This window comes from Schistocerca serialis, chromosome 8, assembly GCF_023864345.2.
Source record: "Schistocerca serialis cubense isolate TAMUIC-IGC-003099 chromosome 8, iqSchSeri2.2, whole genome shotgun sequence".
NCBI lineage: Eukaryota > Metazoa > Arthropoda > Insecta > Orthoptera > Acrididae > Schistocerca > Schistocerca serialis.
Genome location: NC_064645.1, coordinates 194,309,134 through 194,381,222, shown reverse-complemented (window position 1 = coordinate 194,381,222; position 72,089 = coordinate 194,309,134).

Sequence of the window (72,089 nt, the reverse complement as noted above, 5' to 3'; positions counted from 1 at the left end):
CATTACTGTTGTCAGAATGATGCAGCACTGCCCGGGCCTGTAATGTTAAAGGGCCCGTTTAGGTCAGGGATATTGTATACAGAAGTGGAAGAGAGAGCACCACTAAACTCTACAATCCGTATCCATTGCATACACACAGAAATTACTGTTACAGTGTACTATTGGAGCCCAATGAGTGAATTGCATATTTTCCGGTGAAAAAGAGCACTGGCAAACAGTCATCGCTACATTAGGTTACTTAAACTGGTGTCGCTCTGAGCTAGAATTTATGGTCTGCGACTAAGTATAAGGTCAATGAGTCGGATGCGGGTTTTGCAACTGTGAAATACTTTCCTACATTATAGAAGTGAATACTAAATCTGAACTAATAATGCGAAAATTATGAACATGAGTAGCTTACAATGAAAATCTTTCTCTTTATTGCAAAGGAAAACAAATGATTTTCTAAAACATTCTCTGCCATACACAACTTTAAACAGGTCACGTCGACCAAATCTTGTGGAAGAACTGACAGCGACGTATAACGGATGGCAGTAAGATCCCTTGGCTTTTGGTTTGGCAGTATTCGACAGCCATTTGTAGGCGCAAGTAAATTAAGAGAGGCAGCGCGTTTCTGTTATCAAGTAACGTCTTCATCAATTGCTTTAGTTTTAATGTAATCTGCGAGTAATTCCTGATGTTTGATATTAACATGAAAAGGAATCCGTAGACAGGGAAAGAACCTCTTCTTGGGCAACTACTTCTATAATGACCAAAAGGCATCAAATGATCTTCAAGCACATGGGTTCCAGCAACGGAATGAAGAAAATGAAAGTAAAAATGACGGTAATAATCGAATTATCCGGTAACGTCACACTTCACAACGGATTTTCTCGAAATATGAAATTTGCTGAATTAGTGAAAATTCAAAAATGGATTTACATCCAGGCTATGATGCCTAGAAGAGTCTTTACGTCCTGCTGACATGAGAATAGCGCTATCACCACGTCAGATGATTGCTTCTACTTAGAAATTTAATAGACTCGCATTTTTCCCACCGTGACTAATTTTGTAAGCTAAGCACATCATCCGTTACAGCACACTCCTCGCGCTGGGAAATGTGGTCACAATGGTCTGGTGGAATGAACTATCAGAGGTGCAATGCGTGGTTTCAGGAATTTACTTTTAAGACGAACAAACAGATGTACTTTACGTCTGGTAACCTCAAGAGAAAGACGCTATAATCCAGAATTCGCATTAAACGTCACGTACCTTCATTACCAATTGGGCAGAGCCGGTTTACGTTGTGAAATGACACAGGCGGAAGTTATGGTAAACACAAATACTGTCTCCAGTAAACTTACTTACATTAGAAAATTTTATTTTATTTGATTTAAAGGAACAGGGCTCTTATTTTTCTTGTACTTGAATGAACTAGCGACGTTGAAATATTTGGTGCTGGACTGCGATTCGAATTCGTATCTCATCTTTCGAGGATCTGAATCTCTCGGAACAGAATAGTTCAATCGTTTCGTTCCTTTTCCCGAGACTGAAATCTTCTCTACGTCTCCTCCAATGGTAAGTATGTGGGTCCGAATGTTGATCCAGTGCAAAAATGTTCATTATTTCATTTCAATCCCTATCACGTGCATACCAATCTGCTAGCGAAAATTAACATGCATTTACTATCTCTTCATGTGTTGCCAACAATCGCAATAGGTGTCGTTATTTCTGGTCAAACACGCTCACATCTTACTGTTGGTGAGTAAGCAAGTGTTACTTAAGCTATGTTCGTGGATGATAAAGAAGAACTGTAGGTATGCGGTTCGATTGTCGCTCAGGCACAAAAATTTGTATCCTTATTTTAGATTCAAACACCTAGTAGCTGATAAGAAAAACCGATACGTAACTTTTGAATTTACTTAGTTAACAATACGATTGCGTGCTGGGTTCGTACCTCCGTCACAGAACTTCACTTCATGCGCTTCATCTTTAAATGCATGAAAGCTTTGTTCCTTCTGATGGAGGTATATCACACATCTTTCGTGGTTAGTTAACAGGGACGAAAGGGTCTTTAAAGGAGTCCCGGATTATTACGAAAACTGTCGTCTTTTTTTTCAAGTTTAGATTTGGTTACTGATATTGGCGAAATCGTCTATAATTCGTGACTCTTAATGACTAGTCAGCAATATGATATGATTAGATTCGATTAGATTAATACTTGTGCCACAGATCATGAATACGACATTTCGTAATGATGTAGAACGTGTCATTTTAATGAAAGATTTCTTTACAACAATTCTTTACTCTCTCTCTCTCTCTCTCTCATTCTGTTTTATTTTCATCTCTCTCCCTCACAGTCTCTCTCTCTCTCTCTCTCTCTCTCTCTCTCTCTCTCTCTCTCTCACACACACACACACACACACACACAGTCTTTTTTTTATTTTTATTTGTTTGTTGTGCTCGACTATGGGCGAGGCACGAAAGCGTTCGTCAATGTTTTTCTTAGTTTTGAGTACACTTACGAAAGATATATAAAAACAACTATGAGAGTTACTGATTCATGAAGCTTAGTTTGCAGTCAGTTCTGAGTATCAGGCGGATTACGTATTTCAGGCCGTAGCGGCCGCGTCTTTGAGACGCCAGCTATGGTCACTTCCCAGCCCGCTGTAGGATCACATCGGTTCGTCTTCTTCCTGCTGGTAATGTAACTGGGATTTGTCAACAAGGCAAGATATATTTGACAACTCTGTGATCGATGAGTTACTTCCTGGTGTACACGGAATTAAGCCTCAAATTTCGCTTGATTTTTCCTGTCATTTCGATTGAATAATCCGAGCTATTATTAACGCTTGAGCTGTAACAAAAGATTGTAAATTTACGGTTTTCAGCCCAGGAAAGTCGTTGCACGTGAAAATCGCATCTAATCTGTAATTTAAATAGCGGTTAACAAGTTCTAGCGACTACTACTCTCGTAAGTGGAGACAGAGACGGATGCCTCTTCGCTAGCTCTGTAGAAAAGTGCTAACCTGAAAAACAGCTTCTGTTATGGTTTTCGGTTCCAGTCTTGCTGACTGTAACGTTTTTATCCCTTCTGTGAAAGAGCTACAAGCGGGCAGATCACACATCGATTACGAAATCGCAAGAAAATACTTGCGGCTCATAGTGCAATGGCGAAAAACTTACAATGCTGCACAACAGGTAACGCCTCTTTCCGCTGCTGACAAACAAATTTGGGTTTCTAGGAATACATAACTTTATTTACGAAATGCACATTTGCATTCCACATTAGTATGACACAGCACACCAATCAAACACAGACCCAATCGAAATCTAAGTGATTAGACTTTTACTAATTCGTGCCGGTAGAGGCACGCTTGTGTACGGATACTCAGTTTCATTGAAACAGACTTTCGTCGTAGGGTTATCGTGGGTAGTTTTATTTTATATCTTACAATACAGTGCACAATTTTCGTACGGTTTCTTGTAGTGTTGTTAGAACATTAGTTAACATGAGAGAGAAATTAATCAACGATATGTGCGATTTCTCTGATGTTATCTATAACAGTCTAACAATGCACATGCAGTTTATTGATTACATGCATGTAGAAAACTTGTTCTGAGTTAAAGCTGTCAAACAAGGTTTTATGAAGATTTAAATGCCACTGCCACACGACAGCTAATGTAGAAAATACTTTTCTGACTTATTTTGGCACGATGCGCTCTCCCCATACATAATACAAAAGTTTCGAGATGCATCTGCAGCCCGGCCATCTATTAAACCTGAAAAGAACAAAATGTCGAAGAAGTTAGTCCTTTTTCCACATGCGACTATTTTGGGTGAGAAGTGAAGGGAATTATGTTCAAAGTCCCATTAGATCGATAACTTCAGCAGACAGCAGTATGGCGTTTTAAAAAATGTAGCAGTGAATGCAACCACACTCTCGACGTCTCATCAACAGCGCGCGACACTTACCGTTACGCTACTAGCTGACACATAGCCACAATACCTCCAGAACTCCACAACAATTCCTCCAGAACTCAACAACAATTCCTTCAGAACTCGTGCATTGCACATTGCTGTGAGATAGCGAATGTGGCCGGATCTAGACTTCTGAGAGACTGACGGTTACAGCTTTTCTTTTGCACTGCACGACGTTTTTAACAAACAGATAGCGCAATATAGCTCAAGTCGAAAGGAACACTTCCTTTTTAAATTTCTGCATCCTACATAGTTGGCAGTTCTGTGCAGGTGTCACTTACGTGATTTTATTTCGGTGATTACAAAAGAGTCGAATGTATGCACTGGGTAGCCGAGACAGCTAGTTCATGGTGATTCGGTCAACCAAGTAAATGAATGTACTGAACATGCTGCAAACCACTACAGGGAGTCTGTGTGTCAGAATCTCATCCAGTGTGGCGCAACATTGTTATGATAGAATAATGAGTAACAGAGCAGAGAATTTGGTGGTCTCTTGGATAGATGCTAGGTTCATATACTTATGGTCTGCGTTCGATTCCGACTTCTGCTGATGATTTTTGATAAGGAGAGACAGATTCTGATCTCTTCTGGCTACGCCAAGTGAAGAAGATATAATGGCATTGTGGTCTGAACTTCACGTTAAACATGATATTCCTTCTCTACCAAGTAGACGTTAGGTTGAACCACAATCAAGTCAAGAGTCGCGTCATATAGAAACTCTATCAGCAGTAAGCTTTCTTATACTAGTTATTTATTTCTAGTGACGAAACAAATTCAATGTAAGGTCACAGGACACTTACTCCATCTTTTATTGGAGCTTCTGTGTGTCGATAAATTTGGTTCAGAAGTGGGAATGAACCTCAGACTACCCTTAACGCGGAATTTGATCCCTTCGTGACAATACAGCTCGACTGCAATTTGTTGTTTGTTCAAAACTGCAGATTCTTCAACATCTCCACATATGGCACTAAAGCTTTCGTTATGTATTATCAAGCTCTAGCATGAGAACACCTATCTGCTGGTGGGTTATAATTTTGTTTTTTAGTGTATTTTCACTCGTTGTCAACACTAACGGTATCTGACGTTTTTTGAGTCCCAGAGAGACACAGAACTGTTTGCGAAATCATTGTAAATTCAAGGATGTTATTCCCAGCTTCTGGTGGAGAAAAATTCGGTAGCTGACGTCACTTCGTGTGCAGTCAGCAACGATATGTGTGGCGCTCGATTCCCAGTCACCACTGAACTCTTCGTCATATTATCTCTAGTTCAAACATTCTCATATGTCGCTGCTGGTGTATCAAACCCATTCTTAGCGTTCGTTTTCTCTAGAATATATTAGTGATAGGTGCCAGCTTGGAGTCCTGGGAAAGAAAAAATTAATGTTTCGTCTCGTCATTTCAGTTAAAACGTGTAGCTACTGCCGAGAAAATCCAATATGTCAACATTTGATTGTGCTTCGATGACAGTCCAATTAGGTTCTGGGTTTGATTCCCTGTCCAACACAATGCTTTACCTCACGGCATTTAAGTAAGTTACTTGTGAAGAAGCAATATTTAACATCTCTCGTAGTTCGTTAACAAGGACAATAGATGCTGGGTAGGAATTCGCGTCCGCTAACAATGTTTACGTTCTGTAATTTAAAGTTGCTATTTGCTAACTGATACTGTCTAAATTCGAGGTATATCACTCTCTGTATGCCTAGTCAGGAATGACTGTTAGTTTCCGTCAGTCACGAAGTCTTTGCTTAGTCTGCATGAGCTGGTTTTGAATCCATATGTAGAACGAGACGGTTCGTCGTGTCATTTGAAGTTCATACTTATTCTCAACTAGCTGCTCGTGAATAACTTAAATTTTATTGTCATTTTGTGTTAAATAGTAAGTACGGTATGTTATAACGAACTTACTACGTGAATTACCGATCTGACGTAATAATGAGAGTGGTAACATATCGTGTATGTCATTTATTGTAATAAATGTGAACTTACAAGCCTGAAGAATCGTCTTATTTGTGATAAGATGTTCCCTGATATTTGTAGTACCTTGGTATTACTTAATATCTTGAGTTGTTGCGATACAGAGCAGTGTTTTCTAGTGGTGACTTGTTGGAACCATTTTCAATAGTCAAACGACTGTACCGAGGGGCGAATAGAGGACCTGCTAGACAGCTGCGCTATGTGGTTTGCATTCGAATAAGGTGAAATGCAATTCAGGTCTTTCGGATACTTTTGAGCACGACTTTATATTCACTATCGCCATATTATCCCAGAATTGGAAGGAGACCTGTAAACTGACCGTCATTGCCGAACCCAGCGACTGATATCGGCTTGTCAATTTATCATAAGATCCGGGGTAACAGCAACCACTATACATCAACTGACTATCATTGTGTCATAGTGAGTTCTGCTGCAAATAAATACTGTTAGCTTTTCGTGTTGCATTGATACAGTAAACCAGTAGAGCAAACCCACTGAAAACCGTGCAGCCGCCCGTTTTCCGCTGCAAGCCATCGTTGAACTTTGTCATAGATCCGTAGTGAGAATGTTACGCACTAGATGTCAAATGTGAGATCTATCTACAACATCAAATGCTAAGAAAAAGAAACAAATCAATACACTGCAATAATACACATCATGCCATCCATGTAAATACCCACATTCTCGTGTGGTGTAACATAAGGCACTATCGTGTGTGAAAACCCAGCAGCAAACACAAAAATGTTCCTTGTACATTGTTGTAAACACATAATACTCTCAGTGTCTCAGTTGCAAGCTTCAGGTAGCAGCTCTAACCTGCCAAAGAAAGTGCTATACTATAACGCATGTATCACAGTTCTAAACGATACTAATGCCAACCGTAAAATCTTAGAACGTTTCGTGTCGAGTCTTAGCAAATGATGAAAATAATACTGCACTTATATTGCGATGTCTACATCATACAGAATGATTGTAAGGACACAAAGAACTAAACGCTACTAAGTAGATTAAGTTGGTGACTGTTCCTCAAGGAGGACATTGCTGTAGTATGCCCAGACATGCCTCTTGGACACTTTTCTCTTCTCATTTAAAACGCTGCCACATTCCTCTCATAAGGAGCAAGAAGCCTCAACCTCCTCTAAACTAGATGTCGACCATTCTTTTTCTTCAAAGCTCTAAATTCACGTGATGTATATAGTGCTACCCAGCGATTGTTGTTTATTATTGAGATGCTTATCCACGGTCGATGACCCATCCTCTTTATTGTTATGCTCTTTACACCGTATTTTAAAGATCATATTCTTCATGTGGGCACAATGTCCGTATATTTGTTTTCCACCTCGGCTGCTTGTCACAACTATTCTCACAGAATTGGCCAACTTCGACTTTACAGGCCATTTTGAAGCACAGCAGGTCGATGTGGTATACAATTACTCTGTTAATAAACGTGGATGTAGCCGATCTAAAAGCGAGCACTTAACGTTCAAGTGTTTATTAACAGGATAATTCTAGAAAATATCGACACCTACTGCATGTCTAAGGGCCAAAATTAACAAATAGCGCATGTAGCCTCAGGTATCCATACCACTCCACAGGCGTTCTACAGTTGGTAACGAAATGACTAGTTTCGGTTAGATGTCGATAGTGGTCGCACGGGATCTAGCGGACCTAATGGTGTGCGTTAGCCGGCCACATCTCCAGTAGCGCAGTACCACGAGCGTTTTTTCCCGCCGCAATACAGTAAGGCCGGCGGCGATGACACAGCCCACTCGTGCATTGAGGCTCGTCGCTTCGACACCATAGTTCATGGTTCGAACAGCAACTCTCATCTTAGTTGACTCAGTAAGAGCTAGACCTTATTCCCTGTTGCTTATTTGTAAAGAGTCTTCGTGCGTTTAGAGAAATACAAGTGAAATAATTCTGAGTACTGTGTAAACTTACTCGCTAATCATTTCTCCTCTTGTCCAGCTTTGCTATGTCTACATTTGCTGCACCACTCTGCAGCTCACCTGTCCTTAATGCTGTATATGAAGTTGTACACAACATTGCAAGGTAAAATAAATTTAATACTTGTGACAAACTGTCGAGGTGGAAAGCTTTTTCTAATGTTTCTTCCAATTTGTGGACAAACGTGAAATTTTGGATTTGATTGTACATTTCAAGGTGTGATGTACGAATACGGCAAGCTTAGCTTCATCTTCAAATTTAATTAGTTGTGCTGTTGGGCGAGCTACGTGTGCCTTGTATTTTAGGCTACAGAACAGTTGGGTTATGACAGTAGTGCCAAGTGTGTTTTGTACTCAGTATCTTATGTATGTTGAGAAGGAATGTTGTTTTGCTGCAAGATTTTTTTCTTTGCAGTCAGACATCAGTTATTATACTTGCATGATACGGTAAGTAATATTGCGGCTTTTTGTACTTGAAACCGGTACATGTTTGATAATTAGCTTTATTTTCATGCAAAGATCATGTTTTCAGATATCCATATTTTATCTGTGAGATGGCTTTTTGCCTGCTCTCTTCGACCATGCTGCTTTATGTAGCATGCTACATGGATTACGAAAATATGTATTTTAAATGCTCTAAACCATTAACGATCTCGTCCAAACGTATCATTTGTAGTACAGTTAGTTGTGTTAAACAGTCGGAAAAATTGTCGTTGACGTGTAGAACACGAGTCGATTGTAGCTGCAAGTATATAAAAGTGTTTAAGATTTACAATGAAGCTATAAGGTTAACTATATTTCTCTAGTGATACATTATCTACTTCCACCCAAAATGGTGTTACTAAAGTAAAGCATTACTGATAAACTTCTAAATGGGCGAATGGGAAAATAAGTGATATATGTACTACGAGCAATAGAGGCTAATGTTGGCCTACGATGTAAATGTCACACTACGTATTACGACGCGGAATTAGCATTTTGATACTAAATTTGAAAGTTCACAACTACGTCTTACACATCACACATTACTTGCTTTCTTCGAGTATCGGAGAGCCACAGAACAGAAATTCCAACTGCGTATTTGATTTTGCGGTTCCCTTCTTAGCATAGCATTTTAGTCGACGTGTGTTTGGCACAGTTAAAGGCCTAGTCACTTCCTTTTGGCGCATAGTCTCCTGGAGAGCGAAAGCAAAATGTCTGATATTACTGCATTGTCTGCCTCGTGTGTTTTATACACATCTAAAGGAAATTAAGCATGGAAATAGCACTGATGCAGTTACTTTGAGACGTCAGAGGTATGTTTTCGCCATTAGTTTTGAACGAAACGTAATTCTTGATGCGTAAACATTTTACTGTACCTTATATCAAGAGCGGTACAAAAATCAAATTACTCTTTTACAATTGCAGCTACACTTATGAGTTCATAACATAATTACTTTGTGTGCGTGTGTGTGTGTGTGTGTGTGTGTGTGTGTTTGTGAGTGTACTTGCGTATATTTGTCAGGGAAATAATGTACGTTACACATATTACGTAATATTTTTCAATTTTCCGGTAAAATGACTGGTAGAGAAAGGGGTGTGGCTCCTAAAATTATTTTTATGTCGTTCATAAAGGGTGATGGTGCCATTGGGAAGAGGGTACTTGTCATTGATGCAATGCTTTCAACGTTAATGACCTCTCGTGACATCGTCAAGCTTCATATTCCTTAAAATGCCCCAGGTTGCATAGCATATAGACATACTACTGAAGCGCATCGCTCATGTGTAGACTGCATATTAGCATCCTGTGTGCAACCCAATGGAAGTGCATAGCTACCACATTGCCGTGGGCCGCGCTCCCTTACTGTTCCAGGAAGTTTATTCGCCTGCTATCTCTCTCGCTCAGTGCGGTCACATGCAGACGACTAGTTACGCGAAACGCACCTGCAGATATCTACAAAGTCCTCTACCAGATAATCTGCAATGCCAGCCCTTTTCCAATCTTAATGAGCTTATCATTGGAAGTGTTCTTCTCACATATGTTTTAATTCTGTTGCCCACTAGACGCACATCACTGTCTGTTACTTTGTTTTGAGGACAGAGTAGAAAGGTTAATATCTCTGCTGACAAAGACAACTACGTTTAGGTAAGACATTTTCTTCTGTTCAGACGTGCTCTCATTCTATATCATGGCACTGTAGGCTTCATTTTGTTTTATTGTCTTGAAGTACCACCCATTAGCTACAATACAAAAATGATCACAACCTACGATGAAATGAAAAATATTCGCGTCACTAAGAAGTATCTGTGCGACATAATCACAAGTTGGTAGGGGTGTTCCCAAATCTTAAAGATGATATCTCTTCAAATTTCGCGACAGTTGCATTAGACCGGTGCTAATAGCGACACACGCTGTAGCTGTTGTCAGTGTTAGTTACCTCTGATATTGGACGACGTGAGTTGATATAAGTCAAGAATATCTTTAACGCAAGTATCGACACCTCACTGAGTTTCAACACGGTCTTGCAATATGCCCACGAGAAGCTGGATGCTCCTTCTGCGATATTGCAGAAAGAACTGGCAGGAATGTAGCCGTTGTATATGATTGTTGGCAGTGGTGCTCACAAGAATGTATGGTCACAAGAAGACAAGACCCTGGTCGGCCAAGTGGCACTACCGTGAACGAAGACTATCGTGCTCCGCGTATGGCTCTAGCGCATCGCCCTGCATCTTTAGCAGCAATCTGAGTAGCAGATCGCACTCCAGTCACACGACTGTTACAAATCGGTTACTCCAAAGACAGCATCGAGACTGATGCCCTGTAGCCCGCATTTACCTGACACCAAACCACCGCCAACTGTGAGTTCAGTGGTGTGAAGCGAGAGCACGTTGGAGGTCTGGCTGAGGTCTGATGAAAGCTGTTTCTGCATTTGTGCCAGTGATGACTGTCTGTTGGTTGGAAGCAGGCCAGGTAAGGGCCTGCAAACCAATCTATCTCCAAGCTAGTCATCCTGGAACCACACCTGGATTCATGTTTCAAATGGCTCTGAGAACTATGGGACTTAACCTCTGAGGTTATCAGTCCCCTAGAACTTAGAACTACTTAAACCTAACTAACCTAAGGACATCACACACATCCATGCCCGAGGCAGGATTCGAACCTGCGACCGTAGCGGTTGCGCGGTTCCAGACTGTAGCGCCTAGAACCGCTCGGCCACTCTGGCCGGCAACTATGGGACTTAACATCTGAGGTCATAAGTCCCCTAGAACTTAGAACTGCTAAAACCTAACTAACCTAAGGACGTCACACACATCCATGCCCGAGGCAGAATTCGAACCTGCGACCGTAGCGCTGGCGGTGTTCCAGATTGAAGCGCATAGAACCGCTCGGCCACTCCGGCCGGCTGGAGTTATGGTCTGGGATGTAGTTTCATACGACAGCAGGAACATTCTCGTGGTGATCCCAAACATCCTGAGAGCTAATTTGTATGTCAGTCCGGTAATTCAAATTCTTGTGCTGTCGTTCGTAAACAGTATTCCTACGGGTACTTTCCAACAGGATAACGCTCGCCCACATACTTCTGTTGTAACCCAAAATGTTCTGGTGAGTGTCGACACGTTACCTTGGCCTGGTCGATCACCAGATCTGTCTTCAATCGGATACATACGGAACATCATCGGACGGAAACTCCAGCGTCATCCACAACCAGCATTAAGAGTTCTTGTATTGACCGACTAAGTGCAACAGGCATGGAATTCCATACCACAAACTGATATCCGCACCTGTACAACACAATTAACGCACGTTTGTATGCTCGCATTTAAGATTCTAGCTATTCCATGGGTTATTGATGTACCAGCATTTCACATTTGCAATGGCATATCTAGCGCTAATATCGTCTTCTGATCATGCAAGGTCAATGACTTAAATATCTTACGTAGAGAATCGTATTCCCGAAATTTAATTACTCTGCATTAGTCGTTTTTAGATGTTTCAGTGAAATCAATATGTCTAGTAGTATGTCCGCAGCTCGTGGTCTAGTGGCTAGCTTTGCTGCCTTTGGATCACATTCTCCCGGCTTCGATTCCAGGCCTCATTACTTCATCATCGTCATCATTAGTGCCTGTAGCTGTATTGGACTAGGCAAGAAATTGAAACTGTGTAAAAATTAGCGCTTTGTACGTGCGCTGATGACCACGCAGTGGAGCTCCCCAAAAGCAAACATCATCATCATCTACTAGTATTATACACTTTTAGATGATGGAATGTACGGAAGTAGAAGGGTCTGTTCAATAAGTTCAATAAGTTGATTTTTGGAACACAACGTACGACCAGCTTAGAGACAGAAGTGATGACACTTTCTGCAGGACGTGACCATCATTTTGCAGGACAATGCTCAAGCACGTACAGTGCAAGCTATTACTTATTTGTTTGACTCATGGGGCTGTTGAGTGCTATACCACCTACCGCACTCCCCTGACTTAAGCCCTCGTGAGTTCAGCTCGATTTCTAAACTGAAGGAAACACTTCACGTCATTCGCTTCAGAACTGCTACAAATTCGTCGGGCAATAGACCGCGCCGCTTGAACTGTCAACACACCTAGCACTGCGAAGAGTATCCAACGGCTTCCACATCGCTGGCAACTGGTTATATGCAATGCTGGTGACTACTATGAATGTCCGTAAAACTTTGAAACATGTATCTATTTTGTAAGAGCTGTAAATAAATAGTTGCCACTATTACAATTCCAACCCTCATATTTTCCGTCCTCCCATCAGTTTTCTCTCTTTCCACCTGCCTCAGTCCACCTGCATGAAATACGCTAGTCATTTATTTACTTACCATATGGAACTAAATAGCTGGAGCGTTGTAGTAAACAAGAGCAAACAAGGAAGTGTATTATTGAGGGCGGATGAAATGGATATCTCCCATGTTTATTTAGCGATACCAGCTTCCACCATTGATATAATTGTTTTACAGTATGAAACTTGGCCAAGCATCTCGCTCACTGAGAAGGACCGGACAGATTATTTTTCAAATGGTTCTGACATTTCGGAAAAATTTGTTGCCGAATTCGCTTAGGTACCGGTACATCTCAAGTATGGTTCCAGAATGCCAAATATTCTTATCTTACTTAAATTTCCAGTGATATGAAGAGACTTGAAATATCTTGTGAAATAGCTATAATGTAAATTGAGTCTACTGAAACGAAATGGGGAGGTACCCCTTGATAATTATGGGGAAAGGTATGTTTGGAAAACACGAAATGAGAGTCGCGACAAAATGAAAACACACGGGTTGAGACATCAGACCGTTCTCCAGTTATATCCGAGGGAGCTTTGGAGAGCAAATATTGTGCGAGAATACGGAAGATATATTCTACAATTAACTAACGAAGTCATGTACAGTGACTGCTCCTAGATGGAGAGATTGACATAGCAGAGAAAATCGTGGTTGGTTGCGTGAAAGCAGGCAGAAGACTCACTTTCCCCTTGGATTTATCACTTCTTACGGGGTTCCCGGTTTTTCATGATTTTGCGATTTTATTCGGTTCTATTTAATTCTGTGACTTAACTTGCGGTCTACGGGTAATGTCTTTGACTAGTATTAGAAATGTCTTCAATCCCGGGTTCAAACACCGCTTCCTTAAATTTTAAATAAAAGTTATCAGCAATGGAAACGGATGACTTCCGATATGACAAGTCACCCTCAGCCTCCTAATGGCCCCAACAAATACGGCGGAGAATTGGTCATTACTTCAGGGTATTCTCTGTCTCTTGGGATGGGAAAGTGCCCCTATAAACCTGGAACAACACGCAACGTTCTGCACTATATTATTTTCTAGAGAAATTGGAGTCCATAGGGAAGAGATAGAGGATCCACTATTAGAATCAGAACTTAAAAGAACTTTATAAGACGTAAGATCAAGTAATGCAGAAGCAATAGATAAGACTCCACCGGAATTTCTGAAATCATAAGGGATAGTGGCCACAAAACTCATGTTAATGTGTATAATATATGAGATCATCGATATACTATCAGACTTTCGGAAAAATATCATTCACACAATTCCAAAAAAGCAAGATTCGAAAAATGCGGGAATTAACGCACGATCAGCTTAACAGCTCATGCACAATCTGCTGACTAAATGTAGTATACAGATGAATGGAAAAGAAAACTGAGGATATGTTACATGAGCATCATTTTGACCTTAGGGAAGGTAAAGGCAGCAGAGAGACAATTCTGACGTTGCTATTGATATTGGAAGCAAGACTGAAAAAATATCAAAGTACGTTCGTAGGGTTTAACGATCTGCAATAAGCGTTCGACAATGTAAAATGTTACGAGATGTTTGACATTTTGAGAAAAATAGGGGTAAGTTATAGCGAGAGACAGGTAATATACAATATGTACAAGAACCAAGAAGGAATAATAAGACTGGATGGCCAAGATCGAAGTGCTCATATTAAAAAATTGTTTAAAACAGGGATGTAGTCTTTTGAGTACGGTTTAATCTGTAGTTCGAAGGAACGGTGACGGAAATAAAAGGAAGGATGAGGAATGGGATTAAAACTCAAGGTGAAAAAATATCAGTGATAATATTCGCTGATGACGTTGCTACTCGTATTTTCAGCAAAAGTGAAGAACTGCTACACGCTCTGCTGCATGGAATGAACAGTCTGATGGGTACAGTATATGGATTTAGAATAAATCGAAGAAAGACGAAAGTTATCGGAAGTAGTAGAAATGAGAACACAGGGAAATTTAACTTCAGAATTGGTGATCACCAAGGGGAAAAATTTTAGGAATTCCGCAGGCGTGTGTTCTTATTCTCACAAGGTAAATAGGATATTGTTTTTGGGTCCTATGTACATTTATTTGCTTGATTCATTTTAAGAACGTATTCATCACTCGAAGTCAATAACATCACTCACTTCAAAAACCTTCCCATAATAACAAACTCTCACTACCTGGAGGACTGACTCTCAGTGCATAAGAACGAGGCTGCCCGCGGCACTTGGTCTTGCGGTAGCGTTCTCGCTTCCCCCGCACGGGGTCCCGGGTTCGATTCCCGTCGGGGTTAGGGATTTTCTCCACCTCTAGATGACTGGGTGTTGTGAGATCTTTCATCATCATTTCATCCTCATTCACTTGCAAGTCGCCGCAGTGGCGTTAAAGAGCTTGTGAAGCGGCGGCCGAACCGCCCCGCGAGGGGTCTCCCGGCCACCAATGCCATACGCTCATTATTCTTATTATTATAACGAAGCTAACGGTTAGCACCATTTAATTTTTCTCTACATTAGGTTAAGCTTATCTTGAAATGTTTTACAAATTTTTGGCTGTTTTAGTTGAAGTATTCCACATGGAGTACGTTTTGTTTCCCCGAGGAACAGACCGCACGAAGCGAGTGTAAATACAGGGTTATTACAAATGATTGAAGCGATTTCACAGCTCTACAATAACTTTATTATTTGAGATATTTTCACAATGCTTTGCACACACATACAAAAACTCAAAAATTTTTTTTGGCATTCACAAATGTTCGATATGTGCCCCTTTAGAGATTCGGCAGACATCAAGCCGACAATCAAGTTCCTCCCACACTCGGCGCAGCGTGTCCCCATCAATGAGTTCGAAAGCATCGTTGATGCGAGCTCGCAGTTCTGCCACGTTTCTTGGTAGAGGAGGTTTAAACACTGAATCTTTCACGTAACCCCACAGAAAGAAATCGCATGGGGTTAAGTCGGGAGAGCGTGGAGGCCATGACATGAATTGCTGATCATGATCTCCACCACGACCGATCCATCGATTTTCCAATCTCCTGTTTATGAAATGCCGAACATCATGATGAAAGTGCGGTGGAGCTCCATCCTGTTGAAAGATGAAGTCGGCGCTGTCGGTCTCCAGTTGTGGCATGAGCCAATTTTCCAGCATGTCCAGATACACGTGTCCTGTAACGTTTTTTTTCGCAGAAGAAAAAGGGTCCGTAAACTTTAAACCGTGAGATTGCACAAAACACGATAACTTTTGGTGAATTGCGAATTTGCTGCACGAATGCGTGAGGATTCTCTACCGCCCAGATTCGCACATTGTGTGTGTTCACTTCACCCTTAAGAAAAAATGTTGCTTCATCACTGCAAACAAGTTTCGCACTGAACGTATCCTCTTCCATGAGCTGTTGCAACCTCGCCGAGAATTCAAAGCGTTTGACTTTGTCATCGGGTGTCAGGACTTGTAGCAATTGTAAACGGTAAGGCTTCTGCTTTAGCCTTTTCCGTAAGATTTTCCAAACCGTCGGCTGTGGTACGTTTAGCTTCCTGCTTGCTTTATTCGTCGACTTCCGCGGGCTACGCGTGAAACTTTCCCGCACGCGTTCAACCGTTTCTTCGCTCACTGCAGGCCGACCCGTTGATTTCCCCTTACAGAGGCATCCAGAAGCTTTAAACTGCGCATACCATCGCCGAATGGAGTTAGCAGCTGGTGGAACTTTGTTGAACTTCGTCCTGAAGTGTCGTTGCACTGTTATGACTGACTGATGTGAGTGCATTTCAAGCACGACATACGCTTTCTCGGCTCCTGTCGCCATTTTGTCTCACTGCGCTCTCGAGCGCTCTGGCGGCAGAAACCTGAAGTGCGGCTTCAGCCGAACAAAACGTAGTTTTTCTACGTATCTGTAGTGTGTCGTGACCATATGTCAATGAATGGAGCTACAGTGAATTTATGAAATCGCTTCAATCATTTGTAATAGCCCTGTATGTTTCTTCGTAAATGTCGACATAGTAGCCCTCCTTCATTGTATGAAGAATCACGGTTGTTTTTCGACACTGTGTACCTAGTGAATATCTTGCATATGGTGAGCTGCGAGTGTGGATTTGCTACCTATGTCTCCTCTTCGTAATTCTATGTGTTCCTTATATAACGTTTTGAAATATCTCCCAGTTTCCCCGATGTAGCTCACATTACAGTCAGAGAGTGGATGTCGTACACGCTCCTCTGGGAAAAGCCGACGAAAAGAATCTGAACAGGCAGTGCACATTAATGGTTGGTTGGTTGGTTGGTTTTTGGGAAAGAGACCAAACAGCGAGGTCATCGGTCTCATCGGATTAGGGAAGGACAGGGAAGGTAGTCGGCCGTGCCCTTTCAGAGGAACCATCCCGGCATTTGCCTGGAGCGATTTAGGGAAATCACGGAAAACCTAAATCAGGATGGCCGGACGCGGGATTGAACCGTCGTCCTCCCGAATGCGAGTCCAGTGTGCTAACCACTGCGCCACCTCGCTCGGTGGTGCACATTAATGGGCACCGTTTTCTTTCATATATGCCTCCCAGTTATTGGCAACTTCCTTTAACGATTTTCTGCTAGTTCACAACTTTTTCCTTGGCTACTAGATGTGAAGGACGGATAAAAATAAGTCATAATTGCAGTTTCGGCGCTAGATTGTTAAATGTTACCTGACTTACAATGCACGTTCGCTACATGTTCTGCTCGCCATGCGGGTAATTCATGTCAAACTAGAGTGCTGTGTAACATCATATATGACAAGGAAAATCATGTAGTAGCCATGGTTCCACAGAAAAGAGGAAGACGCTGAGCTGCAGAAAACTGCAGGGCAACTCCAAGAACAACCTGCTGCAGATTTGTGAATAGAGATTTTTGCACGACTTTGGAGAAAATCAGAGCCCGCATCTCGTGGTCGTGCGGTAGCGTTCTCGCTTCCTACGCCCGGGTTCCCGGGTTCGATTCCCGGCGGGGTCAGGGATTTTCTCTGCCTCGTGATGGCTGGGTGTTGTGTGCTGTCCTTAGGTTAGTTAGGTTTAAGTAGTTCTAAGTTCAAGGGGACTGATGACCATAGATGTTAAGTCCCATAGTGCTCAGAGCCATTTGAACCATTCTTTTTTGGAGAAAATGAGAACTTTTGCCTGAGCGAAACATAAATGACACAAACTGTGTAGGGTAGCACCTATTTTCAAACCACATTGTGTTTCCTTATTTCCATATTTATAGTCTATATCGCATCCGCAGATGTAAGAAGTATTCAATGAACTCGGGCAGTACTGCAGAACACATATCAACGAGGAAGATTTCAGATCACTCACAGGTTAATGTAGCCCATGGACCATCTTACCATCTAGCATTGCCAGCAGACGGTGGGGCGAAGCACTGTGATTAGCTGTGTGAAAGACATTGTTACACTGTTTCATAATTGTATGTACGAGATCTAGACTGCATGTGTCATTGTCTCCAGTCCCCGATAGGATGCCCCTCGAAGTAGATCCGTAGTAAGACCATGCTCTTAAAACATGGCTAGTTTTAAGTTAGTAAGTTATAGTTTCATCATTATCAGATTACTGTTCTTTGGTGAATAAACACATCATGTGGGGATCCATAAACATTATTTCAAGTAAAATAACTTCTCACGTCAACAGTTAGAACTACGAGGTATAAAACTGTACCTTCCAGACGATCCGGTGGCGGTGAAACTGCTTCTGCTAAGGAAATCAACTACGAGAGCTTTGAGGCGAAACAAGTAGGAGGAGATCCGAAGTGACTACATAATAAGATAATCTCCGGCTGACGTAATATATGTCAAACTAAGATGGAAAAGCAGGGCCTGTCTTAAAGTACGTCTCTTAGGCCATCTTCAACAGACTGACTAATTGAACTGAGACACTTAAAGAGGTTTAGTGAAATGGGCTATCATACAATTGGGTTAATTTGCTTGCTCTCATATACGTTCTGCCTAGAGTGATATATTGTACGATAACATACTTTTGTCTAAATTATTATTATTTTTGCTTTGTTTGCTATGGTAAGTTTCTTAAATAACAATAAACATGTAAACATCTAATTTGTAAAACTAAGATGTGGAAATTAGCCTACGCACCTGTTCGTTAAACCATCCAATGGGATTATTTCGATGAGAGCTTCGCAATTTAGCATATCCCTTCTGAATGGAAATTATTAGGCTAAAGAAATTACTGATTATCTGACGTGTTATTATACCTCTACCACAGTTTCTTTTAATAGTATCATCACTTCCGTCTCAGGTTTTATTTTATTAAACAATGTGGTAAGTTATCGTTTGTTACTACCAAGCATCAGGACCAATATACTATTTGTTAGCTTAGGTTATTATTATTATTATGATTATTATACACCTAGTAGACCCTTTGTGGATTACGTGAAGCTTCTACAGTTCTTCCTGCGGTTTATCCGTGAGACCTTCATTTTCTCGCTCATGGGTTTCTTTCTTCCATCCGTCCACTTTGTACCTGTCTTTGTGGCTCTTGCCTCTGGCTGGACTTCGCACTTCTGTAGATGTTACGGTGTGCAGTGTCCTGAATGGTGAAAACATTGGTTCAAATGGTCCTAAGCATTATGGGACTTAACATCTAAGGTCATCAGTCCCCTAGACTTAGAACTACTTAAACCTAACTAACCTAAGGACATCACACACATCCATGCCCGAGGCAGGATTCGAACCTGTAACCGTAGCAGCAGTGCGGTTCCGGACTGTAGCGTCTAGAACAGCTTGGCTACAGCTGCCGGCTCTAAATGGTGAGTTGAGTATCAGTAAGGTCCCTTCGTACTTGTTCGGCCCATGTCATACCTTTAAGGTTTTCAGTGGCTGTGTGTATCTGGCGTTTGAGTCTATACTCAGGGAATCTGTGTATGTGTCCACAGAAATTAAGACGTCTTTTTCTAATCGCAGCAGCAATATTTGAAATTTCCCCTGTAGTTTTGTTGGTTTGCAGTCTATATCCAGCTTCCGTTTTTCGTTCAAATGTTTCAAATGGCTCTGAGCACTATGGGACTTAACATCTGAGGTCATCAGTCCTCTAGAACTTAGAATTACTTAAACCTAACTAACTTAGGGACATCACACACATCCATGCCCGAGGCAGGATTCGAACCTGCGACGTAGCGGTCGCGCGGTTGGAGACTGAAGCGCCTAGAACCGCTCGGCCACACAGGCCGGCCCGTTTTTCATGGTCCAAGGATTTTCCTAATGACCTTCCTTTCTTCTTTTTGTAGATTTTGTAGTAGCATCTTGTTATGGAGTGACAAGGTATCTGTTGCGAATGGCACCTATGTATTTAAAATGTGGAACTCTGTTTATCTGTCCATATTTTGTGGTGAGATTCTGTATGTTAAGCAGTGTACACATAAATTCCGTTCCCTCATTCTCAGCGCATTCCTTGAGTATTTCTAGTTGATGTATTTCACTTTGTTCACTGTCTGTCTAAATTTCAAGGTTATCGGCAAAGGCTACGCAGGTGATTTCAGTTTTGCTTCCAATATTTATTAGTTTCCATAGGCCACGTTTTCTAAGCTCACTCTCCCGTTCCCTTATGACTTTCTCCAAAACGATATTGAAGAGAATAGGAGATAGTCCATCTTCTTGTATTACTTCAGTTCTGATCTCAAAACATTCCGAGATTTCGATCACGAATTTTACTTTATAGGTTGTGTTGGAGAGTGTCTGTCCAATGAGCTTACGTATTTTCTGGTCAAGTTCGAGTTCTATTAAAGTATTGACAATAGATTTACGGTCGATTAAGACACACGCCTTCTTGAAGCCGACGAATGTACATGTGGTGCGCTTATGTCTAGTAGCGCTGTATTTCATCGTTGTTTTTAGATTAAAAATTAGTTCAGGGCAGGAACGTCCGGGTCGGAAACCCGCTTGATACTCCCCAATCTTGTGTTCAATTTGTTCCTGTGTTCTCTGCAATAGGCATGAAGATAAGGTCTTGTAGGTGACTGGTAGCAATGAAAAGCCACGGTAATTGTTGATATCCGTTCTTTCTCCTTTTTTGAGCAGGGGATGGATACGTGTAGACTTCCAATCGTCAGGTACTGTTGTCCAAATTTCTTTGATAATTTCCGTGAGCTCGTCAAGACGTTTATGGCTTCAATTTTTCATTAGTTCTGCTACTACGTTGTCTTCACCAGCCGCTTTGTTGTTTTTGAGATGGTGGACGTGCTTGAGGATTTCTTCTTTTGAGGGTGGTGTTGAGTCTTGGTAGGTGTGTACGGGTTAAATAAGTGGGAATCTTTCTGTGGGTTCTGGATAATTTAGAAAATTGGCGAAGTGAACTTCGAGTTCTTTGCAGTTTTCTTCATTAGTAAGCGCTAATTTTCCATTTTGTTTTTTAAAGCAGAGATTTTATGGTCTGTATCCTTGTATCCTATTTGCAAATGTCCTGTAGAAATCTCTTATATCGTAATTCTGAAAGTCAGTCTCCAGTTGTTCCAGGCGTTCGTTTAGGTATCTTCTCTTGTTTTGTCTGATGGTTGTAGCTATTTCTATTCGTACTTTGAAGAAATTTTGTTGTGTTTCTGCCGTATTCTTGCTATTGTATTTTGGAAGGCCAATTTGCGTACTTTAATGTCGTTTTCACAGTTATCGTTCCACCATGCATGTTTTTTTCTTTTTTCTCAGCGGTAATAGTTCCTGTGCTTTAAGGATATTCTTGTTTTTGAACTCTTCCCATGTGTTTGCTTCCCATTTCTCCCATTCGTCCTTTATATTTCTTTTGTGGAGACTGTTTACGTCGAACCTCTGCAGGTGCTATTTCTTGGGACTGTGCTTTCGTGGGGCGAATTTTACTTTGACTCTTGTAAGATAGTGGTCTGAGTCAATATTGGCGCAGCTTGTAGATCATGAATTTCTCGTTGCAGTGTGTGAGTGATTGCTATATGGTCAAGCTGGAATTCCCCAAATTCTTGAATAGGAGAGCTACACGAATATGTAATAAAAAATGGGGAATCCTATTTAAAGAAACGCAGCTGATATCCGTTTGACCTATGGCAGCGTCATCTAGCTGGCCAACCATAGCGCCATCAGGTTTCCCCCTTCAAGCTAGACAAGTTTCATTGTTTGTAGTTTTTTGGTTTAACACTTATTTCGTGAGATATTTGGCGCGGTTCCGATCAATGGACCTCCCTGTATAAGTTAATGCGGATAGGTAGAAAGAACAAACTAATACAATATTAGTTAGAGTTCTGCTTGATACAGTCAAATCTTTCAAATATCTCGGTGTAAATTTGGAAAGCGATATGAAGTGGAACGAGCATGCGAGAACTGTAGTAGGAAAGTGTAAGCGTAGGCTTCCGCGGCCGTTGTCTTCTTCAATAAAATTCTTCAGGGTATCAGACCGCATCTTCATAATTTAAAATGCGCCAACGTTTCGGCCAGCGTTGCAGCTAGCCTTCATCAGGGCCTACGTAAGGCCTACGTAAGGCCTACGTAAGGCCCTGATGAAGGCTAGCTGCAACGCTGGCCGAAACGTTGGCGCATTTTAAATTATGACGATGCGGTCTGATACCCTGATGAATTTTATTGATGTAGCAGGAAAGGTTAATAATCGACTTCAGTTTATTGGGAGACCTTTAGGAAAGACTGGTTCACCTGTAAAGGATATCGCTTATAGGCCTCTACTCGACTGGCTGGGATCCGTACCAGGTCGAATTGAGGGAAGACATCGAAGCAATTCAGAGGCGAACTGCTAGATTTGTTACCCCTAGGTTCTGATAACACGTGTGTGTTACGGAGATGCTCCGGAAACTCAAATGGGAATCCCTGGAGGGAAGGTGACGATCTTTTCGAGAAACATTACTAAGAAAATTTAGAGACCTGTCACTTAAAGCTGAGTGCCAAACGATTGTACTGCCACCAACATACACCTCGCGTGAGGACCGCGAAAGTATGATACGAGAAGCTAGGGCTCATACCGGGGCATATAGTCGTTTCTCCCTCGCTCTATTTGCGAGTGGAGCTGGAAAGATAATGACAAGTAGTGGTACAGGGTTCCCTCCGCCACGCAACGTACGTTACTTGCCGAGTATGTATGTAGATGTAGATATAGGTTTACGATTTCACCCCATCCGATTCTAATCCGTTTATAGAGCACCTTCGAGATCTTCACTTAGATGGTGATGGAAATGTGCAGGCAGTGGTGAGGTTGTGGTTCTGTGAAAAATGTCAGCCATTCTACCGTGATGGTATCAACATCGTTTCGTGATGGGAGAAACGTAATCGTCGCCTGGGATGGCTGTGTTGAGAAATAAACATGACGTATAAAGACGTAGTATGATAATAAAGGTTTTTTTTTAAAAAAAAGCTTTAGGAGTTTTCACATAATGAATTCAGATGCACTATTCTTCAGTAAGACCACGTATTACGGATGTAATGAGTCTCATGAACCACCGACGTAAACAAACGCAACGCCGAAAATAATTAATGTGGATTAATGAACTTTCAGGATTTCATTTTTCTCGATAACATATGTTAGTCATTACCATTGCAAGATCATGAGATAATCTGAGCGCGAGGTAAGTCATTGCCAACGTGTAATGCTGGAACGTTAATAACCGGTGTAACTGCCAGAATCTTGAATGCAGGCATTAAAACGTGCATGCATTGTGTTGTATAGGTGCCGGATATCAATTTGTGGGATGGAATTCCATGCCACTTGCGCTTGGTCGGTCAATACAGAGAACCTTAATACCCGCTGTGGGTGACGCTACTCTCATTTCTGGCAGTGCATATAAGGCCCGAAAGGTAGCATGAGCGTTATCTGCGGACCACTGGTCAGGCTAATGCGTCCTAAGTGCCACAAAGCTTTTTAATTGTTTTCAGCGTGTGACAGAGATTTCACCCGGACTGAAATACATGAGAATCTGGAAGAATGTCAGAGCGTGAAGTACCTAAGGACCTTGTAAATCATATGGAGAAGTGCAATACTTAACAATCCATTTGTGTTTACTACGCTTCAGCCTGAGGATTTTTTTAAAGCAGCCGATACACATATTAGCCAACGACAGTAAGTATTTCCCAACTGAGTTGTATTCAAGTGAAAAATAATTACACCTGCTGTCGTACGCTAGTGAGGATGAGTAGCAAAAACAAACCAGTAATGCTCGGACAGAGGATTAGTAGTGTTCTGCTACAAGCAATCACTCTGTTTAAATATCTGGATGTAACGTTGCGAAATGATATGAAGTGTTACGAGTATGTGAGGAGTGTGGTAGGGAAGGCGAATGGTCGACTTGGGATTATTGGGAGAATTTTAGGAAAGTGTGGTTCATCTGTAAAGGAGACCGCATATAGGACGCTAGCGCGATCTTTTCTCGAGCACTAATCTGGGATGCGTACCAGGTCGGATTGAAAGAAGACATCAAAGCAAATCAGAGGTGCGCTGCTAAATTTTTTCCGGTATGTTCGATCAGCATTCAAGTGTTACAGATATACTTCTGGAGCTGAAGTGGGAATACTTGGTGGGAATGACATTCATTTCGAAGAACATTACTGAGATAGTGTAGAGCACCGACATTTGCAGCTGGCTGTAGAACGATCCTACTGCCGCCAACATTCATTTCGCGTAGTGGCCAGAATGGTAGTATACGAGAAATTAGGTCTCATACGGCGGCACATGGATAGTCGTTTTTTCCGCGCTCTATCTGCGAGTGGAACGGCAATGGAAACAACTAGCTGTGGTAAAGGGTACCATCCGCCATTCACACTACTGTGGGTTGCGGAGTATGTATGTAAATGTATATGTAGATGTTAAGACGAGAACAATGATTAACGAGCTAGAAGACATCTACAAAAGTTTCAAGAAAAAGATTACCACCGACATAATAAAAAACTTTTGTTTTACCGTCACAGCAATGTAAAAACAACTTTTCAACTGAAAAGATAAAGGATCTACAACAGATGCTGCCGTATTTGAAAGTAGCTAATTTCTCGAACGGTTAATCAATTAAAATTGCTTTGTGCACTGTATAATTAAAAGAAGTAAAAAAAAAATAATTTAAACGGAGGATAGTGTACCTGTAAAATGTCTCTGTAAAACGTTTATTACTAAAAAAAGTGAGAAATACTAAACTAGTTTTGGCCGTTACCTGTGTCACATTTAGCACGTTCTACGCTTCTCGGAGTAAAATATTTTTCACTGTTAAAAGGACGGGAGTAAAAAAAACAACATTGTAATAATTTTGAGACCGTCACGGTAGATAACAAATAAAAATTATTTTCAGGTTTTTTCATTAAAATAGTTTTGGCAACACCAACAAAACTGAAGAAACCGTAATGAGTATATTGGCACTTCGACCATTATTGATTTCCACTCTACAATTATTTTTTTTTGTTAAAACCACATAAAATGTGCGAAATGTGCAAGACCTTAAAGCAGCAACATTATAAGGATGTAAAGATGCAGGAGCTGCATTGACTTCCAAACCATATTTTCACAGGAATGCGCTTTTTAACGGAAATCTATTGGCTACGAAATTGAACAATTTTAGTGTAGTCTTTGATAAATCTATTTCAGTAGTTTGGCTATTTTGTATGTATCAAAATTACTTCATATGGGCTTGGATTTTGGGTATACACCAAACGCGTCCGTGGCAAAGCGTGCATACTATGTGCAAAACCTGAATTAATCATATTAAGACTTGAACTGCTCGGAAAGAACTAATTCAAAAGATGCAAGAGTGATGTCCACTTGATACTTAACATTTTCATGTAATGAGCAGATAGTAAATTCTGCTTGCAAATAGAAACAAATTTGAAATAAAAAGAGTCGAACTGACTGGTGAAGATATTACCGAATTTCTTGTTCCATGGGCTAAAATGTATGTAATCGAATCTGAGTCAAAATGCATAATTTACTGACAATAGGGTGTAAAGTAGGCTTCTCCTTGAAAATGCAAAATTTACTCAAAAAAAAGGGGTAAAGTAAGCTTCTTCTTGGGAGTTGAACATCAGTTGTTATGGGCAATATGTGATGAACTATGAAATTAAAATATTTGCTCAATGTGTAATTCAACCAAAGCAACACTCTGTTACTAAAGTTAAATATCACAACCTACTTTTATCGACACAGGAAGACTAAAATATTATACTTCTAGGTATAATGAACAGCCTGGGGTCACTATTACATGAAAAGTAATGATAACGATGATGATGATGATGATAATGATGATGACAGATGTATTATATGTGTGAAAAACATAAAATATAATGACTTATTTTATTTTGTTTTTGTAAAAAATTTAAATGTGATTTGGTAACTGATTTTTGTATACATGTGATCATTTTAAATTATAACTGACATTAATACCTTGGCTTGGGTTCGTAACCGTCGGACAAATGTAGCAGATGGGGATTTTAACTTATGTAAATACCTATTTTGAGGTCTCTACTGCCTCGTCTGTTGACCTCAAGAATTAGTGTGTACCTCAGTTCAGAAGTCTCTACCACAGAAAAATCTGAGACACTAGGGATCAAATCCTGGTGATTCGGTACTTACGGCGGTTGACTTTTTGTGTTTAAAAATATAGTGATGACTGATATTCTTACGTATGTGTTTGAAAACGTAAAAACAAATAAAATTTCTAACTTGTGTGACTCCAGGTGGGAAACACGTGAAGAAAAGATATTAAATTCGATTTATAACTAATCAGAGTGTAAGTATGAAAAGGAAAAAACGTTGTACAGGTTAAACTCCAAACATCCCTCATCATAGCTACAGTATATGCAATAGGCTGTTCTGAATGGTGTATGTAAATGTGCTCCATAGATATTGGCTCAAATTGTGTAGTGAATTAAATGTGCAACATTTTTTTATACAAAATGTGATCTGATTGATCTGTATATTTATATAAAGAGTACTTTTCGCCCTACTTCTGTAGTATATTAGACACAGAGAGAAACGAAATTTACTTACGAGTTTGTACAGTATTTCACATAAACACTAGTAAAGTACAGCGCAGAGAGAGAAAAGAAGTTTATCAGTTAGGCTTATTAATTTTAATTCTGTTATAATATGTTAACCTGTTGCATCTAGATAGAAAGTCTAAAGTCTGTGCCAGCAAACTTATTAATCCCTTGTTTCGCAGTTAGTACTATAAATTATCAGTTACATTGGCTCACATTGCAAAAGTTACTGAAAGTTCAAATCTTTCATGGACGATGTCTACAGTTAAGATCTTCATGATGTATCTGCATTAGTGAGGTTGCTACCAGTAGCCAACATTCCTTGTAGATTTTTCCAATTCATGGATAAAAAAAAAAGAAATTTTGTATGGAAAATGATACTGATTCCTTCAGCTTGTTGACACACAGACGTTTTTAGATAAGGTATTGATTATGTTCAACATTTACAAACACTGAACATATCGCTACGAGGGAGTGCAAAACATATTTCTGATTTAGCCTGGAGTATGTTATTTTCCAAAATATATTGAGTCTGCTCCGTAGTTTCCTTGAAGTTAAAATATTCGCTCAAATCAAATGCCTGAATAAAACTAATGAAACTCTTTATGAATCTCATGTGAAAACGTAAGATTACTTTTGAAAAATGTGTGAGCTCACGGAAAATTTTCAGATTTGGTATTTGATACCCACTTGAAGCACCTAGAAAGTCCGTTTGCCGTTGCTCAGGGTGACGATTACCTCGGTCCACCAACAATTATAAAGCGTCCTATAACTGCAGGGTTATTGTGAGAGGGAACCTCAGCTTCTGGGACTGCTTGTCAAGCTTCTAAATCGCTATAATCACCACACAAGTTGTTAAATCTAAATATCAATCTGAACTCACTGTCAAGCGTTTAAGTAAACTTAAGTTCACTGTGTTCACCAGTCATGGACCAGATTTCAGACAGGTCAAGGCAAAAATGAACATTCCAAAAAGCAAGTCGTAAAAGTAACTATTTCTTATATGTCAAGAAATCGTTGTTCATTTCTGTTAGTTTGCAAACGAAAAGATTACCCTTCTTTAATCAAATAAGAATATTACTTCATTAAAGTTAACTGTTACTATCTAAACAATGTGGCCCTCTTCGAATCAGTTCCATAACCTCCTCAGACCTTATGTAACATACATGCTGCATCGAATCATTTTTTATAGCTCAAAGATTATACTAAACTCGTTGTGCCTGGTTGTGGCATATACTTTGTACTACCTACTTTTGGTGTATCAGTTGTTTTCGGTTCATCATGTCCCCAGTTGCTATCAGCATCTGCTTAAGGAAAAGTTGTTCATCGCAATGTCAGTCAAGTGATAAAGGTGATATCCATTCGTTTTTAGTAATTTGGAACTACATTGTGTTCATATAATAATGTAGTATGCTAATATTCACTACAGTCTATACTATGGAATGAGAGAATCATTTATCTCATTAGAATAGTACATGGATAAGCCTTCTTCGAAGTAATTGTGAGCCGCGCGGGATTAGCCAAGCGGTCTTACGGACTGCAGTCATGGACTGTGCGGCTGGTCCCGGCGGAGGTTCGAGTCCTCCCTCGGGCATGGGTGTGTGTGTTTGTCCTTAGGATAATTTAGGTTAAGTAGTGTGTGAGCTTAGGGACTGATGACCTTAGCAGCTAAGTCCCAAAAGATTTCACACACATTTTGAACATTTTTATGTAGTTCTGAGACACTGCAAGGTTTTCATAATTTTTAGATGTTTAATATTGAGATATCTGAGCACTACACATATTTACATTATTTTATAGCATAAACAGTTGCCACCTTGAATATGTTCTAAAATATCTTCAATCATCCTGTTTGTTCTAAAATTAGTCTTTAACCTTATTTCGTCACAGACGAATGCATTGACCATCAACGTATATAAGTACTTCATTCATAAAATCTGAGCTCAGGACTGTGGAAGATAGATTTGTGGCCCCCACAGTTAAGACTAGTGGACACCTCTGCGACGTAGTTACCAACATGAAACATTCCGTTATTACAAAGTAATACTGCCCTAATCTTGACACTGTCATCAGTTCGGTGAGGTACAGAGTCCAAAATGTTTCTCCAGTTATATCATACCCAGCTGCAACCACTAACGAGTGTGTAGATCCCTTAGAGTCAACCAAACTGCATTGATATTGTTTTCTAAGTTTCACTTGTAGTCGACATATTTTCTAAGAGATTCGACCATGTTCATCAACTGGGCCAGTAAAGGTTAGATGGACTGCGAATTGGGCAGTCGTATCGAAAACTTAACGCGCACAAACGCTATAAATTCGGCTCTCGTCGTAATAGACCACATCAGCCTCCTCAGGGTACTCATAGGATACTCATCATGAAGAATCTTCAAACCAAACAGTGTGCTTCATATTCATGGCAACCCGATGGAGGCCACGTCAGAAGCCCCTCTAGCCGGGCCTGTGGCCTCAACACAATCTGGATTAAACACTTCATTGAGATGTAAGTGCACAAGGAAGTGCTTTGCGTTTTTCAGTATGGTGCAAAGTAGTGGCTCGTGGGACCACACCACACACCTCCAGTCAGCTGCACTCCAATGTTTGTGGTTTGGACCGCTCAGATGGTTCACCGTTATTTCCCTTTGTGAACTATTATTGGTTCTGAAACCAACTGTCGGTAACAAGGCGTCAGACACTCCTCTCGACCCTTTTGGCTGCGATCTTTTCACTACCATTGTTCTTATGCTGTGATACGCGGCTATGAATGGCTTGCCATTTCTTCTACACTCCACGGACAATCGACGCTGATATACAAACAAATATGAGGACTTCATTCACGGTGTGGTCATGCTCATATCTCCGTCTGTCACGTCTCCACGTCAGCACAGCTAGTTGCAGTGCTTGTACAAAAACGACTGACATATACAGGGTAGATCTCCTAACCCTTGTACCACAAATATTGGCGACATGGAAAGTGTTACTGATGGGTGGTTTTCACAGAATAGTTTGGTAGTCAGAGGTCCGTAAATTTAGCCAGTCAACAGACAATAATAATACTTAGGAAGCGAAATTTTTGTGGAAACACACTTTTCAAAGGATACAATTTCTACTGACAACAACAAACTAAAAGTAGGGCAAATTACTATGTCAGCGGTGTTGTTTGCTGTAGACGTTGCGAGACGTTTGCAACATATCTATTTTGAAAAATTCCCATAGCGACTCTTGTGCAATAACTGTCCTAGCACATACTAAAGAACAACCCAAGTGCATACACTACTTATGTGGATTCTGACCAGTAACGACACGACTGAGCATCACAGATAGAGTTCAAAACGACCACCCGCAGCGGCAGGCAATAGACGCTCCCAGTCTGATATGGAACGACTGCAGCACACGTGCTAGCTTTTCGGCAGGGGATGTCCGAGCAGGCTGCACTTAAACGTCGTTGCATAGCATCGCGTGTAGTTGGTACGTCCTTATAGACAGCGGATCTCATCTTTCCCCACAGAAATAACTCTACAGACGTCAATTTCAAGGAACGGGTCGGCAAAAGTACAGGTCCTCTGCGTCCAATCCATTGTTTTCAAAACAATTCGTGAAGACACGCTGTATTAGGCTACTTCGTTGTTATGGCCATGGACTGGCTTTACGTTGGTACCTCAGGTTGCTTCTAGTCTGCACAGGAACATCTTCTAACATCCTTGGAAGATGGTCTGTTAGTAGGCTACGATATTTGTTGGCGTTCAGTGTTCCATATGTGAAAAACGTGCTTATTTTCTGTTGTTCACAATCTAACATCTCACGTTTACACCCCATGCAAGCTGACGTTTCACCTGACTAAGCCAATGGGGATTGTACGCGGACCAATACTGCAGGATTCAATGGTTCAAATGGCTCTGAGCACTATGCGACTTAACTTCTGAGGTCATCAGTCGCCTAGAACTTAGAACTAATTAAACCTAACTAACCTAAGGACAACACACACATCCATGACCGAGGCAGGATTCGAACCTGCGACCGTAGCGCTGGCGGTGTTCCACATTGAAGCGCCTTTAACCGCACGCCACACCGGCCGGCTGCAGGTTTCGTCGTTTAGATGGCCATGATAGGTAAATGTTGCTTCATCCCTAAAAATGATACACTATACATCTGAAGAATTCTGTCTTAATGCCCTTGTACGTAAGTAAAAACTGATTTAGGTGGAGAATGCGTAGGACACTTTGCTGACGCATGCTACTGTTCGTTCGACTGCGAAGGAGCTGACTTGCGGATCAACTGCAACAGCAGCAAGAACATTAAATTGGCCGCCTTCTGCCATAACTTCTTTCCTTCTGTTGCGTTGTCGAGGTGTTACACTACCACACTCACGTAACTGGTGGAAGAAGTTGATAAATCATTGCCAAGTTTGTTGACATCTTGCCGCATGAACCGTACAAAAACGAATTGTATTATTCCTACACTCTCTGTACATCACTAGAATGTCGGTTTTCTCTGCCTCGGTAAATTCCATCGTCCAAACACGGTCTACTTATTGGACTGTCGGACTCTAGTGACTAGCAAGTACAAGTGCATTCAAGGTTCACACAAGTACACTGTAAGCAAACGTAACAACATAGTGCCTAGAAACTATGCAGATTAAATGACACAAATTTACTCTTATTTCACTTTGTTAATGTCAATATTCATTGTTCCATTTGAAAAAGGGAACGCTGGCACAAAAATTAAACTTTCTAACCATTACTACACTCATACTCATAAATTAAGGATAATTGCAGAATGTGATGCCACTCAGCGTGGCACTAAACAAAACTGGCGCTAGCAGCACAGGCACTTAGGGAACACACACGACACAGGTCTGTAAGGCCACGCTATCGGTGATAAGTTGAGAAAACAGTCCCGAAACACATGTGCTAGAAAACGCCACTGTTTCCTGCCCATATACTCCGACATCAGTATGAGATATGATGACCATACACAAGTACACAGGCCGCACAACGGGTTAGCATACTCTGGATCAGGTGGCCGAGCAGCTGCTGGGATATAATCCCCATTCTTGCACCTCCTGAAGTGTCGTAGGTGTTTGAAAATGTGCAGCGATACGTCTACCGAGAGCGTCCCAGATGTGCTGGATGGGGTTTAGGTCTGGAGAACAGACAGGCCACTCCATTCGCCTGATACCTTCTGTTTCAAGGTACTCCTCCACGATGACAGCTCGGTGGAACCCACTGCACCCCTGAAAAGGCGGACATACTGCTGCAAAATGTAGTTCCGATGTACCAGACCTATTACAATTCCTCTGTCAGACATGCAGGGGTGTACGTACACCAATCATAATCCCACCCCACACCATCAAACCACAACCTCCATGCAATTATCTTTCAACGACATTAAGGGGTTGGTATCTGGTTCGTGGTTCACGCCAGATGAAAACCCGGCGACAATCACTGTTCAGACTATACCTCGCCACGTCCGTGAACATAAACGGGGACCACTGTTCCAATGACCATGTACTGTGTTCTGGACACCAGGCTTTACGGGCTCTCCTGTGACAAGGGCTCAGTGGAATGCACCTTGCAGGTCTCCAGGTGGATAAACGATGTCTGTTCAGTTGTCTGTAGACTATGAGTCTGGAGACAACTGTTCCAGTGGCTGCGGTAAGGTCCCGAGCGAGGCTACCTGCAGTATTCCTTGGCCGTCTGCGGGCAATAATGGTGAGATGTCGGTCTTCTTGTGGTGCTGTACACTATGGACGTCCCGTACTATAGCGCCTGGACACGTTTCCTGTCTGCTGGAATCGTTGCCATAATCTTGAGATCACACTTTGTGGCACACGGAGGTCCCGTGCTACGACCTGCTGTGTTTCACCAGCCCCCATACGCCCTAATATTCTACCCCTCATAACGTCTTCAATAAGTGTTCTTTGAGCAATTTTCAACACAGTCTCCATTAGGACGTCTGAAACGGTCTGCACACTTACTCGCTGCGCCGTACTCTGACATGCACCAACACACCTCTGCGTATGTGGTATGCTGCCAGCTCAACCGCGCGACGATCGCAGGTCAAATGCACTGCATGGTCATACCCCGGGGTGATTTAAACCCGCAAACCGCCCACCAGAGCGTTGTTTCACCGGATATCAACATTATCCTTAATTTAGGAGCATGAGTGTAGAATATGTCTATTGGCTAACAGTACGAGCCCCCGATTACCAATCCATTCTCTGAAGAACGAAAATCGATTGCGTTTTCCGTTTCCGCATATTTGTGTTCCAAATTTTAGATGATTCATCCTGTACAGGCCACTTAATTGTCGTGATTTTCGACAGGCGTGGATGGTTATAGGAGAGACTGATATCATTTCCGCACCATCTACAAAGCCTCAAAGCAACACCGGATATTATGAGCTCTTAAAGTAGTTACTAATACTTTCTCGAGTGAGTTCACTACACCTCACTCATTTTGTTTTCGTAACATGTTTAACATTTCTCCAGTGCGAGCACATGAAAACTACACTGAAAAATATGTTAAGTACGGTAAGATATGGAAACGCACATATGTTATGTGTTTGAAGCTGCATGAAATATTATGTCGGTCAATTTTATTTTGGAAACTTTATACAGCTTATCTTCATGGCCGCCAAGGAAGCTTGTCATTTTCCTACATAACCACGGGATATATGATACATTTTTATCCACATTGAAATTTAATTCAGAACTTCTAATATGATTATACAGAACTCCTGGAAACTGGACACCAGACTTGCATCGTATCTTGCTGGAACGGCTATTTATTCGGGCTGATGCTTAGGACAAGTTAACTGTTAAATATCAGTATATATGTTTAATCAACGTTAAATAAAATCCACGTAATACAACATTTAAGACTAGGCTATCGACCGTGACATCTGTATAATTACGCTGAGACCAAGGGCTTTACCTCGTGATCAGTAAGCGTAATTCATGTAGGACTACATCCGTAAATTATTCTTACATCATACTTCGGCTTTCAGCCACATTTTATTAAAAGCTGCAGTGGTTTGGAAAAGTAGTTAACATTCCTCGTCGGATTTTTGTGATTTTGGTGGAAACATTGAAGTTTATGGCATTGTGCCTGTAGTTTATAGGGGCAAAATCATCTTTATTAGCGTAGGAATTGAAAGGTTTTTATACTGTGATGAGAAAAACGTACTGAACTAAAAACTGGAATATCATATTCGGTCAGTTTCCTCTCCTTCACTGAACCATACATCTAAATTTAATTTTCTCCAGTACAATATTGTTCGTAACTGTTACAGGAACTATGAGTTCACAGACGTACTCAGAAAATGTGAATTTAACATTTGACTCCAGGGATGATTAAAGAAAGAAGACCGCTCGCTACCTCTGTCGACCATATATTGCACGACTCATCCCTAATTCATAACCTCTTGCATATGTTAGTCGCCTGTGGGAGGCTAATAACTTGTCTTCAGAAGCAGGGAGCCCATTACTCAATAGAGTCTTGAGAAAATAGATGTCACCCACTACTAGGAACAATGTTAACAACTTTACCAATACCATTTACTAAATGAAATCGTTCTTAGTGAAAGAATTAAGTTCCCTTAGGATGGAGATACTCATTATTATGAATCTACAACACCGTTATTTTAATATGTTCACATGGATGCAACCTTGTAGTTCAATTTTGCCCCTAAAAGCACCAATAGGAAGCGTATTATAATAATAATAATAATGTCTCTGAGCACTATGGGACTTAACTGATGCGGTTATCAGTCCCGTAGAATCTAACTAACCTAAGGACATCACACACATCCATGCCCGAGGCAGGATTCGAACCAGCGACCGTAGCGGTCGCTCGGTTCCAGACTGTAGAGGAAGCGTATTCGTTGCTTGCTATATTTTCTACGCCTTTTTTGTGGAATAAAGTAGCACCTGTATAATTTGAGGACATCCAAAGAATGGTTCCATGTGACTGAGAGTTTCTTTGCATATCTGCTGCAATTCTTCGAAGCCAAAATCTTACTTTTACTAACGAAATATCCTAACAGTCAGGAAACAAGTGACACTGTTTCGTGTGAATACCATTATCACTCATAGAGATTGCATAAGTATTGTACGAAAACATTTCAGGTGTCACCGATGTATACAGAGAAAGATTTATGTCTCCTCCTCGTATTACGAAATAACGATATGTTCAAAACTGCAGTTCATCGTTTTTAATAATTTATTGACAGTTTGTAATGCCTGCTGTACACACTTGGTGCTTATCGGTTTCGCTTACAGTCGTACATTTTCCTCTTCTTCCACCATGTACTATAGACGTATCTCGTCACTATTCATTGTGAAGGTACAGATTAAGAAAAGCAGAGAAAATATCTTAAAATGTTGTATGGTAAGGTATATTTGTATCATACTGTGAAATAAAGTGATGTGAAAATGGCTCTTTCTCCAAATTAGTTAGCAATATCTCGTAAATCAAACAATCCAGAGTAAATAAATTAAAACGATAGAGAACTCAACAGTAAAATGAGAAGAATATTCACTCTCTTGGATATATCGTATCGTATTAGTTAACACTTGACTGGCAACAATAATGCACTGGAAGTTGTTACTTTCTTATTTATTATGCAAATACGGGCACGAATCAGTCTAGCAGAATAATGAATAGCGGTCGATGACGAATGGTTCCCAACTCTTCTGTAACCTCATAGAGAGTTGTAGTTTGAATTTTTAAATTGTTTGAATGTATAATTTCCTACAACCACTACCAATTTTGTGCTTCATACTCCCTAATACACAAAAGGATACACATTCTTGACATAAGAATCCGGGCGATGCAGCGTAAAAGTGTACGCTTTTCAGTATCTCAGTTAATGTACACTCTGAGATAGCTTTATTGTTATCGCAGGAGAGGAACCCACGAATTGGAATTGTAGCGTCGAGTTAAATTTGCTACGTATAGATGCCAAATGCAGACTAACATGTACCACCAGTCCCATAGGAACCCCTTTTGAAATGTGTAGTACAGTATACATAAAAACAATAGTCCATTTAGTGAGAATGTGAACTGGGACATGCCGCTAGAATAGAAGTCGAATTTGGCGGAGACTACGTGTTTTCTGCAGTTACTCCTCCCCTTCAGTGTAACGAGTAGAACGAGTTCCCTCCGAGAAACACCCTAGTTGCACCGTTTCTCCAGCAATTTCACGTCTCCAGCTGTTCGCCGTTCCTTCGATCGCCGTCAGTGCCGAAGCTAACACTGCTGCTCTGGAACTTCGTTAGCTGCGCACCCTTCCGCTGTTGCTAACTCTGCCTCCACTTCCACGAATCTCGGTTGTTTTTTCCAAATAGCTTAACTTAATTTTCTTCCTTCTCTTGCAATTCAAACAAAGATCCCAAAGTTATATTTATTCGCCGTTTCATACTGTACTGTTGCCTTCACTTAACTAGTAATCCCAGACAAAACGCAGCTTGCCATGGACGTACGTTGAAAACTGAATAACATTTTAAATTTTTGAACTGTCTACGAGTTTTTGGAATAAAATGACAGCCACCAGCTTTGGAGGAGCAAACACAATTTGGGAAATGCGTAGTCTTCCGCAACCAGAGTCAATTAGCTTCAGAGTTTTAGGGTGTAATGCTTCCTCGGTTGGATAAAATGCTCGTCATTTGAGTCAGGCGGCAGTGGGCTCAGTGCGGGCCTGCTGGTCTACTGTCTTACGTAAGGCCATATTTTATTTAGTCGTAACCCCTATACTGGGCGGGACATAAAGTCAGGACAGTAAAAACTTGTGCAATACACGTGCTTTCATGGCTGATGGTGTTATCGTTAATATCCTTCTGTGTGGACTGCCCTGTCGTTTTATAAAATACTTAAAACACTGTATACTAAAACACTGGAATAAACAATCCTCTGTGTATTTTCGCACGTCATCATTTTAATTATTATAGAATTTTATATTATGTAGTAAAAATGATTGGAGTAACAATGAGCTTTTAATATACCCCGTTCTAGACCTGACAGAAGAGTATAAAATAGCTTTCCCTTGCCTTATACAGATCCTTAACTCCTTACATATGGCCCTGAAATTTTTTTATGTTGAATTTTTAATAGATATGTAAATTCTTGTATGATCTGATAAGGAAAATTGTAGGCCGCACTCCGTAGACACTGGCAAGGAGCTGAAACATACCTACATCAGTTATTTAGTAAAGTAAAAGTTAGAACGTGAACTATTCAAGCATAAATTATGTATCTCATGCTCCTATATATTTCGTTTTCAGTTCTAGAAATAATTTCATAACTATCAAAACTTCGCGCTCGCTAATTTTGAGGAGTGTCTGCGTGGTGTTGGAAGTCTCTATGGTTCGAGGGGAACTTATCTTATACCATTTAGTCCGAATTAAGAATATGGTACATAATATATACATTTTTATTTGAATATATATTTTCTTCGTTTCAGTCTTGTGTATCAAGTTCTTCGATTGAATTCGAGCACTTTGATGCTACTGCAACAGAGAAATGCGATAAATTTCAGTTTTATTTAAATTTCATTTCATCTGAGTCAACCAACATATTGCTTTCTCCTCTTGCGATAAGTCTGTGATGGTAAAAAATTCTAGAGTTTCTTGCTCATACAGAAGCTGAACAGCAATTGTTCTTCTTGCAAACCATTTATAACTGAATGAGGACAACGTGGACATGGCAGTTGCATCTTTTGCCAAACATCAGACGAGAGTACGAGTTAATAGTGCACTGCATTTTCTAATTATGAGGAATGCTGAAAGTTTCAAGCAACTACTCCATTGGGAAATGACAGTGGTAAACAAATTAACCTGTGCTGCACGCCAAACAAGAAAGAAAATTAATGTTACTTGTTCATGGCGTTCTCAGCTACGTTCAAAATTTTGTACCGAACAGAAGGAGAGGCAAAGAACTGAGATCACTTCTTTCCTCTCACTGCTGAGCCGTTCCCGCCGTCTCACATACAGTCTCTAATCCTTTCCGGTACCACCCCCACAACACACGGGCCCTGCACGCCAGCCGATATAGGTGTTACCACCACTTTTTCCACTCACTACTCACCCCTATGGAATCTATGTAGATCAGACAAGAAAGAAAGGTTACATTGCATTGTTATCTTGTTCTAAGTTATGTTTAAAATTTGAAGATTCGAGCCTATTGGAAATTTCGTTTAAAACCAATTACAAAATCTGTAACAAACAGACATACAAGAAAGCGACGTAACAACTATGAACCAAAAGCCGTTTATTGCGTTCATTGGGAGTTTCGTTAATTTTGTTAAAACATTATGTACATTCGAATGAAAAGCCACAGAATACTGGTGCATTTTTCTTCACTATTTATTATTATACAGACTGGTTTTCCGCATCGTCATTAGAAACCATAATAAATATGTATATATGTGAAATATCTGTGAGAATAAAGATTTTAACATAGTTAAAGTACGGAGTATTTCATTTGGTGTCAAATAATGATAACCGTTAATGTTTGATTTAGCGTTAATACGAGAAATTTATTTCAGTGATAAATCGATGTAAAATATTGGTTGTCGTTGCGCTCCTAAGTCCGAAGACTGGTTAGACGCAATTTTCCATGCTTACTCTATTCTGTGTAACCCCCTCCATCTCCAAATAACGACTGCGACCTACATACTTTTGAATCTGCTTTCTGTAATCATCTGTTGGTCTCCCTCTTCAATTTTCACCTTCCACACTTCCCTCCAATACAATACTGGTGATTTCTTGATGTCTCCTGTTGACTGAGCCTTTCTTCTATTCAGGTTCTTCTATGAAATTCTTGCTTCACAATAATAATCTGGGCCTTCCCATTAGTTAAATGATCAACCCACCCAATCTTCAGCATGCCTCTGTAGCACTGCATTTAAGAAGCTTGTATTCTCTTCTATTGTTTCACTTCCGTATATGGCTACACTCCATACAAATACTGTCAGAAGTGCCTTACGCTTAAATCTATATTAGTTATTAGTAAATTTCTCTTCTCCAGGAATGCATTTCTTTCCAATACCAGTCAATATTTTATACCTTCTCTACTTCAGCCATCGTCAGCTATTTTGTTGCCCAAATAGCCAACTCCTCTACTGCTACAAGGGTCTCGTTTCCTAATCTAATTCCCTCAGCATCACCTGATTTAGTTCAACTACATTCCATAGATCTAATTTTGCATTTGCTAATGTTCATCTTACGTCCTTATTTCAAGATACTGAAGATTCCGTTAAACTGCTCTCCTAAGTCATTTCCTATTTTTGACAGAAGTATGAGTCATCGACAAACCTCAAACCTATTATTTCTTCTCCCTGAACAGTAATTCCTTCAGCAAACTTTTGTTTGGTTTCCTTCACTGCTTGCTCAAAGTACAGATTGATTAACAAAGAAGGATAGGCCAAAGTCCCGTCTCACTCCCTTCTCGAACTCCGCGTCCCTGTCATTGCCCTCGTCTCTTACAACTGCCGTCTGGCTTCTGTACAAGTTAGAAATAGCCTTTCTCTCGCTGTATTTTAGACCTTCCACGTCCAGTCAACTGTGTGAAAAGCTTTCTGTGCGTCTAGAAATGCTGTGAACATAGGTTAGCCTTAACCTATCATATCTTCTAAGTGAAGTAGGGTCATTATTGCCTATAAGCTGATAGTTTGATAAAATTCGCACCTGTCAGCACCTGCTTCCTTTGGAATTACATTCCTCTTGAAATCTGGGGGTATTTCGTCTTCTCACACATTTTTTGTATCAGACGAAATAATTTTGTCATGCTTGGCTCTCTGAAGGCTATCAGCAGTTCTGATGAAATGTCGTCTACTCCAGGGGCCTGGTTTTGACAGGCTTTCAGTGCACTGTCAAATTATTTTCTCAGTACCATGTTTTCTATGACATTTTCATCTACGCCCTCTTCCATTTCTATGACTTAGGCTTCATCTACCTTTTTTAGACCTCTATACACTCCTTCCACCTTTCAGCTTTCCCTTCCTTGCTTGGTACTGGTTTTCCATATGAGCTCTTGATATTCATAGACATTTGCAGATAAGATCTTTTCTGCAAAGGCCTCTTTAAATTTCCTGTAGGCAGTACCTGCCTTCCCCCTAGTGACATGTGCTTCAGAATACTTACATTTGTCCTCTAGTCATTCCTGCTTAGCCATTTTGTACTTCCTGTCAGTCTCATTTTTCATACGTTTGTATTCACATTCGCCTGCTTCATTTGCTCCATTCTTATTTGTTTTCTTTTAATTATTTAATATCTCCTGTGTTATCCAAGGATTTCATGTAGGTCTTGTCTTTTTACCTTTTTGCTCCTCTGCTGTATTCACTTTTTCACCTGTCAAAGCTACCCATTGGTCTTGTACCATACATACATCCCCATTGTAATCATCCACTGCCTATTGCTCCCTCTAGTCAACAGTTGCCAAATACTCCCTCTGTAAATCCCAACAACCACCTGCTTGTTTCAAATTATCCAAGACCCAACTCCTTAACCTCCTACTTTCTAGCTATTTCTGCAGTTTTTGTCTATAGTTCTTAACTAATAAATTTTTGTAGGTGTCCACAGCTGCCTCCGAAAATGCCTTACAAATTAAGATCTTCTTCGGAGGTCTGTCTTATCATTTTATAATCACCATGAAGCGTGTCGGAGTCTCCTCGTCCCTTCCACGTAAATAACCACTCTTCATGATACTGAACCCAAGTGTTAGCGATGGATAAAAGTATGCTCTGTCCAAAATTCTACCAGACAGCTTATTCTTTCATTACTTTCCCCCAGTCCATATACACCAACTATTTTTTCAACTTATCCTTCTCCTTCTATTGGATTCCAGTAGTTCAGCATAACTAAATTTTGGACTTCTTTAATATCTGAATGATTTCTTTTATGACATAATACACTTTTTTTTGCATTTCGTCGTCATCTATGGTGCTAGTCAGCATATAAACTCGTACCACTATAGTAGGTGTGGGCCTCTTGTGTATCTTGGCTGCGATATTGCTTTCACTGTACTGTTCGTAGTAGCTTACCCACTTTCCTCGTTTCCTGTTCTTTATTAAAGCCACCCCTGCATTATCTATATTCGACTTTGCATTTATAACCCTGGATTCACCCGACAAGGTTCCCTGTTCATCCCGACATCGAATTTCACTAATTCTCACAATATCTAACTTCAACCCATCCATTGCCTTTTGTAGCGTACCTGCCCGATTGAAGGATGTAACATATCACACTAGAATCCGTGAAACGCCAGGTTTGTTTCTTTTAAGATGACATCTTTCTGAGTAGTCCTCACCCAGAGATCCTAAATGGAGACCATTTTACACCTGGAGTATTTTATCCACGAGGATCTTCATATGATCAAACAGCAGAGCAAATTACGTTTTTAGTTTCGCCTTTTTTTCGGCCGTTCACAGTACCAGCACTGCAAGGCCGTTTTGGTTGATGTCACAAAGCCTCATCAGTCAGTCATCCAGACTCTTTCCTCTGCAACTGCCGAAAAGGCTGCTGTGCCTGTTTAGAAACCACACCTATGTCTGACCTCTCACGAGATATACTTCCGTTATGGTTGTGCGTAGGGTACAGCTTTCTTTATCACTGCGGTACGCAAGCCTCGCCACCGACCGCAACGTCCATGGTTCATGGAGGATCGGGGAGAAGGTAAAATATTTATGTTACATAAAATATGGGACACAGTCAAACTAACTACGTGACAGACTACAATCATTCTACAGGCGAAATAAGTTGAGCAATATGTAGCAAAATTTGGTGATATTTTCGATTAGCGGGAGGAGGGCTGTCCAATATAATATTTTACTTGAACTGTCAAATGTTACAAACAGATAAAATGTAACAAGTGAGGCAAAACAGATAAAAGCAACAGCTATAAGTAAAATTTTAATAGGGTAAGGAAAACCGCAGTAAAGGAGATGTGGGGCATCTGAGTAGGATGGCTAATTTACCAGATGTTGGGAAAGGTTTGTGAGATATTAAATATTGTAGAATGTTTCACCAGTGTCGTGTGTTTTTGGTTGATATAAATGTTTACCTGACTGGATTTTTTTTTTTAAGGTGAGGGAAACTTTATTTGATTCTTTCCCTGTCACGGAGGGAGAAGCGTTCAGCTGGTGCCAATGTCCCTATACAGTACGAGCCATGACTGGCAGTCGACGGCGAAGGGGGAATTGATCTGGTTTTCGTCATGCGAGACGTGTAATGAGCAGCGGTACGGTCTCGCTGGTGTCGCTCGCATATCAAGTTGTTAGTGCGGCCTAATGGCTCTGGTGGCTACTAACCAATACGATTCAATCCTACATTCACCTTCTCTGTTCAGATTATTAGGGCGCTTCAGTATTTCAAAGGTCTCTCTAATCCTACACTTCGCCATCTCTGACTAGATGGCAACTGGACCCTTACGTAATTCAGAATCGACTATTAAATGCCTCGAGGTGCAGACCCGCCAATGTAAAAGAACGTGGGAAGCCATTGTGCTGTCGATAGAGAAGCAGTAACAGTGGAATCTGCCGGTCAGTTGTGCTCACTCACTTCAACTCGGCACTAGATGTCAAGTGAGTAACAAATCCAAAAGGGACATTTCAGCGCTTCTAAAGCTTCTCATGTCAATTGTTCGTGACGTGATACTGAAGCGTTAATGCGAAGGAACAAGCACAGTAAGACCCGGTACCAAGGAAGGCAGGACTGGGATCCGATTGGGGACGGGCCTCTAATCAATTACTGTTGGTTACTTTATTATTCAATCATGTACTCTTTATTTCGAACCGACAACAACAAATAAAAGTTGACTATAAATTGATTAGTGTTCCATGGCTGAAGGCCTTAATGACAACAAATTCAAATATTTCTCGGCTGAAGGCTCCAACTGTAACAATTTAAAAGTGTTTTACAGCTGAAGGCCTGACTAGCAATCCTTTTAAGAACTAGTTAAACATCTTCAAACTAGAAATAGCAGTCATTAAAATGTTTTTTTTTTTTAAATCATCAAATCTGTCCAAACCAAGAGGGGTGAGGGGGGGGGGGGGGGGCGCCAACGTTGCTCCAAGGATCGACCTGGGAAAGTCTCGCTAAACTCCACAAGCGATGAGACAGGCAGCCAAGAGTAGCATTCACTTCACGAGTTGGTTACTCAGACTAGTGACAGTTTAAACACATGTCCTATAACCATTTGCCGAATCTACCTAACGTGGGATGACCAATGCCGCAGCACGGCTCACACACCTAAAGCAAGACTTGATAGATGTTTTCTGCTGATGGAAAGGAACCGCCGATCACTATGCAGGCTGGTTGTATATAAAAAAAGTAGGATATCAGGGCAAGAAATAACATGTGAGCTCCAAAGTGCTAACTACAAAGCAGCTAGAAGGAAGACTGTGTGTAGGGAATGAAAAAAATAGGATACAACGTTGGAGCAGCTCCTTTAAGTTGCTCATTTCTGTAGTCAGTGGTAAGGGACGAAATGGTGTAAGAAGCGACGCCAATGGATAGCAGAAGGCAGGAAGCGAGTGATTCTGATTGAGGAATCGCGCTATGCCCTGTGTCAGTCCGATGGAAGGGATTGGGTGTGGCGAATGGCTGGCTAAGTTTCCTGCCATCAAGTGTAATTCCAGCAGTGAAGTACAGAGGAAGTGGTATTACGGTTTTGGGTTGTTTTCGTTGTTGGACTATGGTGTCCTTATTGCACCAAATGGCGAAAGATGTGGACACATTCCACAATTTTGTATACTGCGCGCTGCAAAGGAACAGTTCGGAGAAGATGATTGTATCGACATGACAAAGCAGCCTGTAACTACCCAGCATCTGAGGGCAATGGTTTGTGGACAATAACATCCCTGATATGGACTTGCACGCCAAGAGCCCCGCATTTAACCCAATGGGGCACTTCTCAGATGAGATAGAGGTTCCAGCATCAAACGTTACTACGTTCTCTGGTTTCAGCTCTTGAGGAAGAAAGGGCTGCCATTCCTTCACAGGAATTCGGAGAATCTGTGAAAAGCCCCCCACAAACCGTCATAAAGGCGAATAGTGTATGCCCGCCATGTTAATATCTTCGTGTCTGAAAATTTTGGTCAGAGAATATATGAGATAAATAGGAAGAGCCGCGTCACGATCACATCACCAGGAAGGGCTGACACTGTACGTCAACATCTTCAGCTGTATTGCGGAAGGCACCTTCGGTGCGTGGTGGAGTGTACTTTGTGCACCACCGTTCTGTCGATAAGGGTTCGCGGATGAACCATTGTAAAGCCTCCATGTGAGTTCTGATTTCTCTCATTTTATCTTCACGGTCTTTTCTCTAGATATACGTAGGAGGAACCAATATATTTGTTGACTCCTCTAGGAATGCTTTCGTAATTTTATCAGTAGACCATAGTGTGGTTTAGAGCGCCTTACAGCGTATGCGAGTGGAGTTTGTCGATCGGAGTTTGTCGATTTCTGCGATGCTTTCGTGTTTACTAACGGAATCTGTAACGAAACGCGCTGCTCTTCTTTACATCTTTTGTATTTTCACTATCAGTTCTATGTTAACATCTTCGTTGATGGATTACAATTCCTGAGGCTTCTCCTAATTGAATTCAGTCTAGCGTCTGCCTTAGTTAAGATTAATCTTAGGTGTTCGTACCGTTTAACTTAGCTCTGTGCGCATTCACTAGATATTTTATGGCAGTACCTGCTTCCAGTAACTGTAGTACAGTTCTATAATCATTCAGTGAAGGGTACTTCCGTCTATGTATTCGCAATACCTTACATGTGTTTATGTAGAGTGTCAATTGCCACATCCTGCACCAAATGTCTTCTTACATACCCCTACAATTTTCTAGTTTTACGGAACTGCCGACGCTATCTACGTTGCTATATATATGTCACAATTATGGTAGTATGACACTCCCCTGGGACCCGCCAGAACTTACTATCGCGTCTGACGGCTTCCTCGTTCGTTAAGATATACTGTGCTCTGTTTGGTAGATAACCTTCAAGCCATATAGTTGGTCTGATATTCCATACGCCGATATTTCGATGACTAGACGACACTGAGGAACTGCGTCGAATGCCTTCCGGAAGCCAACGATCACGGCATCTACTTGGTAGCCTGTATCTATTGCTTTGTTTGTCGAGAACGAACAAAGTGAGCTGTTTCTCACATGATATTCATTTTCGGAGTCCATGTTGTTTCCTACAGAGGTGATTTTATGCCTCCAGAAATGTCTTAATACGCGAGCATAAAACATGTCCGACAATTCTATGCAAGACCAAAGTAAGGGAATAAGCGGTTGCTGAACAACCCTTCTACATCTACATAAGTACCCCGCTAGCCACAAAGTGGTGTGTGTGGCGGAGGGCAATATTCACGCCAAAGATATATTCTTCACCCCCCCCCCCCGCCCCCTCCCCCCCCCCCCCCCACTGTTTCCACTCGCGGATCGTTCGAAGGAAAAACCACTGTCTGAACGCCTCGGTACGAGCTCTAATTTGTCTTATCTTTGAATGATGACCATTGCGTGATTTAAAGTTGGTGGTAATAATATGTGGTCTACATCCTCAACGAAGATCGGATTTCGGAATTAAGTGAGCAGCCTCTTCCGTTTAGCGCGTCGTCTATCTGAAAGTGCGTCCCACTTCAAACTTTCTATGTGTTTTGTAACGCTTTCGCGACGGCTAAATGTACGTCACGAATCTTGCCGCTCTTCTTTGGACCTTATCAATCTCTTGAATCAGACCCAACTGGTAAGGATCCCATACAGACGAACAATACTCTAAGACTGGACGAACTAAAGTATTGTAAACAATTTCTTTTGTTGAAGGACTGCATCGCTTCAAGGTTCTACCAATAAGTCGCAATCTTGAGTTCTCCTTAGCCATTACTTGTGTGATCTGATCGTTCCATTTGAGATCATTTCGAACAGTCACAAGCAGATACTTGACCGATGTTACAGCTTCCAAAGTCTGGGCATTTGTTTTGTACTCGTACATTAATGGGGATTTTCGCTTTGTTATACGCTGTAGGATACACTTCCTAATATTGAGAGACAACTGCCTGTCATTACACCACTCATTTATTTTCTGCAAATCCTCATTGATTTGTTCACAACTTTCATGTGATACTACTTTCCTGTAGACTACAGCATCATCGGTCTAATTCCGCTGTCAATACCATCAACAAGATCGTTTATGTAAATCGTAAAATTCAGCAGACTTATTACACTGCCCTGGGGCACAACTGATGTTACGCTTGTTTCTGTTGAGGTCTCTCCATTCAGGACGACATATAGCTCTCTGTCTGTTAGAAAACTTTCTATCCATCCGCATCTGTCATCGGATAGACGTTAAGCGCGCACTCTTTGGAGAAATCCTTTCGAAAGATGAGGAATATGGCATCAACCTGGGAGCCGGTATCTAGAGGCTGTTTTATATCATGTACAAAGAGTGCCAGCTATGTCCCGCAACTTTTTCCTAAAACCTGCAGATGAGCTTCTCATAGTGTAGAAATGTCATTATATCTGAACAGAAAACATGTTACATGATTCTACAACAAATCGATGTCAGTGAAATTGGCCGGTTATTATGTGCTTCCGATTTTCTACCCTTTTTAAAGATTGCTATTACCTGAGCCTTCTTCCAGTCTCGTGGAACTTTCCGCTGTTCCAATGATCTCTGATAGATGATGGATAAGAATAGTGCTACATTTGTAGCATAGTCGACATAAAATCTTACGGGGATACCGTCTGGGCAAAATGCCTTCCTGGCGTCTAAAGATCTTAACTGTTTTATAATCCCATGTACATTAAACACTATGTTTGCTATCCTTGCCTTTGTTCGACAGTTGAAAGGGGGAATGGTGCTGCAGTCTTCTACCGTAAACGAAGTTTTGCAAGCTTGATTTAGGATTTTGGCCTTCTGTTTATCATCATCCGTTAAATTACCCGTATTGTCAGTAAGAGAAGGTATTGAATTACTTGTAGCTTTCGTAGATTTTACGTACGACCAAAACATTTTGCGGCTATTTTTAGAATCTGCAGTTAAAATATTGCTTTCAAATTCGTTAAAAGAATCTCTCATTGACCTTTTGACAGCTGCTTTCATTTCGTATAGTTTCTGTTTGGCAGCGGGTCAGTGACTACGTTTAAAATGACTGTACAAAATTCTCGGCATTCTCAGCAACTTCTTAAAATGTTTGTTGAATCAAGCTGGAACCTTTCCCTCCCCTATATTTTTGCTACTCGCATATTTCCCTAGCACGTGGTGGACAATACATTAAAATAAATTCCGAACAAAGATGCTCAAATGCTTTGAGTGCCGCAGTGAATGCTTAGAGCTGACCATGAAGATATTCATTAATGACACTATTGTGTGCTTTCCCAAACAAGAAAACTCAACGCTGTTTCTTCGGTTTTTTTGCAACTTTCACTGACACAGAAGCTCCAACGAGATCATGGTCGCTAATACCTCCTTCTAGATTAACTTCTTCAAGAAGGTCAGGTCTTTTTGGCGCCAAGAAGGTTCCCATCCCAAGTTGGTTTCCTAACGAATTGCTCAAGGTTTTGTGTTGAGAGTACTCCTAGAATATCTTCACACGAGTCTTTGCTTCTGCCACCTGGGATAAACGTGTAATTTTCCCAATCAATGGACGCCAGATTAAAGTCTCCACCTATAACTACTGGATAATTTGAATATTTATTTCTATGTACTCATGACCTTACCTGAAACGTTCTGCGACGTTTGTTTCCGATGCTGGTGGTCTATAAAAGCATCCGAATACAATGAACATTTCTCGGAAACGGTGTTAACCTAAGCTCGTTTTCAATCATGAGGGTAGTCTTCGCTCCTCCAGAGATCTACTGTACACTGGTGCTAGAAGAGGAGCAACTTCTTTGCATACTTTATGTAAAATGCTATCGTTATCGCGTCAGGGCTAGTGTGCTTTCCTTTACTAGGCGATTTAAGTTGGTGTTAATCCCATGGGCACTTATTTCTGTATCAACCATTCTTTCGTTCGTGTGACGATTTAAATAAGACACCACTGTACGAACTTCCTCTGTGAAATTGTTTCCGGAAAGACTTTTAGTATTTTGCTTTTTTCTGTATCGTCCTCCGTTTCAGTGCTCTTACAGTCACAGAGTGTTTGGACGAATGGTTTAGACCGATATAGTGCTTTAACGTAAGACCAATATTAATTATTCACAAGATACAGAATTTTTCTTTCGCATTCGATGATCACACCATCGATCACTCTTCTTGAATAAATCTTGCCTTCGTTTGATTTTGTTTTCTCTGAGGCTTTGGCTACGTTTTACTCGTAATTTGCAGTGAACCTCCTTTGCATTCGTAGCAGTTTTCTGAAATGGCCGCCGAACCTCGCTGGATCTTTACCGTTTCTCACAGGCTTGTTCAACAAGTATCTGTCCAAAGCGTATTGTAGAACGCCCTTGATTTTTGTCCATTTATACGCTACGTTGATAATTGTGGCAGTAAAATATTCATGATGGACACTAAGGTGACCTGAAATCTGTTTCTTGTCGCTCCTGCTAAGCGGAAATGTTTTCTGCCTTTCTTTGCATTTCTATTGCCAGTCGTGCGTCGTAAACAGCGATGCTGCAACGGCCTCATGGTCACTACTAACCTGTTCTACGCTGAGTCGAAAAGTTCCGGTCTGTTTGTCACTAGGAGGTCTAAGACGTTATTGTCACAATCCGATGGCCATGTTAGATCCATATTTAATACTTGACTTCACCCACTTTATTACGTATTCTGAATCTGTACTAATTTCCCTAGATACAATGGTACTATTTTACAGCTACAAACAGGCATTTTGTAACAACGTTCAACCCCTCTTTGCAATACACACTCCAGTCAGAACTCAGAGTGTCATTGTTGTGGACATCTGGTCTCAGCGAACTTCCTGTCCCTAGTACTATATGGACACTATTACCTTTTACAAGTGAGATAAGTTCTGTGATCTTTCCATACAACCTCCTGCAGTTCTACACTACATAGACATTTCCTTTTGTCCGACCTGCTTTGACGAATGCTACTATATCTGGAGTTAGAACGCATCTTATTACACCTGTGGAGGGATTTCTCTATCCACATATGCACACCACATGTACTCCACTAAAGCAGTATCACTTCCTGTGTGTAGCGCATGTCTGACCTATAAGGACAACTCTACAATTCTCCACTTGAAATCGAGAAATTTGCATAGCAGCTGAACTGTGTTGTGCAACAAGCATTTACAAGTACTTCAGGAAGCATATATCTTGTGCTGAAAACGGAGGGAAAGAATGCAGTAGCACTGTTTACTATCAGTCACCCCTTCCACCAATGAGTGCCAAACATAGCTCATACATAGCCGAACAGACACCAGCAGATATTCACTACGTCCAGTAATGTGTGAAGTTACATGATACTTGTCAAAGGTTTAAGGAAACGCTGCCACTGAGCTCGTAATAGGTGCGAAAGTATTCGAATGGCTTTCATGGATATTATAAGACTGTTGTTTACTTTAATTTACCGTCTGATGTACGTAATTTACTTAACTACAGGACGAATTACTTGTCCAAAACACGTTGCCTTCATAAAGGGCTGATAGCAGTTGATATTTTCTGCGCACATGGATTTATCAGCATTATCTTATGTGTTTTTATTAATCACCGGCAGATCTTATACATTTATGATGATGCAACAAAAAACACATTTCGGGACCATGAAAAAGCTAGACATGATCATCAAGGATTTCTGGGATACCATTCTGCATATTAATAGCTCCATAGTTTCTTGTCACCTGTGATGAAACAAAGTTAGCTCTGTAATACTGCAGTTCTCTTCGTAAAAATGTCTGAATTAGGTTATAGAATAAAGCCTTGGCGTACTGAAGCCTTGAATTTGTTGCGTGACGCGATCTCCGAAGGCGATGGTAGAGCGAATAAAATAAATATGTCGCGTAAATCTATACGAACTTTCCTTTACTGATATGTCCAACTTATTGAAGATGGTAAGAATGCCATGTATCTTTAGGGAGAACCTCAGAGGGATATATTTATGAAGGAACTCATCAAACTAAAAAAGAAAACTGGCAGTCTCTATAACAGTTTGGTTTATTACAATAAGAAGTCAAAGACACCCACTGAATCAAGGATGTAGACATATAGTAAGTGGACAAGAAATTCCAAATTAGAGCTCCAGCCTGGGCAAAGGTGGGTGGTCGCATGAAAGCATAATATTAAAACGTGTATCGGATTTGGCCAATTACTGCTAAAATGGTTAGTGATTTGAAGTACAGGAAAGCAAGAATGGACACCAGTACTATGACAAAGATGTATGGAAGGGTGCAGCTGTCTGATTGTGAAAATTAAATCTGAACCTCGTTGGCTGCATCGGTGGCAGATGCCTATCACTAGTAAGTAGTGTGAGTGTAAAAGACGGTGGCAGAAACGGATGCAAATTCTGAGTGTAGCTCGACCTCTGTGACTGGCTGTAAGTCGGAGACAGCTATGTCTCTCAGTGCCTGCCTAAAGTAATGGCGTCTTCGATGCTGTCCCAGAAGCTAGTGTACCCTTCATAGAACAAGTGACAAGTGCACTAAAAACTTAACTGCTGATGCCAGAGGGCATTTACCGCCGAACTTTCGTGTTGAAACAAATAATTTTATAAATTACTTAATTTATAAATTATTTTCACGAATATTACCTGCTCTCACGGTTTTGCACAGTTAAGCAGAAACGGTGTGGCCCGTAAAGGAAGGTGGCGAGTCTCTTTCACTACACGACATATTCCAACAACGGCCAGTGAAAAGCTTTGAATGCAGGCAGCAAGGGAAAACGCGCATTCTACCGAAATAGCTGCTGCGAGTCAATCAAAAAATCCATTACCAGGATCTTAACCAGCACACCTGCACTGCAAAGCGGCGTCCAACGACGGATCTGATAGTTTGAAAGTCATTATTTTTCATCTGCCATTCAGATCTTATCTATCCGAAAAGGATTCCATTTAGGAGGTCTCACAACGTATTTATTACGGAACTCATTCCACCTTCTCCAACGTTTGTGTTGCGAGCACGCAGGAGGCTCCCATACCCCTGTCCTATAGTTACACAAAAATAGTTTCAGCACCCAAAAATTAAGATACTCTGGTCCTTCCCAATATAGCTTCGTCGTTGCGAGACAGTAAATAAAGCCCCAAAACGTGCACAGTGTAACCGGTCTCTCTCACCGTGGTTAAAGGAAAGGAAAAGAAGAAGCAATAACCAGTTATTGACAGTAGTGGTTTTCACGTACGTCATAGCAAGCCCAGATGAATGTTCACAATCTTCACTTCTGGAGGAGCGTGAGTACAGAGGATGTAAGTTCATTTTAGCAGAACTCCATAATATACGAACACTTAACTTGGAAAAAATCCATGGCTACATGAATGACAATACACACAGTCCAGTCAAATTAATGTGACCGCGGCCTATGTTCGAAGTCAACGTGGAAAAACTATTCACAAATGGCAGGTGGCAGCACTAGCAGTGGAGAGGTGGAGGGTACATAAAGCCTGCCATAACGGAAGCGGATCAGGAGTCCCATATCACTGAAACTGCACAAGCCCCGCTCCATTACAGAGCCTTCAGCTGCTTCAACTGTCCCCTGCTGACATGCAGGCTCCATGGATTCACGAGGCTGTCTCCATACCAGCGGATAACAGTGCAGCCGCTGTCGTAATGCGCAAACGAAGCAATTTATCTGACGACCAACAGGGCAGGCCTTCAGGCCAAGGCTGGAATCATTTCAGAAACGTTGAAGTTTGTAAATATCATGCTGCTGTGGATAAGGCATACCGTTCATGGGAAAATGGCAGTATCCAAAACTGGTGGGGAACCAACTGTGGTACACCATGAGTCATACACTGAAGCCGCAAGGAAGATGGTATAAGCATGCGTATTCAAATCCAGAGTTACGTAAACAGGCAGAATACATCGCTGCTGTCGGCAACGCCGATAAAAGACAACCGTGTCTCGCAGTTGTTAGACCGGTAACAGCTGCTACTATGGCAGGTTATCAATAATTACGTGAGTTTGGTCGTGGTATCATAGTCTACGTACGAGCGATGGGTCACGGCATGTCTGAGGTAGCGATGAACTAAGGATTTTCCCGTACGACCATTCCATTAGTGTACCGTGAATATCAGGAATCCGGTAGAACATCAAATCTCCGACATCGCTGCGCCCGGAAAAAGATCTTGCAAGAACGGGACCAAAGATGAGTGAAAAGAAGTGTTCACCGTGAGAGAAGTGCAACCATTCCGTAAATTGATGCAGATTTCAGTGCTGGGTCAACAAGTGTTAGCGTGTGAACATATCGAGGAACATCATCGATAGAGGCTCTCGGAGCCGATGGCCTACTCGTGTACCCCTGATGAAATCACGACACAAAGATTTACGTATCTCCTTGGCCCTTCAGCTCCGACATTGGGCTGTTGATGACTGGAACAATGTTGCCTGGTCGGACGAGTCTCATTACAAATTGTATCGATCGAATGGACGTGTACTGGTATGGAGACAACCTCATGAATCCATGGAGCCTGCGTGTCAGCAGGGGACTGTTCAAGCAGGTGAAGACCCTGTAATGTGCGGGACTTGTGTAGTTGCAGTGATATGGGACTCCCGATACGTCTAGATACCACTCTGACAGTGGCACGTACGTAAGCATCGTGTCGGTTCACCTGAATCCATTTATGTCCATTGCGCATTTGGGAGGACTTGGGGGGTAATTCCAGCAGGACAATGCTACAGAACACACTTCCAGAATTGCTACAGAGTGGCTCCAGGAACACTCTTCTGCGTTAAAATACTTCCGATGGCCACCAAACTCCCCTGACATGAAAGTCATTGAGCATATCTGGGATGCATGCAATGAGCTGTTCAGAAGAGATCTTCGCCCCCTCGTACACTCGCGGATTTATGGGCAGTCCTGCAAGATTAATTATGTCAATTCCCTCCAGCACTACTTCAGACATTAGTCGAGTCCATACCGCGTCGTGTTTCGGGACTTCTGCGTGTTCGCGGGGGCCGTACACAGTATTACGCAGGTGTACCAGTTTCTTCGGCTCTACAGTGTATATTCTAGATGTGAACGACAGCTGTGGAGATGCATACGGGCGAATAGACGTGTACTTGATGAGACACTCATCTCCCATAGAAAACAAGAGGTACCTACAGTGTATCTTTAACGACCATTTAGTGAATGTTACTGCATATGGCCTGCACATCAGTCGTTTGTTTCATGTACCCGCGCTGAACGCTGTTTTTTTGAGGTGAAGATGGTAATTTTTATTGTTTTACCGCAACAGGACATCCATTGAGTGGTGACAAGTGGTCTTTCCAAATGAATCAATTTTTATGCTGCATCCCACAAATGCCCAGGGGCTTGTGCTACGTGAAATTTATGAAAGAAAACAAGGAATGAAAGTTATGATCTATGGAATGTTTTCGTGGTATTCACTGTGTGATCCCGTTATCCTGGAAGACACAATGGATCAACACAGGTATGGGTCTGTCCCTACCTGTTTTTTCTTAGCATGTTGGCATCTACCAGCACAATATTTCGACGTGGCACACAGCTCGCACTGATCGTGCGTGGTTCGGAGAACACCTGGATGAGTTTACAGTACTCTCCTGGCCACGAAACTCCCTGTATGCAAACCTAATCGAGAATCGGTGGCATCACTTCGATCGTGTTGTGTGAGGCACGGATCCTAAACAGAGAAACCTAGTATTGCTGGACATGTGACTACAGACGACATGGCTCCATATCCCTGTAAATACCTTCAAGAACATAGCTGAAACTCTTCCTGTGCGGTTTTCATCGGTTATTCAGGCATTTTACTGGCGATCATATTAATTTTACTGCACAGTGCGTAATTAGCATTCTCAATGACCACAGTGAAGACGGTTTATTACTTTCAACGATTTTGAATGACACTCATATATCACTATTCAGTTGGCTATTAACTTTGGGACAGTAGCTCGCTGCCTGTATCTGAACTTCGATGATGCGCTATCAGACTAATATATTAAAGGGTGGGGACAGCACACTGCGCTGTGACATAAGTAGATTTCCAGTTGCTGCGGCGTATGGAGTGTCTTGAGAGCGTGTCTTCATCGACATCTCTAATTTGTGGCTGCGTCTGGCAGTGACTGACCCTTGCTTGCGGTTGCGTCGTGAAGTACCAACTTTAACACGGAATCTTGCTCTTAGGGCGACAGCCTATGAATGTTGCTTGCAGTTTTCATGCGGCTTAAAAGGACTGACTATATTTACAGCTGGGACGTACATGTTACATAATAAATTTACGGTATGTTAAGTAAGAGCGCGGTTAGCTTTAACATAGATGGTAAAATATATTGCCTTCATTCACAGCCCACTATTGGGAACCTTTGCCCTTCACGCAATGTCCACACAGCATTAGTTCACTTTGAATTCTTGACTCAGATTTCCAAATCATTACCGACGATTTCAATGCACAGAAGAAGTTACAAATTTATACAAGGTGAGCGACGCCGGCTAAGAATCGTTGGTTCATTGATAGGCATGAATACTGAATACTGCAGAAGTACAATGATCTGAAGCACCACAGTAGGCTTTGCAGTGACTGGACCAACAAGAAAGGTGAAGAGGTACTGGAATGGCCCTCATAGTCGCCAGATGCTAATTCCGTTGTAGTGGTATGGTCTTACAACATAAAGAAGTTGCAAGGAAAAACAATATGCTCTGGGAAACAGTTGTCAACGCAAATTCGACGCATCTGTAGGTCTCTTACACGTAAATACGCGGAAAACTGTTCCGAGTATGCCTCGCAAATACGAAGCAATTATCGACGCTGTGGGTCACTGGACGTAACTGCATTGTTCTGTTGTTCACGTATTATGTATGTATATGTTTTAGTTTGTCGTCATATCAATTTTTATACTGATTAACCCTACAACTATCTTACTTATCATACCGTAAGTTGAGTGACAGTTTGGACATCAACTGCCATGCAAAAAGATGAATTTTTAAGTTATTTGCTTTTAATTTTAACATTCTTATTTGTCGGAATATTTTCTCAATTTTATCGGATCTAGTTCCATTAAGTTTCATTTTGGCATGTTTTGTACTCTAGTTGGTACATTTACTCGTTATGACTTTGGATTTTTGTTTCTGTTGAAGACCATTCTCGTCTGCAAGTTGTTTGAAAATTATATCTCATTTTCTATTCGTGTTTTAATTAATTTTAGGCGCAGAAGCCGGTGTAGCACAGAGTAACGTTCTGAATTATCACACTTTGCATTAATGAATGCTTAAGTATGTTTACAAGTTGGCTTTTTTCATTTACCTAACATTTGTTTTCTTAATTTCTCGAGATCGTAAGGTAATCTGAAAAAAAAAAACTGCAGCGTAAAATTAAAAAAAAAAAGTTATACATCCTTTGGTGCCATGAAGATCTTGACATGAGTGACTTTTAAACGCTTTTGCACACGTAGTAATAACCTTTTCTTCATCATAATCATTATCATTTTCTTAGCGCTTTGTCCCACTGCAACCGGGGTCGGCCATGTTACTATGGATATGCGATGTTAGTGTCAGAGAGTGGTCGGATGCCATGCCTGACACCACCCCCTCCCCCTCCCCCCCACCGCCACCACTCCAACCCCCCTCCCGGGGGGGGGGGCGGTGTTGGGGGCTGATTTAGTGTACTCCAACTGTCTGTGTCTCGTGTAAGCCTTGAAATACGGCGGACGTTTTCAGATGTCTGCGAGTCTTGTAACTGAGGTGGGACGTAGGAACCAGACCTAGTGGGATGTTGAAAACCGGCAGAAAACCACATTCGGGCTGGCGGACACACTGGCCGTCGTCCGCTGGGCGGATTCAATCCGAGACCGGCGCGCCTTCCCGAGTCCAGGAAGCAGCCCATTAGCACTCTCGGCTAACCTAGCGGGTGGTCAATGATCCTTTCTTAATACTTAATCCTAATTCTCTAAGTCGAAGTGGCATTTTAATTTCCCTACAGACTAATTTCGCTGTGTATCGAAGTCCATACAACTCAAATCCTTCCAATACACGTGAAACATTGCTAGTACAACAGATTATTTTATTTTTACCATATTCAGAAATATATAGTTTTCCATTTGTGGCCACCTTTTCATCTCCTTTTGTCCCAAGGCAAAAGTGTTACCTTTTTATCTGTTATACACTGGTAAAAATAACATTTCATCACAAACGAATAACATGCAAGCGCCTGTAACGAGGTACTTGCGTCAGACTGGTAGGTAAACAATTAGAAAACCACCAGTCCGTTAATCTGGCACCTTGTAAACACGCTTTTAGTTTCCCTTTTAAAATACCATTGACGCATTGCGAAATACTTTCCATTATGAAATTAATCACCTTGTCTCCGAACCAGTAATAGTACTAGGTATTTCACCATAAATAGGCGCTGACAAACAGAGGTGAACAGTTCCAACAGTTTTCTGTAGTAAACTCTCAGCAGAGGCAAAGTACAATCATACCGTAACACAAACGTCGGCTTCATGGGAGCTAACTTCGCAACAAAATGCAGTTATCACTTTCCCCGATGAAACCTTGAAAGTCCTGCGATAGCACTGGTTGAGCAGACAACTAGGCACACCCCTCGTTCCCGGACAGTTCTACTGCTCGGCAAGCCACGTCCCGCCCGCCACGTTTCCGGTTCCCCCACTGTCAGTCAACAACCTCCTCCCATCCCGTCCAATCACTTCACAGACCGAAGTGAGGCCATTACCCCGTGATGCAACAATCGGTAAGTGCCGACAAGGCACAATAAAGAGGTAACAGTTCGAATAGATTCTGCATTTTGCGCCATATTGTTGCTACCCACGATGAACGTGGACGAATTTACCATGTAATATGAAACAGTATGTTGGAGATATTAATCTAACGGACATTTCAGAAACAAAGATTGAGAAATACAAAAGTGAGAAGTGTTAGGCTTCCAATGCTTTGCTTTGTGTTTGAGGTGATTGTCCTGAACATTTACTTTTAAAATTAGAACGCAAAGCGATAATACATGATACTGAATGAGCTACTTCGTCATTAGCGAGATATTAAGGAATTAAATACCTGTCTGCACAGTAGGTTCAAATAAAAATGTAGTACTTAGTATTGGTAGGGAAGCCTCACATTCTTAGTTTAATGATTCACGATAAGTTTTAAATCATATTTTCGTTGTGAGACTTGTTCTGTTTCGTCAGGATATATTGTTATCACACCTTTTCTTCACTCTTCTCGCTGGTTTGATACGGCCAGTAAGGATTTGCTGTCTAGTGTCAAGCTGTTGTTCTCAGTGTGGAGCTTACTTCCTATATCCTCAGTTAATTGTTAGATGTATTCCAGGCTCTGTCTTCACTACTGTTGTAGTCTCTACAGGCCCTTCTAGTAACTGGGACGTTTTCTTTTGATGTAGCAACCCATGCCACCGAACGAGCTGGAGCAGTGGTTATTTCAGTGTACAGACATAAACATAATAGTATTGCGCCGATTACATGTGCTCCTGTGTACCACAGCTGGTGACTTAGCAGCGAGTCGCCAGCTGGTGGTGAACATGAACATTCACAATTGGCGCAATATTATTAGTTTCACGTCTGTTCACAGTAACTTTACATCTGACATGCCGATTTGTAGTGATCTTCATGGCAGTGAAAAAGTGTATATGCAATGCGAAACGACAACTTGCTGCACTGATGGACAGTATATTGTAATATTTTAAAGCATAAAATACCACGACGGTAGCATAGCTCTACTGAAACCGGTAAGCCAAAGTAATGCTCCCTTAGCGATCTTAGCTTGTGAAATTTTCTTCCGTTACGTACAATGCAGATCGACCCCATACTGAAATGTCAGGAACATATAGTGTGCGAACGGTACAGGCTGCCAAAATTATACGTATGGCACAATTCGGAATGCTTTACAAAAAAGTCTATACGTTCTCTAGTTCTGTATTCCCTGCATTATCAGCTGATGGCACACCACCTAGCTGGTGTATTACCGATATCGACGCGGCGGTCAGGGGAAAGTAACTGACGAACCAGAACAATGAGAACATTGGACGTGCACAACGACGCTGCGCGGCGGCTGGATGGTACCGAAACAAGCAAAAGTAACAGTCACTGGCTTTTCAAGAAAAAATATTTGAAAATTTGTGGTAAGATCTTATGGGACTATACTGCTAAGGTCATCGGTCCCTATGTTGCACACTACTTAATCTAACATAAACTTACGCTAAGGACAACACACACTCATACTCGAGGGAGGACTCGCACCTCCGACACGGGTAGCCGCGCGAACCGTGACAAGACGCCCCAGACCACCGGGTAACTCCGCGAGGCGGTTGTCAAGAAAGAGTAATTGTTTTTACGTAACCAACGACGTACGTTCAACCAGGTGTTTTCTCTTTTACAACATTACCTTAAGGAAGGTCGTGGTAGTTTGGAAAAGCTAACATCAAATAAAATGTGTTTCCCCTACTACAAAAGCAATTACCACGTATTTTGTTGTGCTTTAATTATAGTCAACTGTTCCCTCTTTTACGACAATATGACAACGAAAACTGAATTCCGATTAGTTTATTTTTCTACAACACTATAACACAAATGAAGCACACATTACTTCCTTTCCTGTTACACCAATACTAAAATAAGGGTTCAAATTTCGCACAATTCGATTAGACATGTGCTTCAGTACCGCGATCCCAGTTTCGTCGCATTCGTTCACACACACACGCACGTTTGCCTTTATGATTTTAGCAGTAGAGAAAATCCTTTGCGTCCATATTATTTGCTTGGTGAGCGTTAGTGAGTTCCTTCACATCGCCCCAAAAGTAAAAATACAGTCGATTTAAATCAGGACTGCGTGCTGGCCATTAACATGGACCAAAACGTCTTATCCACCTTCCTGGAAACCATCTATTCAAATTTTTTCATACTCTGTGACCAATGTGGGGTGTGGCACCATCGTGGAGGAGCCACATGTACGGCTGACGTAATATTTTCTAATAAAATTGATACTAATGTTTCCTCAAGAAAGGTTAGCTAATATTAGCTAGTTGTCACCAGTCAATCGTGCGGATAAAACGTAAGGCCCATTACTGTATCCTGTAAACACCAATTACACCCAAACTTTTATTTTATTTTATGTTTTTATCAGTTTTCTGACTGGTTTCGTGTGGTCCACCACGAATCCGTCTCCTTGTCATCTCAGAGTGGTACTTCCAGCCTACGTCCTTAGTTATCTGCTACATATATTCCAATCTCTGTTTCCCACTACAGTTTTTGCCCTCTACAGCTCCCTCTAATACCACGGAAGGCAGTCCCTAATGTCTTCTCTCATTCTGACCATTCTCCTTTTCAATATTTTCCATATATTACTTCTCTCTCTGATTCTGCGCAGAACCTCCTCATTCCGTACTTTGTAGTTCACCTAATTTTTAACATTCATTTGTAGCATCACACCTCAAATCCATCGATTCTCTTCTGTTCCGGTTTTCCCACAGACAATGTTTGACTACCATACAATGCTGTGCTCCAAACGTATATTTTCAGATATTTCTTCTTCAAATTAAGGCCTGTGTTTGACACTAATAGACTTCCCTCGGTCAGGAACGGTCTTTCAGCTGGTGCGGGTGTGCTTTTGATGTCCAACTTGCTCTGTCCATCATTGGTTAGTTTGCTGCCTAGGTAGCTGAATTCCTTAGCATCATATACTTTGTGACCATAAATCCTGTTTCTCGCTGTTTTCAGTTTTCCTACCTCTTATTACTGTCGTCTCTCTTCGATTTACTCTCAGGCCACATTCTGTACTCATTAGATTTTTCATTCCATCCAGCACATCATGTAATTCTTCTTCACTTTCACTCAGGATAGCAATGTCATCAGCAAATCGTATCATTGATACCCTTTCACCTTGAATTTTAGTCCTACTCTTGAAAGTTTCCTTCGTTTCCACCATTGCTTCTTCGATGTACAGATTGAACAAAAGTGGCGAAAGACTACATCCCTGTCTTACAGCCTTTTTAATCCGAGCATTTCGTTCTCAGTCGCCCAGTATTATTATTACATCTTGGTTCTTCTACATGTTATTCATTACTCGTCACTCCCTACAGCTACCCCCATTTTTCTAAGAATTTCGAACATCTTACACCATTTTACCGTGTCAAACGCGTTCTCTATATAGACAGATTCTATGAACGTGTCTCGATTTTTCTTTAGTCCTGCTTCCATTATCAATAGAAATGTCATATCTACCTCTCTATGGCCTTCACCTTTAGTAAAGCCAAAACGGTTCAACATGTAACACATCCTTAATTTTCTTTCCCATTCTTCTGTGTATTATTCTTGTCAGCAACTTGGCTGCAGGAGCTGTTATGCTGATTGTGCGATGATTCCCGCAATTGTCAGCTCTTGTAGTCTTCGAAATTGTGTTGATAATATTTTTCCGAAAGTCAGATGATATGTCGCTAGACTCATACATTCTACACACAAACGCGAATAGTCGCTTTGTTTCCACGTCCCCTAATGATTTTAGAAATCCTGATAGAATGTTATCGATCCCTACTGCCTTATCGATCTTAAGTCCTCCAAAGCGCTTTTAAATTATGATTCTCTTCTAAATCTACCCCTGTTTCTTCTTCTATCACATCAGATAAATCTTCCTCCTTATACAGGACTTCAATGTACTCTCTCCACCATCCACTCTCTCCTCGTCTTTTAACAATGGAATACCGGTTGCACTCCTAATGTTACCACCCTTGCTTTTAATTTCAATGAAGGTTGTTTGGATTTTCCTATGTGCTGAGTCAGTCCTTCTGACTATCATTTCTTTTTCGATTTCTTGACATCATTCATACAGCCATTTCTTCTTAGCTGCCCGGCACTTCCTGTTTATTTCAATCTTCAGCGACTTGTATTCCTGTATTTCTGAATTCCCCAGAACATTTATGTACTTCCTTCTTTCGTCGATCAGCTGAAGTATTTCTTCTGTTACCTAAGGTTTCTTGCAATTACCTTTTTTGTACCTTTATTTTCCTATTCAGCTGCTGCGATTGCCCTTTTTGGAGATGTTGACTCCTCTTGAACTGTACTGCTTACTGGACTATTCTTTATTGCTGTATCTACAGCCTTAAGAAACTGCAGGCATATCTCGTCATTCCTTAGAACTTCCATATCATCCTTAATACTTTTGCATCCCATTTCTTTGCGTGTTGGTTCTTCCTGATTAATCTCTTAAATTACAGCCTACTGTTCATCACTACAACATTGTGACCTGAATCTATAGCTGCCCCTGTGTACGCCTCACAATCCAAAATCTGATTTCGGAAACTCTGTCTTACCATGGTGTAATCTACCTGAAATCATCCCACATCACCAGGCCTCTTTCAAGTATACCTCCTACCCTTGTGGTTCTTGAACAGAATTTTCGCTATTACGAGCTTAAAATGTATTACAGAACTCATTAGACTTTCTCCTCTCTCATTCCTTGTCCCAAGCCCATATTCTACAATAACCCTTTTTCTACTGCTTCCCTTAGAACTGCATTACAGTCCTCCTCGGATTTTACATTCTCATCTCCGTTTGCCTCTTGCATTACTCTTTCAGTATCCTCATTACTTCCTCTATCTCCTCACCTTCAGCTTGGGATGTCGGCATGTGCACCTGAACCATAATTGTCAGTGTTGGTTTGCTGTCGATTGTGATATGAATAACCCTATCACTGACCTGGTCACAGTAACACACTCTTTGCTCTACCTTCCTATTCATAAAGAATCCTACTACCGTTATAAAACTTACTGCTGCTGTTGATATTTCCCTACACTCTTCAGACCAGAAATCATTGTCTTCTTTCATTTTCAGTTAACTGACCCTTACTTTATCTAGACTGAGTTCGTGCATTTCACTTTTCAGATTTTCTAGCTTCCCTACGACATTCAAGTTTCTGTCATTCCACGCCCCGTCTCGTAGAACGTTATCTTTTGTTGACTATTCAGTCTTTTTCTCATGGTCACCTCTCCCTTGACAGTACTCTCCTGGAGATCTGAACAGGGGACTATTCCGGAATCATTTGACAATGGAGAGATCATCTCGGCACTTTTTCTATTACAGGCCACATGTCCTATGGATACACATATCGTATCTTTAATGCTGTGGTTTTCACTGCCTTCTCCATCCTCATGCCTTTGATCATTGCTTATTCTTCCGCCTTTAGGGGCAGATTCCCATCACAGGGGCAAGAGAGTGGTTTGTTGATTAATGCATACATTAAGCCTGTTCTACAATTTTAACTCTTCCAAAAACACATGACAAAGATTGTGGATTAATCCGATTAGATTTTGGATTCCCTTATGATTGTTCATAATGATATCGCTAAACATATTCATTAACATCTGATTGTGATAATTTATATTTCCAGCCATTTCTTCTGAATTTATTACTGTTAATCTAGCGATTAATTAAAGTATATCATTCATACCCGAATATTCTACTGGTTTCACCGTATATTTTTTATTGAGCATTTATGTAATTTCTCTTCTAACATGATTTTAAATCTGCTTTTAATTTTCAGGATCAGACATCAACAATTTCCTTTATGAAACTTTCGCACTTTGTAAAACTATTTTATTTTATTTGGATACTTACTACATTACACTTCTGCCGAATGGTTCAATACATCCACAGAATTAGTAAATCAATTTCATCAATTTTTTTTATTTAAATCACCCAGAGAAATTTGTGTTTTAGCAACAGGATTCACGAGCCCCTCTGTATTTTCGTATTATTTTCCACTAATAGTTCATATATCTCCAATGAACTGAACCAACAAGGAATGTAGAAGTATCTGATAGGTTTCAAACATAAAACTTCATCCTTACTATGGTTTATGTACTCATACAGTCTTTTACTTGCATCTACCTGTTTCATTCTCTTCATTCTATTCTTAATGTTTCGATTTTTTTAACTTTATTCTCTTCTAAACATTAATTCAGTGCATCTTGTATCTTGGATGCACTTAATGTATAATTTCCTCTACCACTATCATAATGTTTAATTTGTAATATACCACAAAGTTCTTGGGAAAGTATGTAATGGCATGAATCTATGATTTGCTATTTCGTTTAATTTCTTAACAAATTCTAGCTTGTGCTTCGCAAATATTAACAAATGAAAAAATATATTAATAAACTATCTTTCAGGCTATCATTTCGATATTGTATGTATCTTTTATTTGATATTAATACATTCCTTCATTGGGTTTCATAATCATAGAGCCTCACTGAAACAGTTACTATACTATCCTTTAAAATCATCAAACCTTAAATCACAGCCCACAGCAGTAGCTTCGATTTGTTTCACATTGTCGAAATATATTTACAAATATAGAGTATCTATTGCTGATTACTTTGGTATTCTTGAATTCAGAGCTAAATAAAAATAGTTCATTTCTTTATGTCTCCTCTATAAAAACTCTCTAACCTCATTCTGATTTTCGAGAATGAAGTCAGCAAATACTACAAGCAAATTAACTTGACATTAATTCAGGGCTATGATTTCATCATTATTTTTAATAATGACAGTAATCATTTCTGTTCTCCACCTCTTGGCACATATTTGCAAAATATGGAAATTTAGACAACTCTAAAAATTTAGAATAAACATACAGATAATTCGTTTTATTCCAGTACAGTCATGTGGAGCTAAAAATATAGCTGTCAATCATTCATATTGCTCTTCCATATCTGCTTGTCCTGTTATTGCACAATTAATGGAATTAGATGAGAGCTGAATTCTTGTTTTCTGATTCCTTCTCTGGAATTCTTATTTTTAGTACATAAATTTTTGTCATATAATTGATAATATTTTATCAGTAGTAAATGAGTTGCCTATTTCACATGAGTGGCATGTCATCTGTTCTCAAAGCACATTGACTCCACCAATATGAGACAGCTACAGTAAAGTTGCAGTAGATGGCTTTTATACATTCTGACCTCCAAATATTATGTCAAAAAATTATAGACTGGGTTTTATGGAGAGACAATATAAAGCCCTGTTAATCAGTATAGTTTGAAAAGTTAGAAAAATTTGCTCATTCAAGAAAGCGGAAAACTCGCGTTAAGGCAGACCAACTCTTAAACAGACCTTTTAAGGAAAGTGATGCTAAATTTTACATGTTTATGAATGATAGTATTGAAAGTGTGCTTGGATTCTGTGGTCAAACTATTCCTGCTAATGAAATAACTGTTGGCAACGATGAACCTAAAATTATTCCATTTGAATTAATCAACATTAATTTTATTGCAGCTGATGGACTGTTTGTGAAGCATACTGATCACTTTCATCAAGAAACTAATATTATAGCTACAGTCAAGTCTAATTCTTAATTTTGGGGCCATTAATTCTCAAACCACAGTATTCTGCATTTATTCCAGTTTTTGATACTTATATTGAGGAAAACAGCAATTGGATTGAATTCAGTGCTGCATGAGTGACAGTTGTTTTAGAAATGACTTAGTTGCAGGCTTGAATCTGCTTTTAGCTTATGGTAATAAAATTTCATCCTTACTAAATGAACAACATTGAGAGCTATTAGTTTTACTCTATCCCTGTAAATGGGAAAAGGAAATCCAACATATTTCCCTAACGAAGATACAGAAACTGTGATCCATATTAGAGACAAAAAGCTTCATCCTAATCATGCTCAGTTGTACCTAAGCTATAGGACTGATGAAGTTGACAAAAACATGTTGATAAATCCAATAAAAAATTAGTCATTAATTTTGTGGTAATTATGGTATCAACGTTCAATATCACAACTTGTTTGGGGTTGTACTTATTGACCATGGTCCATATTAGTATAGCTGGACCCGTGAGGTGCGACCAGCGCCAGTAGTTCCGCTCTGCGGCTTGTATCAAGTTTATAGCGAGCTCTCGTCCACTCTTACTCAGGTCATCAAGTAGTAAAGTAGTATAGCCTTCAGCAGATAGAAAACAACCTCAAACAAGGCGCTTAGTAACATATGGCGTAAGTGAGACCTCAGTAGCTGTTTGTTTATAATTATATATATGCAGCCAAGAGGAATCAAGTACAACCAGTTAAGTACAATATGTATAATTTTTTATCAATGACTTCTAATTATTTTAGTCGTCGCAGATCCACTCCATAGAGCCAGCACTTTATCGACGTTATTGACAAATCTGCTGTGATTTTGTATGTTTCTATTTAGCAATGACCATCAGTCAACATTGGCGACAACTAGTTCGTCATCATAATAACAGTAATGCTATTTGATTTTATAACCATAGAGAGGGAACTAACGTTTTATCTAGACTTGAACTTCCTTCTATTTCATAGTCAATTTTTTTACAGTTAACTTCATCTTTTGCTGATAAAATAAGCATGGAAGATCATACACTTAACAGTGGAAAAATAATGAGTAAAAAAATGAGGTACTTTACCAACTGGAAATGCTTATGGATTTTTCAAGGATTATAAGGAGACCATGTTTGAGGGTGATCTCTTGTAATTTTTACATGGTCTTCAACTGCGGAAGCTGCTATTTTTTTAATTGGTTGATCAAGATCATGCAGGATCTAAAATAAATGTACTGTTCCTAATGAAGGTAGAGTTGTTATAGAATGTGTACCTATAGATAAACATGAACTTAGTTATGAGTTTGAACTATGAGAAAATGTTTTGTAAAACCCAAAAATTCTAATACCTCCTTATGAACTACAAACTGTTGAATTTTAACCATCGAGTAGTAAGAAGGATTTTGAGTAAATATTTCGAATTTCGGTAATTCAACAGAAATTCATTATGACTTACATCATGTCTGTTGCATTCCTAAGAAATTGAAAAAGTATAAATTGATTGATTCACGATTATCCGATTCTGTTAAGCTATGCACACTTTATCTGAAGAGTGGAGAAGAACAAAGTCTTTGTGGAAGAAATATGGAATGTACACCATCAAGTAATTATTTGAAGGCTTTCGGGACTTTAAAGGAGTTACACAATTGAAAGGTGATAGTGATATAAATCCAAACAATTTCATAAGCAAGTTTTCCAATTTACTTCATAAGTCTGACTTAAAGAAAGAATGTAGTTTCCACACAGAAAACAATGTTCAATCTTTAATGAATAAATTCCGGCCGATACTTTTATTATGTAATTCTATATGGCAATAAGAATCTCACACATGATACACAGCACAGCCCTTTCATTGAAAATTTTTAATTGTTTGAATAAATAAAAAATTACATTTTCCTTGCAAAGCTTTTAAAAAAACAGTGGAATAATTCATCACATTCATTAGAAAAAAGTTTCCAATTTAATTATTATTGTAATTTTTCTGGATAGCTCTTTCCATATAGCATTTCGAATTTTGAAAATCGGTTAATAAATGGTTGTGAAATAAATAAAAATCAATCTATTCCAGGGCCCAGAATCGATGATGAGCTATGTAAGTCTCACTTGTATGAGAGTACTGACCCAATTGGCCAGTTCTGGAAGAGTCCATCACTGATACAGCGTTGCAACATTTATTTCTCACTATCAAATTATAGTTTCCTCTGACTGTTCAACAGAAGATAATCTAGTCTCACAGCACTATTCCAGGAAAATGGTAACAAATGTTAGTTTTTGTCCTCGAATAAATTTTGTCATTCGAATACCAACTGAGTGTACTACATGTAAAAGGTTTCTGCTAACCCTTACAGTTCTGGAAGAGTCCATCACTGATACAGCGTTGCAACATTTATTTCTCACTAACAAATTATAGTTTCCTCTGACTGTTCAATGGAAGATGATCTAGTCTCACAGCACTATTCCAGGAAAATGGTAACGAATGTCAGTTTCTGTTCTCAAATAAACTTTGTCATTCGAATACCAACTGAGTGTACTACATGTAAAAGGTTTCTGCTAACCCTTAGAGGCAAAGCTGGTGCATTAGCTAATGATTTGGTTAGCCATCACTAAATCAGCTTCTGTCTTCCACTGTTCGAAAATATCTGACAGCCAACTCTGGCATGTCATGTATCAGCTCAACAATGTACAACCAGAAGAAGATAGTGCAGCAGCAGTGTCATAAAAATAAATATGACGCACCAGGAGGGTGAAATTAAGAAGCAAGCAGTAATCACAGTATGGTCTGGAATTTTGATAAACAAATTTAAATTTTATTAATAAAATTTCACATGCACAAACAAACACAAACACACACACACACACACACACACACACATGTGATTAAAAAGTAAATGTGTTGTATAGCATTACTGGATGTGAATATTGTTATACTACACATGGAGATAAAAGCTGTATAAAACAACAATAAGGTTAAGATTGTTTTACCAGAGAGGTATTTGAAATTAAGAAATAACTGTGAGTTTAGAGCTTTTGAAGATGGACTGCTTAAAATGAGATTCAATAAACTGAAGAAAATGAAAAAAAGTAGAAAAAAGATTTATGATTTGGAATATTTAGGTTGTTAACATTTATAATACACTGACTAGTGTATGAAATTAAAAAATTGTTGTAGTTTTATATTGGTATAACTACTGAATGTATGGATATATGATTATGATGGTGAGGTCCCTCACTACGAGAAGCGTAAGGGGACGATGCTGACTAGGCAAGGTCCAAGCAGAGGTGGTTTGCCATTGCCTTCCTCCGACTGTAATGAGGATGAATGATGATGATGAAGATGACACAACAATTCCCCATCATCTCTAGGCAGGGAAAATCCGTGACCCAGCTGGGAATCAACACAGGACCCCATGTGTGGAAAGCAAGAACGCTACCACAAAACGTGGTAACAGATACTAGAGAAATAAAATTTACTTGTGAATGTGGAACAACTGTTGCCAAGTGTACAATAAAACAACGTACAGAAACATTAATTTTAAAAAATCTTATTTCTGCTAAAGAAGACAAAGTTAGCAAAATTTGAGGTTCATACAGATATCTCACACAACACCTAATAGAAAGTAAAGTTATCCCTAGCATAAAATTTAAAAAATAAATCATTTTTACAATAAAAGTATTTGTTTCCTGGCTTTACCCAAGAGAACATTAGACAAAAATTAAGTTAGTAAGAAAGAAAAAATTCTTAAAAAAATGTGTAAAATGAAATTGGTGAAAGTGGTATATTTTAGAAAGTTCTGGGTTGTTCTTTCTTAAAATTACAACAATACCGTAAAATTTTGCTAAAAATTTCACTATTTTGATGCATTTCGGACAACTGAGCTAGAACATTCTAAAATACACTACTCAAAATCCTATTTGAAAAATGCAGTACACAATTATCTTCATCAAGGAAACTGCACCATAAAGTGACATTCAGAGAGAAACATTTCACCACTAAAACGTTATGGCCCATGAAAAATCTGGAGTTTTGATATGAGCACTAAATTTATCGAGAAAATGAACAGACATATCGTTGACTGAGCCGCACTTTTCCTGATACAGGTTTAATCCAGGAATCTTACATACGCCATTATATGTTGAAAACCACTGGAGATTCGTAACACACAAATTACTATATGAAATGCATTCGCAGTTTCACATACAAACAACCTTTGTCTGGGTAATGCTGTGGGTCTCTCTCCAAATTGCGTTTAACGTATTTTATTTGCGGTTTGTCCGACATGCCGTGAGCAAAAGAGTCCCTACACGCAGTCAAGAAATTTACTGGGTGATATCTTCCGTCATCTTTGTAACATCTCACATATCCGGTATTTGCAAAAGGGATAGTTGAAACCGGCGTGTCCTGTTGGGACGCTATCGAATTTAAATCATTTTTTATCTCTAGCATTTGTTTTTAAATCCATTTTCACTAGTAATACTGGGCTCTATTTTCTCTTTAATTTTGTACAATTCTTCTCCCCCTTACCTGCACGATTTGCAATGTCACTAATTGCTAAATTTATATCGCATTTATGAGCATCTTGCCCTTTTATACAGTCGCTTACCTTTCCCCCAGGTTCTGTCTGCATCTTATCCGTTTTTTCCCAAGATCTTTTTCCATTGACTCGATTTTAGATTTTTCTATCGCAACTTCCTCTGTAATTTTTCCCATATCCACTCGAACACAATTTAATTTACCATCAATTACTTTTTCAAGGTTACACATAATTCTTCAACTTCTACGTTCACAGCGGAACCCATTGCAGTTCGCATTGTACCCAAATAACTCCTAGTTGTATCCGTAACTGTTTGAATTTTACTGATATTATTTGCCATTGTATTTATCTTATTTCCCAATCCCTGGATCATTTGCATTAGCCGAGAAATCATACCTCCCCCACATTCATTCCTCCTGCATGAATTCTTACTAGTTACACTTTTGCGCTCTGATTTCGGACCAACCGGCTTACTTCCGTTTTCAGGTGACTGTTTTATATTCGCGACATCTGTAAGTGGAGCCTTAACTTCAGAGTTAAACACTATTTCACTATTTGCGCAGGCACTTATCTGAACTGAGATGGTTACCTCGGCCATGGTGATGCCGTCGGTTGTAGTGGAAGTCGACAGTGAAGACTACCCTGGAGTACTCGAAGAGGCTGGCGGCTTTCTGCTGTTGACCTGAATCCGCCACTGTATGAAGTCACCAGATGTAGTTGTAGCTGCTGCCGGTTACTGCGAGTTCCAACCGTCTCCGATACCGCTGTCCATTAAACTCGCTAACCGCTACTGTTTCCTGCACTCAACTTACTTAGACGCTGAGCCCACACGCAAATTGCCTTTCAGGTAATAGATTAGGACCTCTATCACTAGCATGTGTTAGTTGTGAAAATTACTGCGTAATTTCAGTATTTCCAGAACCCTACTTGCGAAATAAACAATCTCACACTGTGTTTTGTGAGAGGTACACTCTAGAGAAATCTCTACTGGCTTTTCAAAGGTTTTTACTCTTCGCTTAGTACGCTGAATAACAGAGGAATTACCACTTTGCATGACCCAAATCCTAGAGGAGCCCCCAATTACGGGCTTTGAAATAAAATGAAGTGATGTGGTGGGGCGGCCCTCGACTTCGTACCCTCTGACTCAAAGTTGAAATATTAAAAGTTTTGGCTTGTTGTCTAGGGATTGGGATACGTAGTTGCCGAATTGCAGGCCGCATACTGCTGAGTCTACAGTATACAGTCTGAATATATAGATGAATCGAATGGTCAAAGGTTCCTATCACTCGGCAATTGCGAATTTTTAAGGCAACGTAGTAATTTATAAATGAAAGATTCCAATTAAATACAATCTGCAGGTACTATCTTAACGACTTTAAGTGATGAGTACGATAGCAGGAGTACCTTTAAGAATGCCCTTTATTACTGCAAAACACTTATTGTTGTTAATGGTACAGTAATTAAATAAAACATAAGTCGAATAACAGGGAAACAGTAGATTCCTACTGCACCTAATTAGTTATGAACAACAACATGAGATATTCGCTTCTAAATGCATACTATGTCTTCACTGGAGAAACCACCGAAATCACGCAAGAGCACAAGTCGGCCGATGATCACAAACCACTTATGCAAAAGTATACACAGTTTGAAAAGTTTACATTAGAGAATTTAATAAACCAAGTGGTTACAATTAAGCTTTCCCCACTTAACACGTTATAACACGGAAACTAACTACCGCACGTGTACCAAACTTGATAGCATTAATGTCATGGATTTGGGGAACAGAAATAGTACAGAATCAACTTTTAGTGTACTACTATTTTACATTATACCATTAAATACCGTTATCATTAGCGCTAAAAAGGGGCTCAACATGGGGCCCATCAGTGTCGAGAATAGTCTGAAAGTCCTGGATTGCGTTCAGAAATCACCCGGAGGTGATTGTGCCGGCCAACATTTGAAAAAGATTGTCCGATAATTCGAATAATTCGATCGTTTCCAAATGTGTTTCGGAGAAGCAGGTGACCTTCACGATCGATGGCCGGTGTGCCCGATCTTACATTAAAACTGTTCAGTTCACTTCGTCTCTCTCCTTAACGGAGGGTATGACATGCTGGTGAAGCATATCGCAGCAGCCCTGGCCAGTCACACTGCACGTCTTTGGTCTTGAGCTCCAACATATTAAAAAAAAGAGCAATAAGGAACATAGACGAGAAGCTACACCATACGGTGACACATTCGCCATACAGAGAAACTTGATGCACAGTGACTGGACGTAAAGACCTCCACACTCTGCAGTTCTGTGTGTTTACCTCTCCCGTCAAAGGAAAACGAGCTTCGTCTGTCCATAGGATGGTCCAGGACCAGCCAACGTCAACTTCAATTTTTGCGAGAAAGTGGAGAGTCAAGTGAACACATCGTCATGAGTCCCGTGATCTTGTACGGATACCACTTGAGCATTCTTGCCATAGCAACAGTGATTTCATCAACCACCTGCGGTCCATCCAGTCATCCGTCTCTTCCCGGAGTGACACCCAGCTCTCCATTTAATTCAAGCTTCTTCATGATGCTCCGCACAGCAAGTGGAGAAAGAGAACCATTCCGCAGTCCTTTAGCTGGAGATATTTTCGAAGTGCAACTGCAGCATTACAGTTGTTTCGATAATAGAGTTTCACCTATAATGCCCTGCTCGTTTGGTCCAACCTCATGTTGACACTGCGGTGGCTCAGGCGCGTGAGACTGAATCACGATGACTGATCACGGCACCTGGTAACCATAGCTAGAATAGGACGGTAGCGCTGTGATTCATGGAACTCATGCACCCCATACTCTGGCCTTTAATGCTACCAGCTTTGGTACTCGTACGGTAATTAGTTTCCATGTTATAACGTGATTTATAGGGAATGTTAAATTATAACTGTTGTGTTGGCAGAAGAGCCAACACCATGTTATGAGTGGTGGCCGAAATGCACGCGATTTAACTCACGCAGGCTGGCGTGAAAAGGGAAGAACTGTACTGACATGAGATCTGGAACATGACAAGGAATGAGAATTCAGAAAGCGGACGTAATTAGTTTGATACCTAACTTTAATCCATTAATGATGAACGTCGCTCTTGACGGTACATGATTCACAATATTGTCTGTTCAGAATACATTCATAGTAACAGAATAAGGCGCCTTGGTAGGTCGTAGCAAATGACGTAGCTGAAGGCTATGCTAAACTGTCGTCTCTGCAAATGAGAGCGCATGTAGACAGTGAACCATCGCTAGCAAAGTCGGCTGTACAACTGGGGCGAGTGCTAGGGAGTCTCTCTAGACCAGACCTGCCGTGTGGTGGCGCTCGGTTTGCAATCACATAGTGGTGACACGCGGGTCCGACGTATACTAACGGACCGCAGCCGATTTAAAGGCTACCACCTAGCAAGTGTGGTGTCTGGCGGTGACACCACAATAACCACCCCGTGTTACGGAATCAAATGAAGTTATACCTAATGCAGTAACCCGCCTTCAGGTGACTATAAATTTCCTACCTGT